Raw genomic sequence first — 72,089 nt, forward strand, 5'->3', positions numbered from 1 at the left:
AGTAATCATGATTAGTGCAGGATGGCTATCAAGGTTGAGTGATAGACATTGGAAGAAAGAAAACAAAGCTTTTGTTGGCACCTTTAAATGAGCAAACGTCTTTTCCATCCAAAGGGGTTGATACAAACTCAATCCAAATCTTGATCTATTAGGTCCAATCAGGGAAACAAAAGTTGTGTTTATTTTATGTTTTAGAAACATGACCTTAATATTTCTCTATTAGACTATAAAATATAGCAATATTGTTTTATCCAAAAGCTCATTTGCAAACGAATTTGTAGACATTTGTGATGATTTTACCCTTTTGGTGGATACTGCCTTCCAATTGTCATTGCGACATACCCAGCAAAACTCTTGAGGCCATCAAGACTTAGCAATACTTCTTCAACACCAGCGACAATGAGAAATGTCTTGACTGCAACAACGACACACCTCCACGTGACCATATACGATGATTATGGTACTCTCCAACCATCGATAAACAATAGTAGTGACATTATTATGCTGGTGATTTACAAGGTTGGCGGTACTTTTTCATAATTAGTTGAGGTCAACGTCGCTCAACAATAGCAATATCAGTAGTGATACTTTTTTTAAAGACTTCAAATTACTTGGTGCTCATCCATCACTAGTGCAGGTCACCATAGCAGGTGTAAAGTTCCAAAATTTTAATTAACTCGAATATAAATGATTTTTTTATGAAAGACTTTATCTATGACATTACTCTAACTGGACTACGCTCTAAGGAATCAGCTTGTGTGCAAGCGCTAGCATTTAATAGCTCACTAGAACTCATTTCAAGAAGAAGACAATTAAGGACAATAACTCTTTATTAAGAAGACAGAAAATACCACAAAAACTTTTATTTTAATTTTTTGTTAAAGATCTCGGATGGGTTGAAGGTATTTAAACATAGCATGAGACTGGATCTAATTTTCGTATTGGTCTTGAGCCTAGGTCCAACTCAGGATTTAGTTCCAACTTAGAAATTTGATATTCGAAATAACACTAAGACAATGTCATTCATAAATTTAATTGAATTGTTTGAAAAAACAATTCAATAGAATAACAAGTCTTAATAATTCATAAATTATTTTTAAAAACTAATCTCAGATCTAAACTTGGTTTTTGACACCGCCCACAACACTCTGTCATCTCTTCAACTTTATACTCATTACCTGAATTTGGATAAGAATGGGGTCAGACTCATCAAGTCTTAGTAGAAACATAATAACAATACATATGTGAATAGAGATAAACATACATGAAATCAAACATCATTTAAAGCATGCATACTACAACATAATCAACATAAGACATTCAACTAAACATGTATAGTCAATACTTTTTGTGCAACATGCCATTAAACAAGAACATGTATATGAATTATTAGGGCATGTTTTCACACAATAAATGTGCTCAAGTGTAGGGGTCTTTTTTTTCTCATGTATGTATCCCTATAGGCACTAATAGGCCCAGACATCAAAATAGAGAGCTCACTTGAGGGTTTATTATGCCATATATTTTAATAACCCGAGTGCTTCTACTGTGTCGGTCCCACTGTGGGTGGTCTATGACCGAGAGAAATTTTTACTAGTGGCAGCATAAAAACAAGATACATCCTAAAGTTCTGCAGAAGACATGAACATACTACCTAAGATACATTGGTAGTTTGTCCCCCTAAACTCTGAGGACAAGGGACCAATGAGACGTCATTGCTCTAAAAAAAAGAATTAAACGTGGTCTATCTGATTTTTTATCACCTACACTCTCCAAGGTAAACCTGGTCTAAATGGGTCCATTGCATTTTATTATATGTGCCATACAACATTCGATCATTTCTGATTGGTTGATTACCCTCACATCTACTCTAAGGTAATTTTCAAATATGGCAAAGTACTCTTGCATTAGCTCTGAGGTAACTTGCCAAAATTATCTTTCTGGCAAGAGCATTCTACCCCCGCATCCACTATGCGGTAGTTATATAATTTATTTGCATGTTCATTTAGAATGCCCCTGGTACACACCCCCGTGTCTGCTTTGAGGTGACCTTGAGAAATTATACCCTTGCATTTGCTTTGAAGTATTTACATAGTTTTTATTTACTCATTTATGTTAATAACTCATGTAGAATGCTCTTGGTATGTACTTCCACATCTCCTCTAAGGTGACCTTGCAATTATACCCACGCAAGCTCTAAGGTATCTTTTTGTTATGTGTGCAAGTATATCCATTTTATAACTTGATGCTCTTTTAGCACTCAATGGATTCTTTTAACCCCTTACTCGTTCAGAAGCGATCATGTTTACATGCATGTTTTTCATGTCTTACAACACACCATCATCACATAACACACAACATATATATTTTTGCTCTTAAGGCACCATGTTGGTTCCTTTGAACTATAAGCACTTCATCACATAATTATATACAACATATCAAAATTGTATATACATGGCACCTATTTGGTTCCTTGAACTACAAGCTCATTTATAAGCACCAACAAGTGCATGCATGCATTTTATGTTTTATAACATTACATTACTATATATGATATCATGCTACATATTAGCATATCACGTTGCATATCCATACATTATGTTGCATATTAAAGTCTTATGATATAAAATTTCAGCATAGCATTCAACAATTATTCATAAGTGATGACACATTTCTTCAGCCTCAATAGGCACACATACGGTATACCTACATGTCATGTACTCATATGGTTCACTTCTAAAACCAAGTCATGTTCAACTGGTTCATTTTTTGGAACCATGATATGCTTTCAAGCATAAGTTTCAAATTCAGAATTGCTTGGACAAAATTTCTCAGTTCGTAGAAATTATATCATGACTTGTATAAAATGAATTTAAATCTAAGATTTCTACTATAGATGCACACACGTGTTAACTTTTTATAAAAAAGAACCTATGTCCAAATTCATTTTGGACCAGAGAATAAAAATTCACACAGTGCAACCTAGTTTTTTGTTCATAGAATAGTTATGTCCGATTCAGTCTTTCCAAAGAAACATCAGCCAAGAATTACATAAAATTAAATAAATTTTAAAAATTTTAATGTAGTCAGTTTGGTGTGTCTGATACAAGCTCCAAAAAATCAAAACTAAACTCCTTCCTAGCAGCGAATTAAAAATCATGCACTATAGTCCATTTATGTTCTTTGAGAAAGTGTGTTAAAAAAATTTCATGTTTTATATTGAACTTCTGTGATTGTAAACCATAATAAATCAGTGCACAAATTTTTTTATGTGTTCTTCAATATATAAACTAACATAAATAAAAAATTTAACTATAAATCCTAAATATTTTAGAAGCTACAAATTTTACAAAAATGTGCATCCTATATAAAAATTTTGTCAAGACAAAAATTCTGTGTTGACTTGCAGAGATCGTATCTCTCAACTCAAAACTCTTTTGAACCTAATTTTTTTTAGGGACTACTTCTACACGTATGAAATATCTCTCTAAATTTTTAAGATTTATGGGTTTACCGTTTTGGAGAACCATAATTTTCTTTAAGACTGGCCGAAATAAAAGTACAAGACAACATACATTTTTAAGAAGCACATAAATGATTTTATGAGTTTCATAAATAAATACCAAAAGCATGTATCTAATGATTTTGATTCAACATAAACACATCGTATACATACATAACTAATATCAGTTCTAACATGAATCTCATTTAATTCATGATGTTCATAAATAAATCTAACGTATAATAAAAAATCTCATATAAGCAATTTTTAAAAAAAAGGCATTTATGAACCAAAATTGGTTTTCACATAAATGACTTTATTTTTTAAAATATTAAATCAGCCATGAACAACTAATATCATTTTTAACATAAATCATATTTAATACATGTTGATCATATATTTAACATATAATATAAATTACAATTCATTCATCAATCATTTTTCCAAAAGAAGACATCTCTTAACCAAAATCAGTTTCACATAGAAATAACTTAATCTATGATTTTTAATAAGTCATGAACAACTAATATAATATCTAACATGAACTTAATTTGATACATATTGTTCATGAATAAATCTTAACACATAATCTAGACCAAGAATCAGATAAAATGATTTTCCAAAAGAACCACTTGATTTAAGCTAAAACTAAAAAAATAATTTTCATAAAAATGATTTTAGGAATTTTAATACTCCATGAACTGTATAACATCAATCCCTAAATTAACTATGGCTAATATATATATATATATATATATATATATATATATATATATATATATATATATACATGCATTTCATAATCATATCCCATCATGCTCATGCACCTTAACTCTATGCATATACCCATTGTTAGAGTGCACATACCTCACAAAATAGTTGAAACAAAAGACACCCTCTAAAACAGTTGTAGTGGTACCCTTCACATACTTATTCACCTTCTTCCACCAGCTACAGCACCAATGGAGGAACAACCACACTAGCACCAAGATCAGCATCTCTCAAAGAGAGGTTGTATGGGAGGGAAAAGTAAGAGAGAAGAGATATAGAAAGATAGGGATTTGAGAGAAAGTGTAGAGAGAGATAAGCGGCATGAGAGGGTGTCCTTATATAATACCTTGGTATATTTCTTAATTCCTTTAGGAAATCCCTTTTATTCTTATCTCAATTTACCCTCCATATAAAATATTATGTAATTTAAAATCCTAGGCTAATTTGGACTTCAAAGCAATTAGATAATGAACCAAAGTAATTAGGACTCTGAAAACTAATTGGCTACTTTGACTTTAACCAAAGTAGGAGTCGTCTAGGTAATTAAGAGTTGAGAAAGTAAGAGACCTTGGACAAGTATGAGGGGCCCACATGAGGGGTGTCTCACCCTATAGATCCAATCTTTCTTAATTAAATTAACTCTTAATTAAACCTCTAAATTCTTTCTTAATGTATTTTCAAATCCAATTCAAATTGAATTCCAAATTCATTTTATAATGTTATTCAAATCCAAATTCACGTTCACATTTAATTCAAATGCAAATTGAAACTCAAATTCAAATTGAAACTCAAATTCAAATTGAAATTAAGTCTAAATGAAAGAAAAATATTTGAAGTGAAAGAAAAATGTTAAGGGAAAGGGAATCGATTTTGAAAATGAGAAAGAGGTGGGCTTGCCAGCAAAGATAATTAACTTTTTTATATTTAGAAGTGGGTTTCCTATAGCTTCCCCTCTTTTCAGGGAAGCTGAGAGTTTTCAGCTTCCAAAGCGAGTTTACTTAGAAGTAAGCTTCTCTTGTATAAAAAAGCTGAAACAACTCATAAATCAGCACCCATATGACAATTATATGTTTTATGGGTTTTTGTGCTAGTTGAGTCTGGCTATTCAATGTGACCTACCAATATGAGAAGATTTACATTTTTCCCACTCAAAGATGAGCAATTTGGTATATTTTGAAGGAGACATGTTCCCATAAGACCATAGGATAATTAATCTAGCCCTAGAATATTGCCAACAATTCTTGAAAGAAGTTTCATTTCAATTATGAGGCTTCAATTGCACTACTATATGAACATATTGAAGGGATATTCACTTGTAGCTTCATTTCAATTATTGCGGTTTGTTTCAATCATTCTCCACATGTCATGTTGACTTCTAGCTGATTGTTATTTTGTTGACTTTATAAAACTAGACTAATTTTTGTGATCTTTGAAACCAATAATATAACACCAATATAGTTAAAACCGAAGAAGATTATATATATATATATATATAATCCATGGAAACACCCATCACTGACTACACATTGACTGGCATCCGGTTGGTAAAACCTCCTGCCCAACAAAGACTACACCCAGCTTCAACCATGCAAAATCCATGGTTGTGCTACCGTTCATTAACAATGCAATATCAAAGCAAGAACATAAAACTAGGATGAAAAAAAAATAGATTCTTTGGAAATAGAAAATCACTATTTATATGAGTGGACTTAACTGGAGTTGAAACTCTTCTATCATTTAGGCTTTGGGTTGTTTCATTCTCACCAATAAGAAAAAAAAACCATGGGAAAGGCATCCTATGATTGGAAAGAAACCATTATTGACTGTGAACCCCACAGGAAAATTGAATTGACGTGTTTAATCTGCATACGAAAATAGGAGAAGAGGGTTCGTACTTAAAGTACCATCGGGGGGCTCCGCGTGGTTGGTAGGAGCAGTCGGTGCATGTCTCCTTGTGGTCGGCGGTTACAGGTTCAAACCCGAGTGGTATGATTGAACTGGTAGGAGTCTGCCTAACCCCAGCTTGCCTTTCAAAAAAAAAAAGAAAACAAAAACTTAAAGAACCAACATTTACCAAATCAAGTTTTGTTTAACCTTTTGGTCCAACTTCAAGCTCTGTCCTATAAAGGGGTGAAATGTTCATGTTATGTGAGTTAATTTTCCAATTTTGTAAGGGTTTGCCAGCACACAATTACAAGTTGAGATATTTTTTTTTTTAAGGCAAGATGGGTTAGGCAGATCGATCCCACCCGTTATTTTTCAACGTACCACTGGGTTTTGAACCTGCAACGTCCCCACCACAAAGAGATGTGCACTGACAGCTCCTACCAACCACGCGGAGACCCCGTTGATGGGATTTTCTTTTTTATAACGAGAAAACCCTCACTGCCCATGTGAGGTAAAACTCTGGACCGGGGGGGGGGGGGGGGGGCACAACCACTCAATGATAAAGTTGCAGACACACCCGCTCACTGCCCCGCGTGGTTGGTAGGAGCTGTCAGTGTACGCTCTCCTTGTGGTTGGACGTTGCAGGTTCAAAATCCAGTGGTAGGTTGAATAATAACTGGTGGGGTCGGCCTAACCCCAAGCTTGCCTCTCAATTTTTTTTTTTAATTTCATGGCACTGAATATCGCCCTTTCAAAAACAAAACCATAATTCCAACCCAGTAGATAGAAAGTCATGCCTCATTAAAAGTTAATCAACTTCCGCTGGTAGATCTTGATTCTTACCTACGTCAGGTGCTCTTGATATCTGCCCTGATAGGTGATAGTACCCAAGCCCAGCACGACATATGTGTCCCCCAAATCAGGGATGACTAAGGGGGGTGTTTGTTTCATGCCTTTCTTTTTCATAGGAAATAGTGTTTTTTTCTTTGAAAGGATGAAACAAACATGTCCATGATAAATATGTGATACGACCTGCATAACAAATACAAAAAAACAGCTTTTCCGTCAAAACGGGTTCACACCTCCTGGGTCGGAAAATGCTTTTCCTTGAAAGTGGCTCTTTGAAAGAAAAGAGGTTTCCTTTGGGTGAGTAACAAATGCCCCCTAAAGAGAACATATGCTGCCAGATGGTCAGATACAGTGGCGTAGCTAGGATTCATGTGAGGGGGGGGGGACCACCGAAGGCAGCACCCCCGTTTTTTTTTTTGAGATAAAATAAAAAAATGGCTACAATTATTAATAAAAATCTATTTCATATGGACAAATCAAACTATTTGCTGCAGTCAGGGCTGGCTGGGCTACAAAAATGGATAAAAATCTATTTCATATGGAATCAGGACTGGGCTACAGCCCAGTCCTGTGGACCCCCACGAGTATCCTCCTCTCTCTCCTTCTCTTCCTCGTTCTCTCTTTCACAAAACCCTAAACCAACCTCTGTTGGCCACCCTCTTTTGTCGACATAGGCACTTGACCTCCGTCGGGTCAACCTTGTCAGCTGGGAGCACCAGCCACTGCCAGACGCCATCCACCGACATCCCTCCCTATCGGTTCTCCCCCTTCCTTCTCTCTTTTCTCTCCTTACGGTCGGCACCGACCTTTCCCCCTTTTGATTCCTTGTTTCGGGTATACTAGGGAACTAACAGGACCCACCAACCGGTTGGCCTTCGTCGATCATCGGTGTCACTACAAGAAACCTGTGGATTAGCGACAACCTAAATTCGTCGCTAATCTGATGCTAATTCGTCGCTAAACTGTTTAGCGACGGATTAGCGTCAAATTAGCGACAGAAAACTTTAATTGCGAATTTTTCGATGCTAAGTAGTGCTAGAACTTATCCGCCGCTAAGTCTGTCGCTAATTTGCGACGGATATGATCCATCACGAGTTTTTCGCTATTTTAAATTAGCGATGGATAATATCCGTCGCTAATCCGTCGTTAAATTAAAAAAAAAAAAAAATTGCTCGCTGCCGACACGTTCTTCGGCAAGGAGCAATTTTTTTTGCACAGAACCGGCGCATTTCGACAGGCTGCGACTCCGCGCGGATCCGAGGGGAGCTCCTCTTCAAGTTCCAGGTCTGCCACGAGAACCAGCCGAAGAGCTTCACGGCGGGGGCGCGTTCCGAGGGGAGCTCTTCTTCAAGTTCCACAGGTCTGCCATGGGAACCAGCCGAAGAGTTTCACGGCAAGGGCACTCAGCTTCAGCTGCGACTCCGCGCAGATCTTTGCGAGCTGCAGGGGGGAGCAACGAGTATGGCATCTTCGCGACTCCGACAGGCTCTTCGCGACTCCGCGCGAATCTTCACGACTCCGGCAGGCTCCAGTGGCTCCCCAACAGCAGCCTCCTCTTCGTTGCCACTCTCTTCGACTCTGGCAGGCTCCAATGGCTCCCCAATAGCAGCCTCCTCTTCGTCGCCCCCTTGACGTCTCAGCTCCGGCGAAGCCACGATGGCTCCATCTGCGACTTCTTCATAGGTGGGGATCGACTCTTTGTGCGCGTCGTCAACGGGACTTCTGGCGTCCTGAGAAGCCCCTCAAGTGGGGATGGTTTAAATCGAACAGGAGGGAAAAACAAATGGAGGAAAAATTTTGAACGGAGGGAGGGAAAATTTCGTGCCTCAGGTGGGACAAAAATTTGCGACGAAATTAGCGAGGGAATTTTTTCGTCCCTAATCCGTTGCTATTCCCTCGCTAATTAGCATTTTTGAAGTGTTTTTGGCGACGAAAAAATGTTGTCGCTAATCCCTTCCTAATTAGCGACGGAGATATTTCCATCGCTAATTTTGCAAATATTTCAAACGTTAGCGACAAATAGTTTTCGCTCGCTAATCCGTCTTAAATTGGCGACGGAAAAAATTCATCGCCAATTTCCGTCGCTAAGTAGCAGTTTTCTTGTAGTGTGTAGGCAATCGTCGATGCCCTGTTTCCCTTTTTATCGAACCTCGCAGTTGTTAACCGCGAGGAAGAGAAGGGAGGGAAGTGATGTGCCCCTTTCATCCGCCTGAATCCTGATCCCACTTCTTTGTTTTGATTCAGGTTTCACTAAACCCTAAACCCGACCCGCCAACTCGTTTACCCGACCCGACCCGTTTATTAAACGGGTTAATCGTGTCGTGTCGGGTTACCTGTTTAATAAATGGGTCAGGTTCGTGTTTGCCACAGCTGACCCGTTTAATTCGGGTTTGTGTTGAGGTATGCTAACCCGCCAACCCGTCGACACGACCCGTCAACCTGACCCGATTGCCACCCCTAGTGAGAACTGAACATATTGGGTCCTATTTCTTATTTTGCCTTATAGTTTTGAAGTGTTTTATGATAGATCTGAACCGTTAGATGTGTTTAGCATGCTCAATTTAGTAGGGATCAACTCTTGGATCATGTTTTTTTTTTATAAAATAACATGTTTTTATGAGCCAAAAAAATTGGTTTGATGAAATAACATGTTTTTATGAGCAAAAAAAATTTGGTACCTTTATAGCCATTGATTTTGGATCACCGTAAAAACCCGTATACAAGTCAGATTTCAGTTATCCAAAAGTCTATTCCCACTAAAAGAAACCTATAGATCACATTTGTGGTGTTACCCAAAACAATGATTTTTGAGGGGGCAGAACGAGAGGTGGGCAGAAGGAAAGCATTACTCTCTCTCTCTCTCTCTCTCTCTCTATATATATATATATATATATATATATATATATATATATATATATATATATATATATATATATATATAGAGAGAGAGAGAGAGAGGGACCAGTTTTTTGGTTTATGACCATGGAGATTGCATCCGTATAATCATGTTGCAAAAATGTGTCTAAATGGGTTTATGGGTTTTTTTTCTGCAAATCTAACCCGATAAACGTGTCCAGCATAATCAATTTGCTATAAGTCAACACCTGAATCATGTTTTTCGATTAAAAAATGTTTTCGCGTCTTGAAAATCTACAAAAACTTTGCACCATTGATTTTCAAATGCTACAAGACAGAGTTGATCCATTCCAAATCAAACATATAAATCATATATATAGTGAAAATTGGAAAACAAAATAAAAAAGTCATCAAAAAATCCAAATTTGTATAATGTATTTTGTAGGTTTATAAATAAATAAATATATATAAAGAGAGAGAGAGAGTGTGTCATTGAAGCTTCGTTGGAACTCCATTTTGCTGCGATGGCCAAACTTGTTTCAATCATTCTGTGGAGACTTTTCCTCTATATTCCTTTTGACTTTGTTAACAATTCGGCCTAATTGTGGGGTCGTGTTCCACCACTATATTCAATACAAAATAAGAATCAAAGATCGCACAGCTTCTCGCGCGCCACTTCCTATAAAACCCTCCCACTAGTCCCAGCCTTTCATTCACCCAACACAGACAACTCAATCAACCGATAAGAGAATTCAACCATTATGGAGCACCAGCAAGAGAGCATTGCGAGGTTCTCAAGCTGCCGGGGTGTGTCCTTCGAGATCACTCCCCCGAGGGACAGCCTATTTTCCGTCAAATCCCCGGTGGCCGACACCAACGGCCAGTGGGACTGGCTGCCGTTGCGGCCGGTCTCTCAGCGGGTGTTTCCCTTCCGGGATGCCATTACCCGGTCCATGAGCAGACCCAGCAGTCACTTCTGCGATTTGGACGTCCACAACGCCAACACCGACGAAGAAACCGGCAACGATTTAGAGAATCAGGCGACTCGCGACGCCGAACCTGTCGTAGTTGAAGTCGCTAAAGAGCAGCGAAAAGGTGCAACTACAAAGAAAGCCTCATCTTCCTCAAGGCTTTCGGTTATACTCCTCGACCAAGGCTTGTTTACAGTCTACAAGCGCCTCTTTATCGTCTGCTTAGTGCTCAATCTCGTGTTCTTAATCCTCGCGGCCACCGGAAACTTTCCTTACGCGAAGAACCACTCTTCTCTGTTTGCCGTCGCCAATATCTTCACGCTAACGCTGTGTCGAAGCGAGGCCTTCCTGAGAATTGTCTTCTGGTTGGCCGTGAAGTTGTTAGGAAGGTCATGGATTCCTCTCACCCTGAAAACCGCTACTACTTCGCTTCTTCAGTCGCTAGGCGGTATACACAGCGGCTGCGGCGTCTCTTCCGTAATCTGGCTCTTCTACTCCATCGTTCTTTCCCTTAATGATCGAAGCAATACTTCCTCACAGATACTTGGTGTAGCTTTTGCTATTCTCTCCCTCTTGTTCCTCTCCGCTTTGGCTGCCTTCCCCCTCGTTCGCCACCTCCACCACAATGTCTTCGAGAGAACCCACCGGTTCGCCGGCTGGGCCGCACTAGCTCTTCTCTGGGCATTTGTTTTTCTTACTGTTTCCTACGAGCCGTCTTCCAATTCATACTCTCTTAGATCTTCCAAGCTCATCAGGACTCAAGAATTCTGGTTTACAATGGCCTTAACCGTGCTCATAATCTTGCCATGGCTCACTGTCAAAAAAGTGGAAGTGAAGGTCCATGCGCCGAAGGATCACGCGAGCATCATCAAGTTCTCCGGCGGAATTAAGGCCGGAATTCTCGGTCGAATCGCTCGGTCGCCGCTGTCGGATTGGCACGCGTTCGGGATCATATCAGATGGGAAGAAGGAGCACATGATGCTGGCTGGTGCAGTTGGCGACTTCACTAAAGGCCTTGTGTCTGACCCACCGAGCCAACTGTGGGTGCGCGGGGTGCACTTTGCCGGCTTGCCTTACCTAGTGAACATGTACAATAAAGTGCTGCTTGTGGCAACTGGGTCGGGTCTCTGTGTGTTTCTCTCGTTTCTGCTTCAACCAAGCCAGGCTGATGTTTACCTGGTGTGGGTTGCTAAAGGGATGGAGCAGAACTTTGGAGAGGAGATCATGTCAATGGTGAATGGATACCCAAGGGAGAAGATGATCATACACGATACGGCTGTTCTCGGGCGGCCGAACGTCGCCGAGTTGGTGCTAAAGGCGTCAGAGAAATGGAGCCCTGAGGTGGTGGTGGTAACCAGCAACCCAGAAGGGAGTAGAGATGTGGTGAACGCATGCAAAATGGCTGGGGTTCCAGCGTTTGGTCCGATCTGGGACTCTTAGGGTGGTGTTTGTTCCTTCTGAAACATGACCAAGTTCTTGATATACAGAAGCATATGGATTTCATGAACTTGATTCAGTTTCTTGTAATGCCCAAAGATATCCTTTGGGATCTGATGTTTTTTGTGTTGATGTGCTTTTATATGGTATCTTTAAGTTTCTTTTCTCTTGGGGTTTCTTTTTTTATCTCTGCAGTAGAGATGAATAAGGCAGTCTAGTTGTGGGGGGGGGGGAAGGATATCCCTTGTTAACATTTTTTTTTGGTTAACTTGGACTTTATGTTAATTGAAAGACTTATCTTGCATGCTTCAATACTGAAAAATGCAGCAGGACTCATGTAAGTTTCTTAGCAAGCAAGTCTTTTTACTTTGTCCAATGTCCACCATAGCAACTTGTAGCATGGCACGGATATAAGGTGCAATGACATATTGCACAAACAATGTGATGCCCCATGTCTGTGCAACACCTGTTCGATTATGAATGTGGGACTCACGAGCGCTTCTTTTTGCAAGTTTTCTGGGGCCCAGCAGCACGCGTACGTGGTGCAGCCAGGTTGAGGATCACATTTATTTTTTGGTAGACCTGATCCAGATTGAGAACCAACTTGATCTAGAATCCGTTATGGGATCCAGTCGCTTTCATGGCCTGGAGGCCCCGATGCTCATGTCCCATGATTCGGGTCATTGATACTAAACCCGTTCCATTTACTGCCTAGACAGAGTGAAAGCAACGGTCTGATTTTGGACTTGCAGTATTCTATTTATTTTGTCATCAAGTAAACCGTCCCTATCCATTGACTTTGAACAAGTATCAAACATTCTGTGTTTGTTTGTTTTGACTTCGTAGGATTGTACAGAGAAGGGCAAGGTCAGAGTAGGTTAGGTCCAAGACAGGGACCGACTACGCCCACCATCTGATTACGAAGGTGGATGAGTATATATGAAATTTAGGGTTAGGGCATGTAAAATGAAAATGACTATAAGCATGGGTTTACATTCACTAAAAATGTTATTTTGAAAAAAAAAATGTTAACCATTCATATTTGAAAAAATCACTAAAAACTTTTTTTATAATAGTAGGGCATATGAAATGATAGTCATAGAACATACTGATATGTGTAGAGTCTTTGACAGTAGAAACACATAAAAAAATTTATATTTTATTACATTCATAGGTGACTATTGTAAGCATCCTTATATTTACCTATTTTTTAAAAAAATCAGAAATATTTAAGGCATATAAATATAAGGTTGAAGGGTTATTATAAACATGCGATTTTTCTTTTCCATAATAATTTGCCTAAAAAAGACATTATTCACTGAGGGGGCCGGGTGTTTGTTTCATGCCCTTTTTTGCTATGAAAGAGGCACTCTTTTTATAGGAAATATGGTCTTTTTCTTACAAATAGTGAAATGAACATGTTTATGGAAAATATGTAATGGGACACATACAATAAATGTAAAACAAAAACAAAAACAATTTTCCTGTCAAAATGGCTTCTTGCCTCTCCCTTTTGGGAAGCACTTCCCTTAAAAGTGGCCCTTTCAAAGGAGAGAGGCTTCCCTTGAATGGGAGCAGGCACCCCCCTCATCGCCTTTGATGTTTTTGAGGGTTCAAATCTCTCTCTCCATCCGGGAGGTCATAAGTTATCTCTTGCGTTATCTATACAACAACAACTACAACTACAACTACGCCTTCATCTCAAAACAATTGGGGTCGGCGATATGAACCAACAAAGAAAATCATTATGGGATCGACGAAGTGGATGTTTTGGTGACCAGGCCCGTATCTCGCAGTTGCAATGCCGAGTAGATAGATCTGATCATCCGGACACTGCAATTGCTCTGCGGACACGACCCGCTCTTAATTTTCTCCCAAAGTGGTGGGACCCATATATCATAAAAAGGTCCCTAGGAAATCTGGCAAAAAATAAAAAGAGGTCACCTCAACGTTCGGCATAGATATGTCATGAATACGAGTCTGGACCTCTCTCTAGGTTCAAATAATGTCATAAGCAATATCATAATGACCAATCACATGGGGATTATTGAATGTGAGCCCCATTCCAAATCAACCGAATGTGGTTGGTGTGATGACTGATGAGCTCGATTATGAGATCATTTCTATTTGGATTAATGAAGTATCTAATCATGAAAAATGTCTTTTTTTTTTTTTTCTTTTCTTCTTTTTTTGAGGACCAAGTTAAGAAGCAGGTAAATCTCCGGCTGGGATCACCGGCGCTCACGCCTTTTCGGCGAGAGGCACCTGCAGTCCTGGTGGAGTCGAACCTGGGACGAAGGGGTCAGCACCTTCTTCCCCAAACCCGCTAGCGACCCGGGAGGGAGTAAATCATGAACAATGTCATAAGCAAGAACTTGATTAATGCAGCTCCACTCAAAATCGAAAGCCACGCGTGTTTTGAGATAAGCTTGCTTACGAGATCACTCATTGCATCAGTCTATTCAAGTTGACCGACTTGACCTCCAAAACGACCCAAATCCCCTGCAATTCCGAATGCGATGGACCCACTTTTTTTTTATCAATTGTGCTCCATGATCTGCACCTACGTCAACCACCGCCTCACTTTGTTGGTCTGCGTCTTCTTTTGAGAGGCTGACTTTGTTTTTCTCGTCACCTTTGTCAACTCCTTAGCCAACACGCGAACCATGCCACTTGTTCTCCACTCGTTTCTCTTTTTTGACTAGCATTTCAACTGGAGAGTCAAAATCACTATGCATAAAACCAAGTTCAATTATGTCCCATGGGGGAGCCCAAGTGCTTGCTTAGGGATGCAAAGGGGTCAGATCTAGGATGGAGGTTTTGCAATTTTTGGGCTGTTCTGGCTGTTTCGGATCCGAACCATTTGCATCCCCACTTGACCATGTGATCTCAGTCGCGCGCGGGGTACTGTAGCCTCCCCTTATCTACAGTTCAAGTCTCTGTGTCCGATGCCTTCCTTCCACAAGGTAAAGGAAGAGGCTCCATGGGGGTTGAGGGGCCGGGTTGCTCGCTGAGTTTTTACATTGGGATAGTGGCCGTAAATATGGCAAGCTAAGATCAGTGTGGCCAGGTCTCTGGTCCTGGGTGAAGTTTCTCCATGTAATGAACAAAAAAGACGGTAGCCCAACCCGTTGTGGTCATGATAAAAAAAAAGGGACATCGGGCCACGGCTAGTATGTTTTTCCCTTACATGGATTGGGCTAGGCCTGTTGGGCCCACAAGGCTCTGCCCTATGGTTGTGCAACTTGTAAGGATCACCAAAGTTGATGGGACACCATGAGTTCAAAACTCACAGGAGGCATCTTTTGCCACAAGGTTGAAGCTGGGTGTAAGTACCTAGGGGGTGGCAAAATCTGACCCGACCCGCCAACCCGCTTCTTAGCCGGGTTAGGGTTTGGCTTAAACGGGTTCGTGTCATAAACGGGTTGACCCGCTTAACCCGTTTATTAAATGGGTCGTGTTCGTGTTAGGGGTATGCCAACCCGCCAACCCATTTGACCGGTTTAATAAACCGGTTAGGTGGGCGGGTCAACCCGTTTACACGAACCCGTCAACCCTCAACCCGTTTATATATAATTATATATATAATAATTCTTATCTAACCCTAACTCCTGTTTGACCAATAGTCTGAACCAAACCAAATCGTAAACAAAAATGTCTATGTTATCCGGTCTTTGTGTCGTGTTGACCTGACCCATTTATTAAATGGGTTAACCGTGTCATGTCGGGTTACCCGTTTAATAAATGGGTCATGTTCGTGTTTGCCACATCCGACCCATTTAATAAATGGGTTGTGTTGAGGTATTCTGACCCATCAACCCGACCCGACCCGATTGCCACCCCTATAAGTACCCATAGTGTTCAGAGGGCACTTAGGCTTGACAATACGTGGTCTATGATGATGGGACTTTTCTTTTAATTAGCCAAAAAATTATTGATGTTGTCTCATTTGACCTTTTTTATATCAAAGATATACTTATCAAGTCGCTCCAAATTATTGATTTCCGATAATCATTTATTCTTGAGCTCCATTGCGTACTATTTACCCTCAAGTACATCATCATCTAAATGCCAAAATCAGCAACCAATGATGCAATTCAAGTCGCACTTTGCCTTCTATTCATGTCCTATAATTTAGAATTAATAGAATATTGATTCAATAAAGAATTAAATTCTGAAGTCTTTGGTTCAATCAATGGAATCATATTCATAATTTTTTTTGGTAGCCAAGGGAAAAATCCTCTCATCACGGACCACACAGGCTTGTCTCAAGTTGGTAAAACCCTTGAGCTTTGACCTTGCAGCAAGGGACGGCACCCATCTTCTTTAGTATTCCATATTTTTGATTGATTGATCTCCCATTCCATTTATCTATGTTCTTCATGGACTCTTATGTATATCTAACAAGTATCCAGTTTGACTCCATGTTCATTAATTCTAGCTTATGTATGAAATACATTTATTTCAGCATTTAGCAAATATCAATTATAGGCCCATCAATGAGACGAGCCTTGGTCAGCTCAGACTTGTCTAAGTCATCCATGATTCGGCAGAAGTAGTGTCCATATTCAGGCTAAGCCTCTCTTTCTTATCACTTCACTTGGTTTATCAAGTCAAGAAAACACCACAAAAAAATAAAAAATGTAATATCAAGAACCATGATTTTCAAAGATGGCAGCCATGAAATGTTTTGAGGAGACGTGTTTGTGTGCCATCAAGACATGAAATTTGACGTTTTTTAAACCATCAAATTGCCTTGAACACTCAGGTGGGGACTTGTCTTGACAACAGTAACATTGAATTTATCCAGACAACATAATGATAAGATATACCCTTACGAATAATTCAATAATGCAGCTCCATTGAATAATCAAAATTGTTCAATACGAAATATATATTTATCAATGACTAAAGCCCGCAGAGACGTTGTCGTTGCGTCATCCTGCACCATGGTTGTGTTTGATAGAGGTCTAGTATTGTCCAAATGGTCCTCCTTGTGACTGTGGATAACCTGGATCTCCCCCAAATCCATCCACAGATCCGAGATCCAGTGCACCACCCTGTTGGGTGGGTCCGGGGACGAAGCAAACCCGTTTGCCTCATCCACCCTATGTTCTAAATGGGACGTCATCTTCTATTGGGTGCCATAACGTTCTCTTGGGCCCACCTTGAAGAGAGAAGGCCTCCATAAACCACACGCGTCCAAGTGTATGTTAAAAGAACATTTAGATCGCCGCTAAATGTCTGGGAGGAAATAAAAGCTTTAGTGGTGGTTGCCACCGTCGCTAAAGCTTGTATTTGTATGAACGTGCATGCCACTTAACGCACGCTCATGTTCGAATCGAACTCTCTCTCTCTCTCTCTCTCTCTCTCTCTCTCTCTATATATATATATATATATATATATATATATATATATAAAGTGGTAGTTGTCAATCTTTAGGTGTGCAGCTACCAGCGCAAATACAGTGGCCGTCCATCACGGTCTTGATGGATGACAAAAAAAAATGCAAAAGAAGACGCTATGCATTTTAGACCCTTTAGCGATGGTTTTGAGTGTCGCTAAAGGGTCTAAAAACGAGAAAATGCACATTTTACCATCTTTTCGCATTTTTTTTGCCATCCATCAAAGTTATGATGGACGGCCAGCAGAGTCCTGTTGGTAGCTGTGCACCTAAGGATTGCACATCTATCACTCACTCTCTCGCGCGTGCACACACACACATTATATATATATATATATATATATATATATATATATATATATATATATATATATATATATATATATATATATATATAACACTGAAAGACACTAACCATTCAATGGATGTCATTCATCCATTCATTAGGAGGGGGGTTGTGGCGGTGGGATACATGCCATCTAATCTGCTCTACAAACTTCCGGTTTTGTTTCTCATGTTAGAGTTTCTCTCAAGTTGAGGAAGTGATGGTCGTGTGAACAATGAGCTCATATGGTAGCCCACCACTAATGCACCCATTGAGGGGTTAAATGCAATGCAGATAATGCATATTTGATCTTATTAATTAGATTGTCAAATGTATCATTATATCAGTATACAATGCTGGATTCCATTTTGTAACAGCAATTGCCTAGAGTTATAAATGAGTTGTATACATTTGAACCAAAGAATTGATCATTTCAAGCTCATCCCAGTTTTGATCGGTCATACATGGGTAGGGATGCAAACATATCGGATTTCGGATCCCCAAATACATTGGAAAGTCATATAGGTTCGGATCCCAAAAAGTCAAATTTTGCAAATTTGGATTCTTGAATCTGACTCGTTTGCAGCCCTACACATTTGTATTTTTTTTTTATGCTATCGTGGTAAATTTGCATGGGATCGGACTTCATTGGTTTCTTTCAGTTTCAACAAGAAAGATCCCCAAATCATAACCAAGTTGATCTAGACCCATTTAAAACCCAATTTAAGCTTGGCTCTCTCTCTCTCTCTCTAATATATATATATATATATATATATATATATATATATATATATATATATATATATATATATATATATATATATAAGGGGTAACATTTGATAATAGAGACATGAGGTATAAATGTCTCTTTCTTTTCATTTTTATTATGTTTTGGTAGTTTTTCATGAAACTAAGATCTACTTGTTTTTCATAGCGGGAATCAGCTCTTAGATCGTCCCATTACAACATATAGGTAGGCTTTTATAAGGCTTCAAAAATCAACAGCCTAAAATGTAATAGTTTTTTAGGTCATAAAATCGTGCTTTTTAATTAAAAAACACACGATCCAAATGTTGGCTCTCACTATTTTGAACATGCTGAATACATGCACTTGGTTGGATTGGTTTCCCACCATTTCAGAAATATAATGAGATTATAATTGTAATGTTTCTCTTAGGGGTTTGCCTAACCCCATCTCGCTAATCAAATAAATAAATCTTGTAACATTGAAACACACAAACCTATGAATATATGATACCAGCTATATCAATATGTATCAACACTAACATGGTCTAGGATCAAACTTTTAAGAGGAGATCCAATGCAAGGTAGAGAGTCGAATCAATGGATGTCATTCATCCCGTCATTGGGAGGGGGGTTGTGGGGGTGGGATGCGTGACATCCAATCTGCTCTCTAAAATTTAACTCGACATTTTTTTTCTCTTCTTGTTACGTATGATAGAGTTTCTCTCAGGTTGACGAGGTGATAGGCCTTGTAAACAATGAGCACATATTGTAGGCCCACCACTAATATACTCATTAAGGGTTTCACACTACAAGAAATCTGCGGATTAGCGATATACGTAATCCATCACTAATCTATCGCAAATCCGTCGATAAACTGTTTAGCGATGGACTAGTGACAGATGACTTCCATCGCAATTTTCTAGTCGCTAATTAGCGGCATAACATATCTGTCGCAACTTCTATCGCTAATTGGCAACGAATTAGCGAATGTCATGATTCATCGAGAGTTCGTCGTTAATCCGAAGAGATTTGGTTTTGCGACAAATACATATCTGTTGCTATTGTAGTGACGAATTTGCGATGGATTATATTTCGTCGCAAAACATCGGCCGATTCAGTTTTGTAACGGCTAAATATCGGTCCCTAATCCATTGCTAAATTGTAGGCCGATATTAATTAGCGACGGATATTATCCATCGCTAATCCATCGCAAAAATAAAAAAAAATGTTTGAAATATAAATATCAAGAAAAAAATTTCTCGTTATACAATTTATATAACCTGTGTATAAAAAACAAACTACACATAAAAAATACAAATACAAAGTAGGTGAAGCAAATTTAACACAAGTTATAAGTGAAACAAAATTAACAACCCAGTATAATCCTCGCCAAGTTCTAATTTGTTATAAGTGAACATATACAAAGAGTTTTGTTTAAAACAAATTCAACAGATGAAGCTAATCCTCACCAAGATTCAGAGTATCATCCTCTTCATTGTCTCGATCTGCCCCTCCATCCATGCTTCCATCAACTCCTCTACGCTGATCATCTCCAGCATCCTATAAGAGAACTAAAATATTAGTATTGATAAACAAAATATAATGAAATAAATTATATGCAATTCACCTAATCTAAGAAAATCAAAGTAACATGGTTGAATGACACATAGACTCATAATAAAGTGAAGGACATTAATAGAATTCAGAGGTTGTCAAAAAAATTCATAAAGATGAAATCATGCTTATATGTGTTCTAAGGTTCTCAAAAAACTTTCAAAGTGATTCAATCATGCATATACGTGTTATAAAGCAGTCAAAAAAAATTCATACTAATTCAATCATTTATATATTTGTTCTAATGAAGGTTGACCAAAAAAATTTATAGTGATTCAATCATGCAGTTATGTGTTCTAAGATTGTCAAAAGAATGTCATAGTGATTCAAGCATGCATATATGTGCTCTAAGGTTGTCAAAAAAACTTTCATAGTGATTCAATCATGCATATATGTGTTATAAGGCAGTAAAAAAACTTTCATATTGATGAAATCATGCTTATATGTGTTCTAAGGTTGTGAAAAAACTTTTATAGTGATTCAATCATGCATACATGTGTTCTAAGGTTGTCAAAAAAAATTTATAGTGATTCAATCATGTATATATGTGTTCTAAGGGTTGTCAAAAAAATTCCATAGTAATACAATCATGCATATATGTGTTCTAAGGCTATCATAAAAATTGTATAGTGATTCAATCATGCATATAGGTGTTCTAAAGGTGTCAAAAAATTTCATAGTGATTTAATCATGCATGTATGTGTTCTAAGGTTGTCAAATAAACTTTCATAGTGATTCAATCATGCATATATGTGTTTTAAGGTTGTCAAAAAAAAATTCATAGTGATTTAATCATGTATATATGTGTTCTAAGGGTTGTAAAAAAAATCCATAGTGATTCAATCATGCATATATGTGTTCTAAGGCTGTCATAAAATTTTCATAGTGATTCAATCATGCATATATGTGTTATAAGGCAGTCAAAAAAAATTCATAGTGATTCAATCATGCATATATGTGTTCTAAGGTTGTCAAATAAATTTTCATAGTGATTCAATCATGCATATATATGTTCTAAAGGTGTCAAAATTTTTTATATTGATTCAATCATGCATATATGTGTTCTAAGGTTGTCAAATAAACTTTCATAGTGATTCAATCATGCATATATGTGTTATAAGGCAGTCAAAAAAATTTCATAGTGATTCAATCATGCATATATGTGTTTTAAGGTTGTTAAAGAACTTTCATAGTGATTCAATCATGCCTAAATGTGTTCTAAGGTTGTGAAAAAACTTTCATAGTGATTCAATCATGCATATATGTGTTATAAGGCAGTAAAAAAACTTTCATAGTGATAAAATCATCCATACATGTATTCTAATGCTAGCAATAAAAATTCATAGTGATTCAATCATGTTTATATGTGTTTTAAGACAGTCAAATTTTTTTTATAGTGATTCAATCATGCATACATGTGTTATAATGCTAGCAATAAAAAATCATAGTGATTCAATCATTCATACTTGACGGGCACCAGAGCTCACGTTGAATATAGACAAAATTTTCCTGTCCCCAAAAAAGTTGCACAACTCATTACGGACAATGTCGAAAATGGCTTCATGTAAAAAGTTGCACATTGTGTCCTTAACAAGCTGGCAGACACTATCCCAAGAATTAGCAGGGTCAATCGGACGCTGGAAGTTGATGCTGGCGGGAGAACTCTGAGAGCCCTAGCTGGAGGAGGCAACGACTGGTGTGGTGTTCATATTACTCTCAAACCTGAACACACGACCCTTTTTGGGTTCACCGGTTGCAGTCACCCAAGATGTAGGATCAAAAGGCAGATGCTGAGTGGAGTCATCGTCATATCGCTCTACCATTTGTTGCTCGTATGACTCCTACAAAGTAATGGTTACAGTATAGATTAATAAATAAGAATTATAATATTTATGACAATGTAATTCATGGTAACTTGTATATTACAATGTTTATTAATACAATAAATACATAGCGTTGTCGATCTCGTCTTCTCTGATACAAACTCTCTCGCGGTCTTCCGTTTATGTATTTCAACAAACACATCCTTATAAGGCACAATATTTTCTTTTTCGGCTTCCTGCAATGTTAAATGATAAAAAAATCAATTAGAAAGTATGGTCGAAACACATTTCTTTATCGTCAGAATGGATGGTCGTTAGGTAGAAATCGACGGTGACAATCAAACCAGCACGACTTTCTTCCATGCGTCAATCTAAAAGATTATGTATCCTTCATGCAGTAAAGACATGTCAACCTCTCATGTGTGCTTCAACCAAATAACATATCATATGCAAGGAAGTCACTAATTGTCCATATAACAACAACCTTTATATTAAAGTTTTATGTTGTATGGGCATCGTACATGAGAACACTGTCATTCCACAGTATTTTCAGCTCATCAATCAATGACCTTAAATATACATTAAGATTTTGGCCTGGAGAGATCAGACCAAGGATCAATAAAGACAAGAAAAGATTTTGACGCTTCATACACAAGCTTGGAGGAAGGTTGTATGGGGTGACAAATATCGGCCAACAAGTGTATGAGGTTGATCTGCCCCCAAATGAATTAAATCCATCTGTACATAAACCTAGTCTAACATTTCTCACTTTTAAAGCGAAGTTCTGATGAGTACGATCAAAGTACATCCAAACTTCTGCGTCTACAGAATGTGTGATCTTGTCTTTATCATGTTGAACTTTATTTGCATACCATATCATTTGTTTAGTTGTCTTCGAACACATATAAAGTCGCTGCAATCTAGGAATGAGAGGGAAGTAGCGGAGTGACTTATATGACACTTCTTTTGACCTTGTGCTACCATTTCTCTTTGTCTTTGGCTTGAACCGAGGATGTTCAAATGATAGACATGATCTGCTATTTTCTTGATCTTTGAAATACAACATGCAGTGATTGAGACAAACATCTATCTTTTGATACATCATACCAAAAGCATTAACCATAACCTTCGCACGATAGAGATTTTATGACAATTTCTCATCTTTGGGCAACATACACTTCACAATAGAGCACAAACGGTCAAAACATGATTGACTCAAATTATACTCTGACTTCAAATTCAGTATTTGAAGAACTGCAGACAATATAGTGTGACTCTCACAACCATTCAACAGTGGTTCATCAACATCTCTAAGTAAGTCATAAAATCTACTAGTTGCTTCTTCATCTACCCAGTTTGTACATCACTAGGACTCATAGCAGAACCTAATTTTGGTCCTGCAACATCAAATATCAAATCCACATATGTATTATTGTGCACCACATCCACCCGTACGTCGAAATTGTTCTAAAATTCTTCACCATGAAATGTCCAATTCTGATAATCACTCACAAAACCCTTTCTGTACAAGTGATGTCTAACGCCATGAGGTTCTACAAATCGATTATCCTTACACATCGTGTATGGGCACCTGATCCGACCGATGGAATCCACTGCACTGACACTTGCCGTTGCAAATTCAATAAAACTGTCAACACCATCCATATATTCAAACGACACCTTATTATCAACTATCCTACAGTATATCCGTTCATGGTTTACAGCTATTTTATCCTATAATGTTACAGATATTATCTTCATCAGTTAAAAGAGAATCATAACAATGCATCGATGAAAAAATATCAAATTTATCATGCATTGTTGGATATATATATATATATATATATCACAAAGATATTTACAAAGCTAATATATTCAATTTAAGCATATTTTCATAATATAATTTCACATGAAGGGCATAATTAATTCAAAAATAACTTCATGCAAGCATGGATACACGACACACACACACACACACACACACACACATATATATATATATATATATATATATATATATATATATATATATATATATATATATATATCATAAAGATATTTAGAAAGACGAAATCACATTTATAAAGACGATACATTCAATTTAAGCATGTTTTATAATACAATTTTACATGGAAGGCATATTTAATTCAAAAATGACTTCGTGCAAGCATGGATACACGACACACACACACAGATATATATATCATAAAGATATTTAGAAAGACGAAATCACATTTATAAAAACGATACATTCAATTTAAGCATGTTTTATAATACAATTTTACATGAAAGGCATATTTAATTCAAAAATGACTTCGTGCAAGCATGGATACACGACACACACACACACACACACACACACACACACACACACATATATATATATATATATATATATATCATAAAGATATTAAGAAAGATGAAATCACATTCATAAACACGATACATTCAATTTAAGCATGTTTTCATAATATAATTTCGTATGGAGGGCATAATTAATTCAAAAATAGCTTCATGCAAGCATAAATACAGTCACGTCAAACATTACAATACATTCAATTATTCATATCACAATAATGTTAAACATGTACCTAGTTTAGAATCTGAAACCTCTTTCTCTTCATAACACCCCTTAGAAGAGAGACCTAGTGAAAACATTGTGTCTTTCTCTTCTTCTGGATTGAATGTCATAGTAGATCTCTTTTAACCACACTCCATCTAGATCTCATCATATGATTACCGGATCCCAAGGTGAAATCATGAGACCTAGAAATTTTTTTGGACCCAAACACCCTATTGCTCTACTAAGTGAAATAACCTAGGATGAACATGAACCCTATAATTTTGACCATGCTCATTCTGATTCTAGATGGCATCAAACTGTAAAAAAAGAGGTTAGAGCCTTACATCAAAATCAAACTTGGACTCTGGTTCCTCTAGAAAAGGCCACAAATTTAGTTGGTTGCAACTAGATGTACAAAATCAAAAGATATGTTGATGGAACAGTTACTAGGTAGAAAGCCCGACTTGTTGGAAAATGCTATAATCAATAGGAAAGTGTTGATTATTTTAAAACATTTAGTCAAATTATTAAACCCTCATATGTGAGAATGATTTTGTCTATTGTGGTTAGTTTAAGATGACCAATTCATTAATTAGACGTTAAAATTGTGTTTTTTCATGGCATTTTGCAAGAAAAAGTTTACATAGCTCAACTACAAGGGTTTGAGGATAGGAGTTACCCCCATTATGTCTCTAAACTTGGTGAAGCCATTTATGGGCTGAAACAAGCCCCCAGGACCTGGTTCAAAAGACTTTGTATCTATTTAGATATACAGAGCTTCATTGAATCTAAAGTGGATCCTTCATTGTTTACTTGTCACACCAATCAACTGCACATATTTTTCTTGGTTTATGTTGATGATATTATAATTACAAGAAACTCATATGTTGCAATAAATAAAATGATTCAGAATTTTGCATTTGAATTTTCTATTAAAGATATGAGTCCACTACATTATTTTCTCATAATTGAAGTTGTTTCAGATTTTATGGGTGGATATTTTGAATATTTTGTCAAAGGAAGTATATTTTGGATATTTTAACAAAAATAGGTATGACTGACTCCAAGTCTGTGATCACTTCTGTTGCACCTAATGTTGTGTTATCCAAATATGACAGAATTCTTTTAAAAAATGCCATTAAATACAAAAGCCTTGTTGAAGGTCTTCAAGATATCAGGTTTATCAGATTGGATATAACTTATGAAATTAACAAAGCTTGTCAGTTTATGCATAAACTACGGAAGAACCATTGGACTCTTGTAAAATGAATTCTCAAATACTTGAAAGGAACAATTAATATGAGTCTTGAAATCAAAAAATCTATTTCCTTATAGTTGAGTGCATATTCTGATGTTGATTGGGTAGGTTTTTGGATGATAGAAAGCCTACAGGAAGCTATCTATCTTTTTTAAGCTTAAATCTTTGGTCTTGAAACTCTAATAAACAACAGATGGTTGCCAGATCAAGTACTGAAGCCAAATATAAAGCAGTTGTTGGGGCCATCTCTGAGATAATGTGGCTGAAACAATTGATAAGAGAACTAGATGTTTCATTTAGTGGCCCTCTAATTCTATGGTGTGATAATCTTAGTGTCACCTATCTTGCAGTGAATCTGATGTTTCATGCATGAACCAAACATATAAAAATTGGCTATCATTTTGTTCAAGAAAATGTTGCAAATGGTGAAATTAAAGTTCAGTTTGTTTCAATACAAGACCAAGTCACAGATGTTCTTATTAAACCAACCGTTGGCAGGTCCAAGATTCACCCAATTTAGAGACAACTCAATCTCGTGGAGATCAGCTTGAAGGTGCATGTTAAGAATAACGGTTCATGTGGGACTCTCAGTCATCGTCATTTAAAAGAAGTCGATCTTCACAGAAGTCCACCAAATGACACGCCATCTCAAGGAACTTCTATTGATAATTATTCTAATAAATTGCAGTTGCACAAAAATGCTCAAATGGTGACACCGTTCAGAGAGACTCCTAACATATTTCAAGTTTATCAATGGAATCCACATGGATATTGTAGAGTCCAAAATATTTCGGTTCACAAGATAAGTCACAATGTAAAAAGACTCTAAATGTGTAATTCAATATAATAAGGAAACCTCTCTCATCTCATCCTCTAGAGAGACCGAGAAACTCATGGATGTAGGTGCAGTAAAAACCTTTGTATTCATTGTGCTGTGCAAACCTCTTCTATTGTGAGGATCTATCATTTTTAGTTTTATCCATTATAATAAACATAATGACAGTTTTGGAGGTTAATAAAAACAAAGAAGGGCTCCATGCCCTACTTTCAATTTTCCCTTGTGATCCGGTTCCAGAACCAGAATATTGGAGGAAGAGATTTCACCTTAATTTCCTAGTTATAGATCATACTGGGAGCAACCTTTTAGACTATAACAGAAAAACCCACCTCCTAGGTGCCAATTTTCTCCGAAACTTAAAACGTTATCATTAAATTGGGTTTTCTTTTTTGTGACGAAGGAACCCACTCATAAGCGACAGTTGGGAATGGGCTCATCCCTTCCATCTCCAACCAACCTTGTAGGTGTAAAACCTTCAATTACTTCCCCTGCCCATTGAAAAAGTCCCTTGACACTAGCCTTGCCGCAAAAGACTCCCCCCACCTCAGCTATCGAACTCATAACATCTTTCAAGAAGCCATTGTTATTCTTCTTTTCTTTTAACAAGGGAAACCCCAGTTGAGGTGGTAGGGCTTGGGAGAGACTAGCAAGGAAAACCCAAGTTCAGGTGAGAGCAGGGATAAAATGATCGCTTAAGTTCCTGCCTACGTGACACAGGCCAATCTGTGTCACTTAAGGCAAGCCCTAAAGCAAGAGTGTGTATCAGCAGGTCAGTCCGATCAGAACTGCCTTGACACAACAGTCTCTCGAAAACATGGTTTTAGGATTCATTTCAACCGTCCATTTTGTGTGATCTAGAGCATCAATGGTCCTGAAAAAACTCGTGGGACCCATTTAAGATGAAAATACTAAATTCATGCTGTTTTGGTGACCGTTCATCCTGTGGACCGTCAGAGCTGCCTCTGACCTGATACACACTCCTCTCCTTAATCAAGCCTTGCATGTCGTTCAGTTCAGGTGGTGGGGCAAGGGAGGGACTAGCGCACTCCAGCAGTGTTGTGAGAGGCGTACGCCTCACTACTTGAAGATTGCCCTCACTATGATTTCAGCTAAATGTTTAATGCAACTTTCAATAGCATTAATAGCTCCCGATTAATTGCGTGGTGGTAAACCACTAAAAATCTTGCATTAGTATAACTAACTTAAATTTACATATACCTGTATATAAGTAAGAGATGTGCGCAAAAGTGCATTGCAGAAAGACTATAGTTTCATGATAGTTCTATTGCATGTATGCATTTGATATGTCCAAAAAAAAAATATTTGTATGCATCACTAAGATTTTTTTTTTGTTTAGGCCGTTTTTGATGGAAACAAATTCCAGGTTATAATTTAAAAAAATTGGGAGCTATTTATTTTTCAAGTCCTTCAAAAACCTTATATTTACTAAATTAACCATCAAACAAACTCATATATGAATATAACAAACTCATATATGTATATTTATATTAAAAAACTATTTATCAGTGCTATTTTATTAATATTATATATTTTATTATTTTGCAACACCTGGAGACTTACGCCTCGCTTCATAACATGCTCAACGCCTCGCTTCGCCTCATCGCATTTAACAACCTTGCACTCCAGTTTATGATTAACGGTAGGGACAAATAATTTCCATGTAGATAACGATCACCCTTAAACACTGAAAGAATCAATAAACAAAAATTTATTGGCCACTAATATTCATGATATAACAATCATTTTTTCTCTTTCCTTTTTCCTTCCAAACTTACTCAGATGGGTATATTTGCCTGCACCGGGATGAGGAAATCATTGATTCGCACTGAAGATTAACGAAGGTGATTGATATACAGGAGTATGATATGAAAGTCAACAAGAGGTAGACTTGCCGAGGAACTTGTGAGTCTGCTGCTGCTGTGGTTGGGTGTGGCAGTCTATCTGAAAAGGTTGTGCTTTGTCCTTTAATTCCTGAAACGCCCTCATGGTCTCAACATCGAATCCACCAGCAAACTGCAGCCAAGAGAGCATCAAAGTTTGGACATATAAGAAGACAAAACAAAAGCAATGATAGCCATCAGACATAAACAACGACAACAAGAACAAATCAGAGTATCCAATGGTGGAACCAACGCCCCCCCCCCCCCCCCCCCCTTGTTTGGCAGGAGCAGTCAGTGCACGTCACCTTCTGTTGGGACGTTGCAAGTTCGAACCCCAAATGGTATAGTTGTATAACTGGTAGGGGTCGGACTAACACCAGCTTTATCTGTCAAAAAAAAAGAGAGAGAGGGAGAGTATCCACTATGCCTCGCTACATCAAGAATTCGTGAGACACTAATTTAAAGAGTATTTTGCAAATCAGTCCCTGCTTTATAGCAGATTTTCAAAAATCGTCCTTAATTTTTGTGATTTTGCAAATCTGTCTCCTTTTTGCTTAAACATGGAAATTTGACCTTTGGGGGGCGGTTGAATGCATAGTGCTGGTTGAAAGTTAACCTCACGTTATAGTGGCAGCAAGCAGATGTGCATAAAATGACCATTTTACCTTAGTTAAAGGTTTTTTTTTTTGTAAAACATCAAAAAGTTTTTTTTTGTGAAAGTAAGCTGGGGTTAGGGTAGACCTCCACCAGTTATTATTCACCGTACCACTGGGTTTTGAACCTGCAACGTCCCACCACAAGGAGACATCACTGACAGCTCCTACCAACCATGTTAATTTATAACATCTTTTTAAATGGAAGGACCTCGTTACCCTAATGTTAGACAGGACGAACTTTTAGTATAAGAGATATCTTTTCGTTTCGATATGGACGTATTTTCCCAATTGAAGCGTCCCAAGGAATCCATGTTAGATTTATTGGGTAGACAGTTCTGCAAAAAATGGATATTTTTGCAAATGGACCAATAAGATAGGTACCATTTTTATTAAAAACTTTAACGTAAAACACGGAGGATGAGGAGTTAGGGATCTAAGTCATGAGGTTAAAGTAAAACAAAGCATGGGAATAGAGAATCGCTTCGGTTAAATGAGCTCAAAAAGGGAATTCACTTGTTACCTGATGTACCCTAAACGCGAATCTCACTCCTTGAAGCATCAACTCCTCTTCCTCGGGGCCACCTGCAGATTGTATCTCTGCAGCCACCCTCTTGATGTACTGTTTGGCCAGCTTGACAGATGCAAACTTAATCTGCACACCCTCACACCATAACCAGTCAACCACTCAACAGTGTAAGCACTATTTATTCTGTTACTCTGAGATGGAGGAAGAAGGGCTTTGCTGTTATTTCTTGATTACCTGACTCACAAATCCGGCATCCAACATCCAATGAGAGGGTATCTGAAACGCTTTGTATTTCTTGGTGGCAGCTTCTCTCATCCGGGATACCCCGTACACACACTGCTCCAACCTGCGCCATATTTTATGCCACAATCAATGAATCGCTTCAAAACTGTGATAATATAAGAAATTGAATGCAAAGGTTGAAGGAGGTTGTGAGATGAGATTCATTATCAAAAAACTATTCTGACAAGGCATTATTGTAGCCGTGCTGCAGAGATGGCGACAATTCCAAATTTTATTTAATCCACGAACTTCCAAGCAGGATGCCAGTCTGGTGATTATTCAAGTCAACCAGTGAGATACGGACTCTTTTATTTTTCAAATTTTAGGATCATTACAGAGCCCTCAGGTGGGGTTAGGTCATACTTTAATAGTGAAAGAAGAGTTAATTATTAAGTAATTCCCTGTGCTACTGGGATGGGGAGTTAACGCAGTTGGTAAAAACTTGGTCAAAGTAGTTTGGTGGTCGACGTTTGGAAACTGGTAGTTGGGATAGGTGTTTATGTATTTGGGATGGGAAGTGAGGTCTCTTCTCCTTTGGAATTGACAGCGACCACCTGCTCCCACTTCTTCAAATGCATTTAAATATCCATCCTGACTACCATGTTTGCATTAAACGGGGAGCCCCATGCATCGAACTAAATGTTTGCATTAAATACAGCATCACTGATGGAGGGCATGCAGCGACCTGCTTAAAAGCCACTCATCTTGGCATTTCTGGAGATGGGTGTAGTTTCCATCTCGAGAGTTGCATGCTAGCACCTCTGCATAAAAATGTGACCTCAATGTCGACTACTGTGTATGTTTGAATAGAGAGTCAAATGGGCATCATTAGCCATGAACCGTATCGGGTAGGGATGGACTAAGGAGATGGAGACCATGGTATATCTGTTAAACTAGCCGAACAAAACGAACAAAGGGTGTTCAAGCTTGGCCCCTTCTTGTAGCAAGCCGAGCCAAACTCGAGCTCATTGGCAGGCTTGAGTCAAACGAGTGGGCTCAACAAGCTGGTCGTGTATAGAATACATTTTTCAAAATTGAAAATAATAGAATTTAAACTCTGAACCTACTGAGAGCCAAACTCAAACTAAGTTCATTTACAAAATAAGTACGTCTCAAAGTTTCGAGCAATAGCATTTAAAGTCTAAACTTATTGCTTTTTTTTCAATTTGTAACCCGAAAAAACCGGCAATAACACCTGGTCGCGCTGGCTCACCCTCTCATACCTACGATGGTCATGCTGGCAGTGCAAACGTCAGAGGCTAGGATCCCTGCCCCCAAGGCCTATGCTATGCATTGGCTTGCCGCAGAGGTGCAATGCCCATGAGAATCGGGCCTTGCCCGTCTAGCAGCCAAGGCCCCCACCCTACTTAGCCAACCTTGACTGCCAGCAAAATACTTTCATCATCTGCATGTAAAATATATTTGTTACTAGTTAACGAGCCTACATGAGCCAAGCCAAGCCTACTAGCTCTTCATGTTCAGCTTGCTGAGCCTTTTTCACCGGTTCAAATGAGCTTTTTACAAGGCGAATACAAGCTGTACCACCTAGATGATGGAGGCTGACTACCTGAGATTCATCAGAACTTTTAAGACCGCAGAGAAAGGACCCACCAATTTTTCAACAGGCATGGGACCGAGCACTTCTGAATGCCAGAGTGGATAGCTCACATGATCTCGGAGACTTTTATTGCCTCTAAATCTTACTGAATGGTCCCAGACACATTCCCTCCACACTACACCCTCCGGTTTTGATCCAGAGTTGGTCATAAACCCTTGGCCGAACTGGTGCTTGTTTTCTGGACCGAATCAAGGCACCAAGGTCATTTCTCTTTCACAAGGTATGGGAGGATCAGGTGCAATGTAATTGCAGAGTGCAGACTTTTGGTGTGCTGCTGCACCAGATCACCCTCCATCTGATGATGAACCCACAGTTCACAAAGATGAGGGTGATCAGGTGCAGCAGCACAGTAAAAGTGTGCAATCACATTGCAGCTGAGTATCCATGGCAGGACAAGTCTCGATCAATTTCGAGGCATGGTTAGGTGATCGGACCCAAGCACTTTGCAAAGTACCAGGGCCACACAAAATACAAAAAATCGCTAAAATGGGTAGTGATTTTCTGTATCAAAACATGAACACAGAAAATCGCTATAATTTTCTATGTAAAACACAAAAACACAGAAAATGGCTACATGCGCAGCGACTTTCTGTGTTTTGTGTAACCCGAGAAACTTTACAAAATACTCGGGCCCGATCACTGGATCTGCTCCGATCAACTTCTAGCAATTAGAAACGGAAGCAAAGTGGTAGAGACTAGAGTACTCACTTCTCGAGTAAAGCTTGCATCTTCTTGAGCGCTGTACCGCAGGGCTGTCGAAGATCGTCGCGGAAGGACGAAGCTTCGATCTCCAGCTTCTTCATGTCGCAGTAGCCGAATGCTGCCTCTCTCATTGCATCCGCCTTGTGCTCGGGCCAGTCGAAGTGCTTCAGCACCGCTCTTTCGTCCACCTGATTGAAGAATCACAGGCAATCAAACGACAGATTATTACCAAGAGCTTGCCCATATTGTGGCAACAAAAGGAGAAGCAGAAAATTGGTTGTTTTCTTTCTTGAGTAATTTGAAGACGAAAACAGGTCCATACCAAGAAAGTATGGTGGGAGGAAGACAATACCAAGAAAGCGAGCTCGTCATCGAGCCACTTGACGAAGGCAACAACATCCTCAATATCAGTAAATGCCGCGTCGAGAACTTCTTTTATAAGGAACCGGATGAAATCGCCCTGAATTTCTACGTCCGATTTTATCTGTAAACAGGAATTCACAACACGAGGAGGTCAGCAAGAGCAACAAAACGGTGAAATATAGCCAAGGCGCTTGGGGAAAGATGACGTCGCTGAATTAATAGTGAAAAAGATAAAATGGGGAAACCAACAACTTGCACAATTAATGCATAAAAGTAGACCTCCATATGATGATGGCTTTTCAAGAGTAAAACGTTCAAAGGAAAACTACGAAGTCATGGGAGGTGAATGCAACATTCTGATCTGAAAACTGCAAAAGGGAAGGAGCATGCGTGGATCTCAGTAGAGACAAGAATGGTGGCATGATACATTTCTTGTCTTTAAGCAGAAACAAGATGTTTTACTGGTAGAGATGCGGTAGCTTTATGAAGGATAATAGCCACTAGTCTTCCCATCCCAACTGGCAAGATAGATGACGAAATTCAGAAACTGGACGAATGCGTGGCTTTCTCGTGAACCTCATTATGATTCCTCATTGTGTTAAAGCTTTGTCTATTATTTGGACGCGACACACTTATTCCCAAATGTGGAACATCATACGAAGTTGGGATTTGCAGAAGATGCAACTTCCCACTTTATCCACTTTTCCTAGATATGTGGGCATTCAGATTTCACACACATGTATCAGGATCTTTTCCAACAATATTGATGGTCTTTCAAATATATACCTGAACTTTAAAACAGACACAAGTCATTCCTTCAAAGAAAATACACAAATGTATAAAAGACCAACGAAAGATACACCTTGTGTTCCTCTGCGTATTGGTTGGTTATCGAGAAATATTTCACCCGAAACTTTTTTATAATTTTTTTTTTTACGGAGAAAGCTAGGGTTATGCAGACCCCTACCAGTTATACAACCATACCAATTGGGTTCGAACTTGCAACGTCCCAACAACACAATGTGTATCTTTTTTTTTCTGAAAAGTAATACCAACAGAACTTGGATTCTTGAAGTCCCAGATCGGGGTGATACACAAGGCGATCTGCACTAACAGCTCCGGCCAGAGATTTATCTGCATCATTAGGGAAGTTGGGAAAATTGCAATCTTCCCGTTTCCCGGATTCCAGACACTCAGTTAACTGGGTATACGGATGCACCCACTTAAACACGATATCCCATCTTATCCCACTTTTCTGGATAAGTGGGCGTATGCAATTCCAAAACACCGCCCAACCCATAAAAGCAAAAACAAGAAGGCAGCGGTTGCATTAAAATCTTCATAAGATTGTACACAGATTTGGACGTCTGTAGGTAAAAGGCGAATTAATTAGGAGTTCATCGTTTTGTCGTCTCTGACACTCGAATAAGACTCTGATTCGTAGACTGCCGTAGGGTCTAACGAGGGCAAATTCCGTCAAGAATCGGCCGACTCCTTGTCTACTACGAATGACGCGAGTCGAACCCTCCGAGTTGTATACGATTCGGTTTCACACCGAGGCACCTGCCCGTTCAGCAAGCAAGCTCTTTACTCAAGCATTGATCAAAGGACATTTAAGATGGTCATTTTGGGGAAAATTCAGGCCCAAGCTTGTGCCCATACAGTCACGACTCCTGGAAAGGACAAAACAAAAACTACCCCAACAGGTCGAAAGGGTCTTTTGCCTCGCAACGGATACAAAACCTACTTCTCGAATGAATAGTGGAGAGATAAGGGGCTTCAAGGCAACGAAAAGCACCATCATACGCGACGACGACGCTCATGTGCCTCGGATGAGGAGCGACGTCGACCTCTCGATAGCCGAGATCGGATGGTCCCCAACTATTCAACCGAGTGCGGGTCCCACTAGACATTACAGGGGTCCAGCTCACAGCTCCCATGACAGGACGACTGGCATCAAATTCGCAGAGGAGCTACATGAGCACAGTGCTCACGTGACCATTCCTCTTTTCCGTTAAGGCTCTTTTTCACCAACACAATTACACAAACCTTCTTTTTTTTTTTCCTTTTTGCAGGACAAACCGTAAGCAAGATGGGAAAGCGCCAGCAGGATTCGAACTGGAGACTCTCCGTTATGGAAGTACGAACCCAAATGACTTAACGAGCTATTTGACCGTTAGAAAATGACAGTCGGTAGTTTAAGCACGGTAATTTGGTCATTACACGAAATTGTTTAACGTTTTCTTTGTGCAGGGATAGATTCGTAAATTTAAGCTTGTATAGGGGTGTAACGGAAAGAAATGCAAAACCAAGACGGGAACTCACCGCTAGAAGATGCGCCGACCGGTTCTCGATCTCTCCGATCATGTCTCGGGAGTTCGACGTCGCCGCCGGAGCATCCGCCTGAATACTGGCGCCGGAGTCCCTCCTCGAGTCCCTCCGCATGAGGGAATGGTAGAACTCCACCACTTCCGGCACCCTCCTCACCGCCGCTGCCGGTTTCTTCGCCTTCAGGGAAGGCATCGGCGGCGGTGGAGGTGGAGGTGGTGGTGGTGGCGGATCTGTTGTAGCGGGAGGAGTTCCGCCGCTAGTCTCCACCGTCCGTGGAAGTGGCGGCAATGCTGACGATCCACCGCTCTCCGAAACCGATGGAACGGAGGAGGCCGTCGACGATGACGAAGGCCTCGGCGGAGGCTTCGGAATTCTCGGCTTCCTTGAGAGAGTAACCGATGACACGGCCGAGCTCTCTTCCTTCTTCTGTTCGGCCGGAATCTTCGAACTCTCTTCGCTCTTGACACCGTTAAAGGCAACATTTTGCGTCTGCAGCGCTCTCACCGTTTTCTTAACGCTCTTAACCAGACTCGATCTGTAGGAGGGATCCGTTAGCCCTTGCAGTAGCTTCTGTGAAGAAGAAGACAAAGATGAGCAATCTTCGACGTCCTCGCCGGCGGACGATGACCTCCTGAGCTCCGCATTCTCCCTCCGAAGCTCGAAAACCTTCTCCATCTCCTTCTCCCGATCCTCCGCTCGCCGCCTCATCATCTCTGCCTCCTCCTTCTCCTCGCCCATCTTCGTCCTCTCCTCCTCCAACTCTGCAACCGAACGCTTCAGCACCTCGATCTCCTCCCTCAAACCCTCATTTTCCGACTCCAGGCTTTCGATCCTCTCCTTCTTCTCGCCGATCTCCTTCTCGAGAACCGGCACGATGCTCGCCGATTCCTTGACGAGCTTGTACTCGAGCATCTCCGTCTGCAACCGAGACGCCCGTTCCTGCAGCTCTTCCACCATCCGAACCAGGCTCGAGACGTACCGCTTGTCGCAGACGCAGTCGGGTGGGCGCGGCTGCACCTGAGCGGCCCTCGAAAAGTACACACCGAAGGATCGGGAAAATATCGGCTTAAATGACGTTGACGACTTCTGTGTCGCCGGAGATGAGTGGCACTTCGGGCTGTCCATCTTGGGCGTCGCCGGACTTTTCTGGAACCCCATCGCTGCCTTTACTTTTCCGGTAACCATCTCCTCCAAAAAATGCGGCAAAAATCGGTGCCCCTAATCCTCCATTCTCGCTCTCTCTTACGTACAGACACAGAGAAGAGTGGAAAGAAAGAGAGTAGGGTGAGCGAGAGAGTGACAGTGGTTGGATAGTAAAAGACAGAACGTGAATCGAAGTGGGGAAGAAAGATAGAGAAAATATATATATATATAAATTTTGTTTAGGAACGGTCGGCTTCTGGGATCGTGTTTCTAACTTTTGTAAGGTAAAAGCAGGATTAATTATTATCTTGAAAAAGCGTAAATTCAAAAAAATGATGCAATTACTCATTTACCCCTGCATTTTACCGGAACAGTTCAATGATCAAAAAAATGAAGTGTTTTTTTTAGTGGCATTTTGGATAAAGGGGATGGCAGTTTAGGAATTGGCTCACTTGGAAAAGAAGCCACCGTTAGCAGCTGAAAGGGAAGCAAGCCAATCAGTTTTACAAAAAGACGATTTTACCCTTAAAACGTCGGGATCATGCAAATTACTAAATCTCCCGAACGTTTTTGCGTGATTTCGAAGGAATTGGTGGCTTACGGCGGGTGGCTGCGGGGTCAGGTGTACCCAACCGAACGAAGGTTATTTTGGTCATTTCGATAAGATCTCCTAGTCACCTCGGGGATTTTAATTGCCATTTTGGAAGTCCAAAGGAGTCCTAGTTGTACAAAGGATGTCAACGGGTCGGGTTTGATTAGAACTCAGGTGGGACCAGACTTAGACCAGATTTTTGGGTATAGTATTGGGTCTGGACTTGAGTTTAATCGAGTCCACCATAAAAAAAAACAGAACTGGACCTGATAAGAACTACATGAACCAAACCCACTCGAGAAATTAGTTAACCTTCATCTTTCTCTCATACAGTTTTGTTCTAGATTTTTCAGCGTATGCAGCGTCGCTGGTTTGATTCATTCATCATGCGCAGATCAGTTTTGCAGCATCGTCAACTCTAGTGGTGAGCCCATTCAAGTTTCTTCTAGATCTCGTGTTATTGCAATGGCCAATTCTTCATCATCATCCAGTGTTTTTAGTTCTGGTGTTAGCAGTATGAATTATTCTCAACCCATGCGTCAACTTCTGAATAGGAATCATCATCTTTTTTGTCAATAAAGTTGAATGCAGAGAACTACTTAATCTGGGGATCATAATTTACCTCTATATTGATCTCGTTCGATCTTATGGGTTTCGTTGATGGGAGCAAGCCCGCTCCACCAAAATTTAAAAAAAAAAATATTGTTGAACTCAACCTAGATTATATAGACGGGCTCAGGCGAGACCGGACCTTGTTAAGTTAATTAGATCCTGTCATCTTTGATTGAGCAAATTCACAGCCAAATAATTGATTTGTCTTCATCGTTTGAAGTATGGTCTGCCCTAAAGACATGGTATGTTGCACACTAAAGATCCAGAGTGATGCAATTAAAGTCTCAACTCCAAGATATAAAAAAGGGATCAAAATCAATATATGGATATTTCTAGAAAATAAAGTCAATAACCCACCAATTGGCTATAAAATCAAAACCAGTGAGTGAAAATGACATGATTATGCAAATATTGAAAGGTTTGCCAAATGAATTTCTGGCATTCAAGACTTCGAACAAGACTGGGGCTGATCCGGTCTCACTAAATGATCTTCATGGAATGTTGCTAATTCAAGAGGCCAAACTCACTGAATCTGAAGAAAATGGATAGGAAAATTTTAGTCCCACGAGGAATATGGCAGCAAGGTCAAATTTCAATCAAAATAGAAATTTTAATAATAGAGGAAGAGGTTATCGTGGAGGATTCCAAGGGCGATAGCGTGGTAGAGGGAGATCAAATGGAACCTTTAATAACTTCAACCAAACACGTCCCGTATGTCAAGTATGCGATAAGCCTAAGCATCTCGCAAAATCTTACTATCAGTACACCAACTTTCTCCAGACTAAACCAAGTTCTCCACAAGCATACATGACCACTCCAGGGTACGATCAAGGGCAGTGATATTTTTATGATAATTGGTACCCAGATTCGGGCGCAAGGCACGACATCACAAATGAGATCAATAACCTTTCAACTCATTCAGAATACATGGGACTGGATGGCGTCAAGATCAAAGATAGATCATGTTTGGCTATTAATCACATTGGTTTTTTTATTTTTTCAAATCAATTGCTTATGAAGGATGTCTCATATGTCCCTAAGATGACAAAAAATTTGATATCATTTCAAAAGCTTACGCAGGATAATAATGTAGGTTTTCAGTTCTATGGTGACTCTTGGTGTGTAAAGGATCGACATACATGAAAGATTTTGTTGCAAGGAGCAAGTCATGATGGGCTCTATCGATTGAAGATGGATTGATCAGGTAATGGGCGAGAATAAAGAAGTTCTAAGCGATAAACAAGTGGCTCTTGATATTTGGCATCGTAAATTAGGTCATCCTGCTACAAAAATAGTTCAGCATATTTTAAATTCTTTTGACATTTCATATGATAGTATTTATTTGAATATTGTATGTGAAGTGTGTCAACATGGGAAAAGTCATAAACTTTCCTTTTATGATAAATCTAGCCTTGTTAATAAGCCACTTAACATTATTTATTCAAATGTGTGGGGACCAAACCATGTCATGAGTTCAAATGGCTTCAAATATTATGTTATCTTTATTGATGCTCATTCCAAGTATGTATAGGTTTATTTTTTAAAAAATAAGTGAGATGCTATTCTAGATTTTAAAGTCTTTAAAACCTATTCTGAAAATGTTATGGGTTTCAAAATCAAATTCTTGCATTCTGACTGAGGAGTAGAGTTTCAAGGCTTATCCAAATATCTAAGTATGAAATTTGACATAGAATCTCTTGTCCTCACACACATGAGCAAAATGGATATGCATAGTGCACTTGTGTGTTCCTTGGGTATGCTCTATAACATCATGAATATTACTGTATAGATTGGAAAACTGAAAAAGTTTATACTTCACATCATGGCATATTTGATGAGTCATACTCCTTCAAAAACAATTCTCATTCTTTAGTTGAACAAAATCATTCATATGAGGTAACCATTCCCATATCCACTCATGTTTCCATAGAATTATCTAATCCTATTGCCACTCCTGAACCTCAACCAAACTTCAATGATCAATTAAAACCAAGAAATGATTTCATCATTAGCAATTTCATCTCTCTTGAAGAGACATCCACTGAGCCACTTGTTATTGATCGAAGGACCACTCCTAATCCTCCAATTCAATCACATTTTATGGTAACCAGATTTCAAGATGAAACCCTTAAACCAAAAATCTATCAGTCCACTCGATACCCTATTCTTGAAGTACTACTTTTCATATTAATACATGATCATGAGTATATATCCTTCAAGGAAGCTAACCAAAAGCTTAAATGGTGTGAGGCTATGAATCTTGAATATCAAGCTTTACTGAAAAATCACACTTTGACTCTTGTCCCTAGAAACAGCAAAGCATGTTATGGGATGTAAATAGATATACAAAATCAAGCACTCGATATATAAAAGTTTAGAAAGGTCTAAAGCTAGATTAGTTGCAAAGGGATATAGTCAGCTATCAGTCTTCAATGGGTCATAAAATAGTTAAATGTCCAGAATTCTTTCCTGCATGGTTTTCTTATGGAAGATGGTTAAATAGATCAACCTTTAGGGTTTCAAGACCCCAAACATCCAAATTATGTCTGTAAGTTACAAAAAGCCCTTTTATGGCTTAAAACACGCTCCATGAGCTTGGTTCTCTAGATTGAATTTATTCTTATTTTTCTTGGGATTCAATGGTGCCAAGATAGATACATCATTATTCATATATAAATCAGAAGAAATAAGGGAACTCATCTTATCATGTTGAAAAACTCATCTCAAAATTAGGAACAGAATTTGCTCTAAAGGATCTAGGGCCTAGTCATTACTTCTTGGGGATTGAAACCACTCAAACAGGGGATACTTTGATTCTATCTCAGCTAAAGTAAATTTTAAGTCTAATTCAAAGAGTATCCTTACAACAAGCTAAGTCGATTTTCATGCCCATGGGTACCTTTCCTCCTCTCACCGCAAACAATGGCTCATCTTTCAAGAATCATACTTTATACAGAAGTATTGTAGGTGTTTTACAATATGCCACTATAACACGACCAAATATTTCATTTGCAGTAAACAAAGTATGTCAATTCATGCATACTCTTACAAATATTCATTAGTAAAACATATTCTCCGCTATCTAAAGGAAACCCTTGATCATGATATTTTACTTTCAACATCTAAAGATATGAACATCTCTGGTTATTCAGATGCAGAGTGGGCAAGATGTCTAGATGACGGAAAATCTACAAGTGAATACTTTAGTATGATCGGAAAAAAGTCTGGTCTCATGGAGTTCAAAAAAGCAGACCACAATACTGGGCTTTGGCTATAGTAAATTACCTCTTTATGTCATCCCACACTGTGATGCGATAATATTAGAGCATCATACCTTGCTCTAAACATTCATTTTGTTCGTAAAAGAATTGCAAAAGGTCAACTTCAAGTGAAGTATATTTCCACCAAAGAATAACTTGCAAACATTTTTACGAAACCATTATCTACAGATCGATTTAAACTTATTTGCAACAAGTTCAACATGACTCTAACCCCGTTGAGATTGAGGGGAGTTATTATAAGGGAAGATAAGGTCAATAGGATTCATGAAGATCAGCAAAGAGACCGATCTAGTTAAGACTCTCAAGAATTATGAAGTCTTACCAAATGTGGAGTCGTCGAGAGTGGGAAAGATATATCCAGCTTGACAGATAAAGAAGGAAACCGAGTAAATCTTACCAAAAGCCGATCTAGAGAATCAGATATCATCAAGAGTCCAAATATAGCTGAAATTATAGAAAATACGTTGAAAAATAAGCAAGAGAAGATTTATGAAAATCTTGCCATGTACATGTATTTAAAGCCTAAAGGAAATATCAAACCCACTCAAGAGATAAATTAATTGAGTGAGGATTCGTGGACATAGGTCATCTTAGACCGAACCACGTTATATTATGTATTTTTGCAATAATTTTCTTTTTGTTTGTGTTTTTTTTATATGAAATTATGTAGGCCATAGCACGCAGTAGGTGTTGTAGCATTTTTGTAAGCTCGCTTCGCACAGGCATAGCTCTCAGCTCGGCTCTAGACAAGGAAGAGAGAGAGAGAGAGAGAGAAAAGTAGGGGTGACAAAATCTGACACAACCCGCCAACCCGCTTCTTAGCCGGGTTTGGCTTAAACGGGTTCGTGTCGTAAACGGGTTGACCCGCCTAACCCGTTTATTAAACAGGTCGGGTTCGTGTTAGGGGTATGCCAACCCGCCAACCTGGCTGACCCGTTTAATAAATGGGTTAGGTGGGTGGGTCAACCCGTTTACCCGAACCCGATCCTCCAACCCGCCTGCCAACCCGTTTACCCGTTTACTCGAACCCGACCCACCAACCCGCCTGCTAACCCGCCAACATGTTTACCCTACCTGTTTATTAAACGGGTTAACCGTGTCGTGTCGGATTACCCGTTTAATAAACGGGTCGGGTTCGTGTTGAGGTATGCTGACCTGCCAACCCGACCCGATTGCCACCCCTAATGAAAAGGATAGATGAGGCGGGCATTTAAGAGATTGGGGTGGGCCATGACTGTGAGTGTGAGGTCGGTGGAGTGCATTGAATAACTGAGCATCCACGAGGACCACGCTCCTTCCCCCTCCCTCACGGGTATGCCTCTCACCAACTAAGTCACAAGGACACGAAAAAAAAGACAAGGGACACGTTAACATTCATTTACTTTAAAGATTTACACATAACTATACAAAGGCAACGGTCGTCTGTAAAAAAATTAAAGAGAAAAAAAAGGACACGGTAACTGAACCACTGTGCTCTGTTATAATAAAATAAATAAATAAATAAATGCCCATCAGTACCTGTTGGACGAAAAGGAAATAACTCCCTCGAGGAGGGACTTGTGCTGAAAAAAGTTTCAAATGTTGCATATAAGGTCGTACTCCACTTGACCCAAAGGCAATGTTGTCAGTATCGGCCCATATGTATCTTATCGGTATAAAAATCAATATGATATTAACCTGAATCGGTTATTTTTAATATAATGTAAAAAATGCTTGAAATTTAAATTTTAATATTATTTTAATGGTTTTAACATGTGTCACGTTCTGATTGATGCGAAATATTTTTTAATTATTTTTTTAGCCAATTCAGAACAATTCACTTGAGAATCCGTATAGGCTGATTCACTTGAATCGTTGGCCAAATGACTCAGGACTGATGCTGATACTGACAACATTGCCCCAAGGGGGTTTGGCTTTGTTGGATGTCTGCAAAGCAGCTGGTCTAGGTTGAAATCCCAAGAGCAGTCACCCTTGTCCAAGGATGACTCCTTAGGGGCAAGCCAGCGCGGTTAGGTCTTTGATTCTGGGGGTGGTTTTTTCATGTATATATATATATATATCATACTTTTCAAAAGTTTGCCTCAACATCTCTATGAATTCCTAAAGGATGTTATCGGGTCGGATGTAATCCAACATCATACCTGAATCTGAATCCGAATCCGACTAATTCCATAGCCAAATTCGGATCCGGTATTAAGTTTTGCATCATTGTCCAAAGCCGAATCTAACTATGATTCAACCCTGAGTATGCTTATTTTCAAAGCTAGTCGGATCAGGATTTGGTTTTGTCTGATCTCATTTGATTCTGAACCCGATTATGTCAAATCCAATTAGGTCGGACTTGGTAAAGGCTCAATTGGACCCGAATCCAACCCGTTTTCATTCCTTGTTCCCATTGACCTCTACAGAATTTTTTTTTTCCCAGTCAACTTATTTCACTACCCAAATTGAAAACGTAAAAAGAATAAGGGTTTTCCAAGCTCAGTTTTAAGACTAACTCATTTCTCGAGCTTAACTTGGCTCGCTACAGTATTGAGCCGAACTTGAATACCCTTTGTTTTGGCTAATTCAACTCATTTATCAAGCCCTACCGTTCGTATTAGGGTGTCAACGGGTCGGGTTTGGTTTGAACCCATGTGGAACCAGACCTGATCCTAAATTTTGGGTATGGTATTGGGTCCGAATCTGTGTTTAATATGTCCCAACATAAGAGAAACCATACCCGGACCCGATAAAAATGACATGAACCAGACCCGGTAAAATACTAATTTTTATCATTTTTATATTAAAATTTGCAGGTCTTAATCGGAACTCGGGTCAGTCCTGGGTCTGGTATAAAATTTCACAAACTATACCCGCATCCATGTATTAATCGGACCTTCAAATCTGGATCCAGGTATTAATTGGGTCTTCTTATTTATCACCACATCCAAACCCTATAGGGTTTGGCAGGGGTTGGGTCTGGGTTAACCCGACCTGTTGTCACCCCTAGTTCGTATGCACATAGGGATGGCAGTGGGGCGGGGCGGGGCGGGGCGGGGGACAAGGTTTCCACCCCCGCCCCGCCTCAAAATTTTATCCTCCACCCCCGCCTCCATCCCCGTTTCATACCCTTCATCCCGGGTCCAAACGGGGATGAGGCGGGGCGGGGCGGGGATATTGCGGGGAAAAGTGGTCGGGGCGGGGTTGGGGCGGGGATTAGGCGGGGATCGTGGCGGGGCGGGGAAAAGTGCACGTCCACCCCCGCCCCGCCTCCGCGGTGGGGATGGATTTTATCCTCCACCCCCGCCTCCATCCCCGTTTCAGACCCTTCATCCCCGGTCCAAACGGGGCGAGGCGGGGCGGGGCCCCGCTTTCCCCCGGTCCACTGCCATCCCTATATGCACACATTGCAAGAGCAAGCCTAATTGTTGCTAGAGATGTAAGCAAGTCCGATTTGGTTCTAATGTGGGTATTAATAGATCCAACTAAATGAATGTGCCATAATTAGAGTAGGATACCAACTCAAAGCTAAAATAATAACAGAGTTTGAAACTGAAGTCCGCTTAATCTTCGTCTTGAGTAAGACCCGCCACCGTATTGATCAAAAATACCTACCCTACAATTTGCAAACAGCCCCAAAGTGATTGGTATATAAAGCTAGCTAAAAGATCCCATCATTTTGACATAGGATGGCTTCCATACTACATTCAATCCTAGCCATCCAACCAAACGCTAGAATATTGGTCCATGTTCTCACCTCAATATGGACTGACCCTAGCCGTCCAGATGCTTCATTTGGATGGCTGGGATTCTTATAAGATACTTCGAATCCTATGCCAAAGGATGAGATCTTTTTTTTGCTCAAGCTTCACGAGTGTTACCTTTTGGGTAATCCAACCTGATTTCACTAAGAATCAAATTAGGATTAGAGTCAAAACAGATATTAAACATATGAAACTGATTTGGACCTGATTGCTTAATCAGATCCAAAATTTTGTCCCAACATGTCTGAACAAGTTGCTACACAATCGACATCCCTAGTTGTTTAGGGATGACAGTGGACCGGGGCGGGTCCGTCTCAAAATTCTGCTCTCCATCCCAGACTCCATGCCGGCAAGGGCTTTGATTTTAACCTCCATCTCTGTTTCATGTCCTCCATCCATGGTCCAAACTGGGTTCGGCCCCGTTTCTCCTCCATCCACTGCCATCCCTAAAGAATGAGAGGAAGGTTTACTATCGGGGACGGGATGGGGCGGGGGAAAGTCCTTCATCCCCGGTCCAAACGGGGAGAGGCATGGTGGGGGCCCTTTCCCCCGTTTAATGTCATCCCTATAGTTGTTTGTCTTTAAGTTTGTACATTTTTCATAGCCAACAAATCATGCTAGGCATTTGTTTGCAAGCACGGTGCCTCCCCCAATCAGGTAAAATAGAAGTTAGATGCCACTCACCCCTTGTCTTCGTCCAACTTTATACCCCCTGAAATCTTATGATGCAATTTGTTTTGATCAAATCTGACCTTATTCAGCATGGTCAATTTAAAATGAATTGACCCTTAATCATATTTTTATATAAAAAATGTGATTTTCAAATCACAAAACTTTGTGTTTTGTCAACCATTGGTTTTTTTAAATCTCCAAGAAATTATTCACGCAAGTCAGATTTTAACGATTTCAAACGTCTGTCATTCACTAAATGAACGTAGATCACATTTACATTTGATGCATCAATGAAATTTGGAGGGGGACCAAGAGGGACAACTTTGGAGATGAGTGGAACAGATTTGGGTTAAATAGTTGGTTACAAAGGGCACATAAAACACTAATGCAGGACGTGACACCTGTCCCATTTGGTTCTCAAAAGTGGTTGCGGGTCCCTTCTCTGCTAAACTTTTTGCATAAATTGCTTTACTTGGTCTAGTTGATCTGGTAAAACACTTTTTGTAAAACGATCCATACATAACATACGTCTTCACATATTCTTTTCTGACGGAGAAAGCTTGGGTTAGGCAGACCCTACCGGTTATACAACCATATACCATTGGGATTCGAACTTGAAATGTCCCAACACAAGGCGGCATGCACTAACTCCTCTTGTCCCTATTGGTAAGTGTCACCTGCTCTATGTAATCGGGCCCACCAACTTTTTGGGCATCAAACAGGAAAGGTTTCATCTCTTGTATTTGGTGTATTTGGTGTTTCACATTAGCAATCCAAAGCATCATTTTACCTTTTTTACTACATGCATAACTCAAGCCTGCGAAAAACATTTTCATGTTTAGTCTATTGGTGTCTCAAATCAAGCTTTCAGAATGGGGCATGTGTCATGCGATGCTCTCTTGAGTGAAAAATACATCGAGTATAGGAATGCACAGTATGCATTAGCTTGATTGGTGATGTGGTGGTAGCACGGCACGCGATATGCATCGGTATCATCATTAGTGCATCGCTATATGGCAGCACAGATGTGGAGGGTTGTTTGGTTAAGCAGTTCCAACAAATCAGAACATGTTGTCTTTGAAGATTTAGTTAAGGACCTCTCAGCTTACAAAATGTCTTACGCGTAGCATTTGGACGCACTAGAGTGCATGTGGGTTAGGGGTAATTCCTCCAAGAATCACATTAGGTGATTTCAAAAGTAGGAAGACTCAGGGCTAAGCGAGTGAATGCCTAGGCACTGACGAATGAGTCTGAGTGGTGTTATTCGTTATGATGTTCAATCATCAATTGGTTTTTAGATTGGGGGGCGCAAGGTTTTGTTCCTTCAATGGAGAAGTTATGTTGTGTCGTGTGCATGGAGCAATACGCTCCATGACATGCAAGGTTAAGACAAGTTTGTGCATTTTTCGAAAGTGATAGTTGGTATGAGACGGCTATGCACTAAGCGGCATGGACTAGATCAGCTTTCGCTAAGCAGTTGTGTATCATGTGGTGAGCAGAGCCAATGAAAATGATTTAGCACATAGAAAGGTGTTGGTACGCAGACTTTGTCCATTAAGCTTGCCAGATTTGATAGTTTGGTGTATCGCGGGTTTGCAAAAAATTTTATGCCTGTGACAAAATAGTTGCGGGTGAGCGATCGAAAAGCTTGCAACGGTAAGGAAGAAACATTGCGCCGCACTAGCCTATAGATGAAATAGGCCCGTGACAAATTGACATAAGAACAAAAAGATTCACGTAGACATTGTTGTTCATTGTGTGTGATACTGGAGATGACAATGATGATTGATCTTGGTTACGCAAAATTATGCAGCTGAAGTGTGGTTGATCGAGCACATAAACAAGATGTTGGTAGGTTGGTATGGGTCTTCTTGTCAATAATAAGTAGAAGTGTAAGGTTATTGTTCAATTTGCTAAGAGAACGTGGATAAGCCAAAGATTCCTACCAGTTGTACGTTAGGCTCGCAAGTGAAGCATGTCGGTTGCCTTGTTCAATTTCTAAACCCTAAAAAAATGTATTTTGATAATAAAAAAATGGTTTAAAGATCCATTCCTACTATTTTAACCATTTGAACACAGTCATGCGTCAGATTTTATCAAAACCTCTTATTGTAAGTTTCAGCTAAGGTTTTTTTTTTTACGGCGACGGTAGCAAATGTTTTCTCAAAGTTGAGGATTTGTGTTTAAATTTGGTGAAACTACTAAAGTGGTGGTTGTTTGGAAGAATAATGTATGTCACTCGGTTGTGTATATTCCGATCCGATCTTGATAGAAACATGGATATGGATCGGATTTAAAATTCAGACCCACTAAAAAAAATGAGTCAGGTTCTTAGATAAAAAAAGTATAGACTCATATCCGATTTTACCCGATCTAAACCGTTCTATGCAATGTATACTTGAATCTGAAGTCGATATGTACCCAAACTCGTTTCATACCTGGCATATTTTGATAGGACCCAAATAGTTCTCCTGTATCTGACACAAACCTGAAAACAAACACTATGCATTTACATCTCTCACCCACCTCTCACGGATACACTAAAATGTTTACCATGTCCCTCAAGGTCGTGTTTGATTGCACGGACAGGACTATGTAGTACATTTCTCTCTGGATACTGCTGGCCAGACGTAAGGTATCCCGGGCTAACCGAGTTTTTGTCCCCAGTGTTCCACTTGTTTTTTTGGGTTTTTTTTTTGTCCCATGTGTTTCGAACACCACTGCTCTAGGAGAAGGGATGGAAATCATGGAACACTGCCTCGCTGGATCTGCGGGACGCCGTGTCCCAGACATCCCGTGCGTCTGTTGATTGGGTAGGTTATGTGGGGGCGTGGTTGTCCACGCAATCAAATGCCCTGTAAAGACACGAACAACAAGGCATTCACATACCACGTGATTCGCATTGAACACGATAACAATCGTACCATATGTTAATATAATCCATTTGTTTGAAAATATAAAAAAAGATAAACCTATATCGTGGCCCGATGATCCCAAAGGATGTAAATGGGTCTGACTCGTGTGAATGCAAGCAATAGTGAATATCAACTAATTGGATTATCCATCTAATTCAGATTCAGTTGAGACCCAATTATTAGTTGGTTGCTAATTTGTTTACTGAATCCCACTAATCATATTCATATTCATATTCATATTCTGTCAGATATCTACCCTACCAGGGGCGTAGCTAGGATTTATGTGTGTGTGGGTGTGTGGGGGGGGGGGGGGGCAAACAGGGGTGTTACAAAAAAATTTATTTGTGCGATAGTCGGGGGTTCGGGGGCAGCGTCCCCAAAATTTTTTTTTGAGATAAAATAAAAAATGGCTACAATTATTAATAAAAATCTATTTCATATGGACAAATCAAACTATTTGCTGCAGTTAGGGCTGGGCTAGGACTGGACTGGGCTACAAAAATGGATAAAAATCTATTTCATATGGCATCAGGGCTGGGTTAGGACTGGGCTTTTAAAAAAAAAAACAAAAAAGATTAACTGTTTCGGAAGGCACAGCCCAGTCCTGCCCCCCCTAGCTACGCCCTTGTACCCTACAAATCCACCATCTTCAGGCCCACAACGTCTGCTTTCATGTCCAGCTTGACTGGGGCAAACACTCACAAGTAGAGGCAGACTCAAGAATTCAAGTGAGGGTGGACACAAATGCATGATGACTTAGGAATCAGCCGGGCGGGTCAATTTTGTGACTCATCATAAAGTAGGGTCTTCAACTATAGATTAGATAGCATAGTTTCACTGAACAGTCTAACAACATCCATACAACTCAATTGTAAAATCCAATTGCTTATTTTATTTAGCACCATGATTATATATATATATATATATATATATATATATATATATATATATATATATATATATATATATATATATATATATATATATATATATATATATATATACAACAACTACTCCTTCATCCCAAAACAATTGGGGTCGGCGATATGAACCAACAAAGAAATTCATTCTGGGTCTTCCACATGAATCTTTTTCCTCTAATCATTTCTATCCAATGCCATGTCTTCGGAAGCATTCATATCCTTTACTATCACCTTCATCCATGTCTTTTTAGGCCTACCCGGACCTCTTTTAACTAATATATTTTCTCATTTTCTCATCCTTTTAATTGAAGCATCATTAGGCCTTCGCCTAATATGTTCAAACCACCTTAAATGATTCTCTCTCACCTTTTATATATATATATATATATATATATATATATATATATATATATATAGAGAGAGAGAGAGAGAGAGAGAGAGCAGCTTCACACAGAATTTCTGGTTTCCTGCTTTAAAAGGATTTGTTAACTTATATCCTGAATTCATGTGGTATCCGCATTCATATCCGTGCGTATGTTGTTGGCTCTTTCATTAAATATGAATCACAGCGTCACTTTCGTGTCACATCGTCCTTAGCATTCTCCTTCACGAGTAACTACTTGTGCTGCCCCAATTTATGGATGGTCTGGCCCCTTGTAATTTGCCCTGTTTTGATTAGAATTGCACCATCATTACTTTCTTCAAGCTTGAATGTTGCCCATATGCCTAAACATCCACGTTAAGATCTCAATTTTGCGTCTCTTTTGAGCTTGTCCCACATCTTTAATCCATTTTAAGATGTCCCTCATTGTTTAGTTCATGATTCATGCAACAAAAAGCATGAAAATAAAAAATCAATTTATTTTTTTCAATAATCCTTTGCAAAGAAACATCGAATTTTATTTTTTTAGTGTATGGGTTTCAACTTAACAAGCAAACTTTTTTTTTGTTACTTTTGGAAAGTAGTCTAGATTTGATCATCTTTCCTTTAATGATGGATTACCTTTGTACAGGATCTGATGTTTAGAGTCTAAGAAACTAATTGCCCACACAGTGAGGTTGAAGAGTTCAAACTTGGCTCATTATTGTGGCGAGTCAAGCTGAGTTAATGAGCCCTAGTTAAATGAACCAAGTTCGAGCTGGCTTGTTAATAGAAAAGTCATTAATATCATGATGAATTCATAACTTCTTTAAAAAATAGCTGATATTTTCAAAATTATTTTTGGATTGTATCAGTTTTGAGACTTTGAATACTTGATCATATTCAATCGCTTGGCTAAGAACCTTGCAAAACTAGGTTGGATGGGCATTGATAGAATTTGATAAGACAAACCACACGAAAGGTTTCCTAGTCTTGATTCTCGAAATGCAATGCCACCCCACCATGCTAAAAAAAAAGAACTCTCTAATTATTCTTTATTTGGTTGATGTACTAGTTGCCTAACCTCTCTGCTTGATTATTTAGAAAAAAAATGCTTCGCTCAAATGGCAGTGGCATGGTTTTAATGCACACAGCTCACTGATATTGACACAACAGTGTTGTCCTTTCAGACAGAAGGAACCAATTGTATTTCCTTTTTTTTTTGTTCTCTTTCTGTTTTGGATAAAAGAAACATACACTTGAAACTTGGAAGAGAAATTCCATATTTTTTGTGGGGACTGTGGCAGCTGCTAAATGTGGACTTGACATAAGATCAGTTTTGGGCTCCATGTGCAATGCTATGAATGCATAAAACCAGACATGATAAAACTATATATGATACTGTCGTCCAATCCCAATCAAGATGACAACGTATTGTCAAAAGCTCAACCCGTTGAGCACCCATCATACCTAGGGGGTGTCAACCTGTCGGTTTTATCCGGACCCGACTAGGTCCAAACCCTATAGGGTTCAGGTATGGTGACAAACAAGAAGACCCTATTAAGGCCTGGGTTTGGACCCGAAGGTTCGATTAATACATGGACCTGGGTATAGTTTGTGAAATTTTATACCAGACTAGGCCCGACCCAAGTTCTGATTAAGACCCACAATTTTTCAATGTAAAAGTAATAAAAAATAATATTTTAGTTTGGGTCGGGTTCATGTAGTTTTTTTTCTCAGGTTCGAGTATCGTTTCTCTTATAGTAAACCCGATTAGACCCAGGTCCAGACTCAATACCATACTCAAAAATTTGGTCCAAGTCTGTTTCCAATAAGGTCTGACCAGAGGCGTAGCTGGAGGGGGGGGGGGGCAGGATTGGGCTGTAGCCCAGTCCTGCCTCCCAAACAGATAATTTTTTTTTAAAATCCCAGCTCTAGCCCAGACCTGATTCCATATGAAATAGATTTTTATCCATTTTTATTGCCCAGCCCTGACTGCAACAAATAGTTTGATTTGTCCATATGAAATAGATTTTTATTAATATTTGCAGCCATTTTTTATTTTATCTCAAAAATTTTTTTTTTTTTTTGGGGGGGGGGGGGGGGATGCGCTGCCCCCCAAACCCAATATTTTTTTTTTTGCTACACCCCTGTTTGCCCGCCCCCCTGAATCCTAGCTACGCCACTGGAGTCTGGGTCTGACCCGTTGATACCCCTAATCACACAATGCGCAGTTGCCTTATGTGTTTTACTTTCATTATAAGAGCTTGTGTAGAATACACAGATATTTAGAGAGAGAGAGAGAACTAGAAAACTAGATTTAAGTGGGTCAGGCCATTAACTGGTTGAAGCCATTATTCAGGGACTGTCCTACTCTTTTCAACTCATTGGATGCTGACCACTCGTCGACCTCTGCTTCTGTATTTTTTTATGACAGGGAACCCTAACCCAACGACCACCCTGCCTTTAGTGGTACACATCTGAAAGTCACTGAGCGCCAGCGGGGTTTGATCCGGGGTCTTCAACTTGACACCTTCACAACCAGGGGCGTAGCTAGGATTCATGTGGGGGGGGGGGGGTCGCAAACAGGGGTGTAGCAAAAAAATATATACATTTGGTGTGATAGTTTGGAGTTCGGGGCAGCGCCCCCCAAATTTTTTTTTTTGAGATTTAATGCTGCATGATTCATTTCACTGATTTAATGCAATGTTTTTCTTTCTCTTAAAAAAAGATAAAAAAAAAAGGAGCAAAAAATCTACTATCAAGAATAGAGTACGACAATGAAGAACAAACTCTCAAGAAAACCTTAAAACCCCAATATATACCTGAAAACAAATTTCTTAGCCTCCATGAAAACAAATACCCAAAAACACTACCAACGGGGGCTCCGCTTGTCTGGTAAGAGCAGCTAGTGCACGTCACCTTGTGTTGGGATGTTGCAGGTTCAAAACCCAATTGTATAGTGTAACTGGTAGGGGTCTGCTTAACCCCAGCTTACCTTTCAAAAAAACCTTGAAAACGCAACAGATCCGTAAGACAAACTTCAATGGAATTTTTCTTTCAAAATTTATCAAATTGGGACATGAAGTAGAGGGGACCAGATAAATATATAGAACAATAGCCTCCATTCATCCTCCATCTTTGATTGAAGAAAAAGAGAAAAAAGGCAAGGGGAAATTTTTTCCAATTAATTCAAAAGAAATTACTGTATTTTTATTAAGTTAATAAAATTTGCCTTTCCATTTTTTTTATTAGAAAACTGTGGTTGGGCAGACCTCTACTGGATTACAATCACAGGATATGAAACATTATAATGCAAACAAAGAGGGTGGGTACTAGGGGCGCAAACAGGTTGGATTCGGGCCGGATCATGCCAGATCCGAATCTAAAATGCAAACAGTAGATCCAAATCATATTTGAGATGGTTAGATTGAATCCGAATCTGAAATACGTGTGGTAATATTGGATCTGGAAAAAAATAGAACTAAACAACCTATTTGCATGTAAACAATGCATTCGGGTCAGATTTTGATTCGGATCGATGAACTTCAATTCCGACTTAAAATGCTGATGCGAATTCGAAAGTGATCCGATTGAACGGATACAAATCTGATCTGAAACCACATTCAGATTCTACTTAAAGGATCAATATCCGAAAAAACATGTCAGACTCGGATTGGATATCACACCATATCTGATCCGTTTGCAGCCATAGTGGGCACCCCAGTCTGATGGTTTGCCTTTCCATATTCTATCACTATCAAAGACCACCATATTAGCCAAACTTCGATTTGTGAAAGCTCTAATAATCACTTGGCTTTGCACCGGAATACCCTTCATTGGCATCAATCTAGTTGACAGGCTCAATGGATGGATCTTGGACCTCGCTAAGATCCAATCTTCTTTCTTTTGTGGATCATTCATTACCAGGAGATAAAGATGTCGAATTATGTGATTTGGTTTTCAAGGGCCAAAACCATCATACCGACTTGATGCTGACACAATGTCCTTTTGCGAAGCACATTGGGCCATATGTTGGGAAGGAGTAGGGATGTCAATGGGTCTGGTTTACCGACCCGATTAACATTCGGGTCATTACTTGAAGGTTCTACTAATACATGGATCTGGGTATAGTTCGTGAAATTTTATACCAGACCCAGGCTTCACCCGATTTTTTATTAAGACACGCAAATTTTCAAAGTAAAAATGATAAAAAATATTATTTTCCCGGGTATGGCCTGGGTCTACTTCATGTAGTTTTTATCGGGTCTGAGTATGGTTTTTCTTATGGTAGGTCTGATTAGACCCAGGTCTGAATAAAATACCATACCCATAAAATCGGGGCTAGGTTTGGTTCCACCTGGGTCCGAACCAGACACGTTTACACCCCTAGGAAGGAGTAAGTTACTTTTTGAAGCAGATTCGTTGCTGAACTGTCTTCAACGTATTTTGGCTTAAAAATTTTTTTTTTTTTGAAAGGCAAGCTTGGGTTAAGCAGATCCCCAGTTATTATTCTATGAACCACTGGGTTTGAACCTGCAACGTTCCAGCACAAGGAGACTTGCACTGACAGCTCCTACCAACTAAGGGGAGCCCCCTTCCCCCTTGGTATTTTGGCTTTAATTCTAGTAAGTAGTGGAATCTTTGAGGCTGCTGATTCCTAATTTTAAAGTCACAGCTTGAATTGTGTAGGAAGGTTTCACAATTTCCACCAAAATAGGAGCCTTTTCCTCCTTAAGGGGGCGTTTATTTCATGCCCTTTCCTACGAAGAGGCTCGCTTTCATAGGAAAGAAAGCCTCTTTCCTATAAAAGGTGAAACAAATATGTCTATAAGAAATATATGGTGGGACTCGCAAAATATATGCGAAAAAAATAACAGTTTTCTGTCCAAAATGGGTTCATACCTTCCCCTGTAGAGAAGCACTTTCCCCCCAAAGTGGCTCTTTCAGCAGAAAGAGGCTTCCCCGGGAGTATAACAAACCCCCACGTAGCCAGTGGGGGTGGTTGTGTTGTGAGGGCACTGAGATGAAGATGTTAGATCAAACCCCGCTGGCACAGGGGTATGTTCGTAGCGGCCACGTAAGGCAGGGTGGTTGTGAGGCCCCACCCGGGGTTTTCCTTGCTTCGGTGAGGGTTCCTCGTCACAAAAAAAAATGTCCCCGCCAGTCCGATTACAGTTTTCATCCCTTTCTTCATACCCCATATAAAATGTCATTCATAAATGCTGTTTTGATCAAATTAATCTGACTGTAAAGGTGGGTTTTGGATCAAATGATATTGATGGTGATTTTCAATCAATTTGTAGCAGATGCCAAATCCCTCAAAATTGTTTTGAACGGGGGATTTGTCATCCTACCCTTGATCCACCAAAATGGGTGGCGGGTGATTTTCAATATCTCACCTGATCCCATCTCAACATAGTAAATTTGATCGGAATCAACCTTTGGATTACATTTTTTAACCAAAAAATATGACTTTAAGTAAAAAGAAAAAATTAGCATGTTTTACAACAGTTTATTTTTTATTCATAAAAAGATTCCATACAAATGTTGGATTTTAGCGATTCAAATGTTGATCATGAGTCAGATTTGATCATAACAACTTGCACTCTTGAAATCAAGATGAGGTGTGAAGATAGGGATGATACAAGGGATGAGTGGAACTGAATTTTCTGTGGGGCCCATTGTAGCAACGCAAACAAGAGATCCTCTTTGGGCATGGAAAGAGGACCTCATTTTGGATAGGTCACCCACATGATCCTCTTATACAAGAGTAATTGATTTACAGAGTAATTATGGGTCCGTGTTAAACCCATTTGGTGCTAAATAACATGCTTAATGGGTTATTCAGCTTCTCCGGTGCTTTTTATGCGGTTCCTGCCCTATAAATGTATTGGGCATGGTCGATTTACTAAAAAATCATACCTGGATCATGTGTTTTCGATGAACAAAATGATATTTGGAGTCTCAAACATTAATTTACAAAGTTTTCGGACTGTTGATTTTTCAAACTTTATAAAAACCCATCCATGTGTTGGAATCAAAAGTTCAAGAGTTATCCCTATAAAATCAAGTGAATATATAAAATCAAGTACATATATCAAGTGTGTATGGTCAAAATTTAAAAATAAAATGAAAAAAAAAACCAAAAAACATATTTATACAGCAGTTTAGCACCAAATGGGTTTAGCACAGACCCATTATATTTGATTTACATATTATGTTTAACTATTTTAATTTGTAGGTATTTTTGTAAAAAATATATACTTGGTATACATTATTTAAAAAATTGCATCAATTCTTTAAGAAATAAATTTTTTTATTAGAGATACTTTTTGGAACCGTATCAATATGAGTTTCAAATAAAAAAATGTATCCAAAATGTTTCAAACCCTAACATAGCCATACCAGTCGCGTTTGGTGGATTGGAAATTTGGGACCTTCACTGACTTAATGCGGAACTACTTGCCAAATGGCTTTGGCTCATTTGGAAGAAGGAAAGGAGATTCTCTATGGGTTTTTTTTCGGAAAAAATATGACCTTTCTGTTTGACCTTGGGACGGGTTCGTGAACTATAGATGGCAAAGGGGTTCAGGGATTTGGAAAGGATTGATGACTGCTTCTTCACAAAAATTCTATTGCAGCAATCTGGAATGACTCCAACTTTCGCTTGGAATGAAATGCAGTTCCTGCATCAGGTTATTATTGCTCAGCATGTTCAGCAGCAAGGTAAGAAATGGGCATTTATATGGTGGGTCTGGTTGCTATCGACCTGGAGAATCATTTGGCTGGAGTGCAACCATCGCATCTTCAGGGACGTCAAACAATGCTGTGATTAGATCACTAGCAGGGCACACAGGAAATGGCCAAACCAGAACCTGCGGTGAATAGGCACGAATCGGATACTCATTTGATGGTGAATGAACTGCGTTAACAGGCCTGTTAGGCTAATCGGACTCGGTTCTGTTCAGGCCATCACTCTATTTTTCTCATTACTAAGGCATTCTGTTTGATTTAATACTGTATACTGTTAGGGTTTCCAAAATGATACCTCATCACTTGGTAATCCTGCTTGTGATTTCTACCTCAATAATATATAGTTCTTTAAAAAAAAAGACAGTGGCATCTTGCTTTCATTGAAAATGAGTGTTGGCAAGCCACGACAATGGAAAGCTTGCCCACATTCCCAGTAATTCTGCTGTTATCAAAAAACAGGAAAGGAAGTCGCAAAAGATAATCAATCAAAGCAGATCCAATCCCTCTACCATGAAAACTCAACATTCACGTGTGAACAGATTGGGGATATCAAATTCTAAGAGAAATGGTAAGAAAACTGAAGACAAGTGTACCCACATCCCTCTTGCTTCTGCAAATGAAGCTACAATCGGTAAGTTGGCCATCAAAGAAGATAACGTGATCATCAGACACGTTAATGCAGGAAACCACATTGAAAATAATAGCAAGGGATCCGAACCGATTTTGTGAGAAGGAAAGACTCACAAAATTGAGTTTATTGTTTCCTTTCCTCTGTTTTTTCCATTATCAATTTGTATTTTCTTTTTTTCTTAACAGTTTTTGTGCCTCTTGTATTTAAAGAGCCTGTTGAAAGTTGAGAATTCAACGATAAGCAGAAAATAAAAGACAAAATATTTACGTGGTTCGGTCTCTTGTAGACCTACATCCACGATAAAGTCTAAGCCACTCTCTCTTTTTGTTTCTTACATCAACTAACAAGGGATACAGGGTATTTATAGGTGAGCTTCTCCCAAGAGACAGCCATCACAAACACGAAATACAAAAAAACATATTGGAAGGATATCACTATTAACAGCAACCAGTATATCTTGCTGGATTCACAGACACACAGCATAGTAACCAAAATATTTTTATAATATTTCTGAATCTACCCAAAGAGGCAACCGTTGATAACAACAGGTCATGATAAATCCTGACTTAGCCACTAGAAGATAATGTATTTCAACACTCCTCCTCAAGTAGGGCGAAGATATCATAGCAGCCCCACTTGTTTATGCTGCTCAAAAATTGATCACGAGGTAGACTTTTTGTCAATGTGTCAGCTAGCTGATTCAAACTTCTTTGGAATGAAGTTTGGATTTCATGGTTCTGAACCCTCTCACGAACATAATGACAATCAATCTCAATATGTTTTGTTCATTCGTGAAAGACTGAATTTGTGGCTATGTGAATAGCTGCTTGATTATCACAGTACATAAAAATTGGAGATTTAATTTGAATACCCAGATCAGTAACACCATTCTTGTCCATGTGATTTCACTTGTTGTTAAAGCCATAGCCCGATATTCTTCTTCTGCACTAGATCGTGAAACTACATTTTGCTTTTTACTTTTTCAAGAAACCATGTTTCATCCCACAAAATCATAGGAGCCTATAGTAGATCTTCCATCTCGAACATCTTTTGCCCAATCTGCATCGGAGTATCCAACTATATTACAATACCCAATTTTCTTATACCATAAACCTTGTCCAGGAGACTGTTTAAGATATTTCAAAATCTTTTCATAAGTTTTTCGATCACAATGTGTAGGAGTGTGCATGGCTTGACTTGCTTGGTTGACGGCATATATTATGTCAGGACGAGTCACAGTAAGATAAATAAGCCTTCCTACCAGACATCGATATTTGTCTGTGTCCTCTATAGGCTCCCCCTTAAGCCTTTCTGCCTTATTTTCTGTTTCACATAAAGATTCAGCACCTTTGACTCCAAGTTTGCCTATTTCCTTGAGAATATACAAAATATATTTTCTTTGTGATAAAAAACTGCCCTTTTTTTAAATACGCAAACTCAATCCCAAGAAAATATTTTAGCTTTCCCAAGTCTCTGATATCAAAAACTTTGTGTAAATATTCTTTAGTTTTGGCAATTTCCTCACTGTGATTTCTTGTTATGACTATGTCATCTACATAGATCAAAATAACAATGATATTAAGTCCATCATTTTTTATAAATAAAGTATTGTCATTAATGCTTCTAGAAAATTCATTTTTTTCAAGAGCAGAGCTTAGTTTTGAATACCATGCCCATGGCGACTACTTTAGACCATAGATGGCCTTTTTTAACTTACACACTGCATTGAGATTTTTTTTCATCGGAGTGACCAGAAGGTAACTCCATATATACTTTCTCTTCAAGCTCTCCTTGAAAAAAAACATTTTTAACATCTAGTTGAAACATATCCCATATAAGGTTACAAGCCACAGAAATAAGAATTCTAAAAGTGTTCGCTTTTGCCAGAGGAGCAAATGTCTCGGTATAGTCGATCCCGTGAGTTTGGGTATATCCTTTAGCAACCAAACAAGCTTTGAACCTTTCAAATGTCTCATCACTCTTATATTTGATTTTATAAACCCATCAATATCGTACAATTTTTTGTCCAGGAGGTCGTGAAATGACCTATCAAGTTTGATTTTTATGAAGAGCGTTTAGCTCTTCTTTCAAGGCTCTAACCCAAATCTTCTGAGTTTTGGCTTCTTGAAATGAAGTTGGCTCACGTTGATCAATTTGACTTAAGTATGCAACATATCTTGTAGATAACTTATCATAAGATATGTGTTTTTCCAAAGGATGGGCAACCAAATATATAATAAAATCTTGAAATTGAGTAGGAGGTCTTCAAATACGCTCAAACTTCGAGGAGGAAATTCATGAACAGGGACATGATTGACCTCTTGATTAGATTCAGTAATCTCATGAGGAACTTGAGACAACCTATATATGATAACAAGATCATCATACTTTCCAAGTTGGGCAAAATCGGGTTTCTTTCCTCTGTTTCATTTTCACCATTTTGTTGTGAAAAATATGGTTTTTTCTCATTGAAATTAGCATCCCTTGAAATAATCATTTTTGAGTTTTCAACATCAAAACATTTATATCCTTTTTGAGTCAAAGAGTATCCGAGAAACACACATTTCTTAGCATGAGGGCTGAGTATATCTCGATGACGGGGAGAAATCTAAACAAAAATTTCTTATCCAAAAGTACGTAAATGTTCTATTTGATTTTTCTTCCTTTTAAAATTTCTAGAGGAGACTTTCCTTAAAGATTTTTAGAGGGCAGCTTATTTACCAAGTAACAGGCTGTCAAAATAGCTTCTTTTCAAAAAAAAAATTGGAACATTACTTTGAATCATAATAGCATGTGTGACTTCGAGAAGATGTCAAACTTTTTTTTTTGCGACCCCATTTTGTTGGGGAGTTTCAACACACGTGGTTTGGTGGTCAATACCATGAGCTTTTCCAAAGTCATCAAAGGCCTGATTTTTGTATTCTTTTCTATTATTTGTTCAAAGAGCTTTGATTCTAAAATCAAACGATGTTTTCACAAATATGTAGAATTCTTTGAAGATAGTCAAAGCTTCATCTTTAGACTTCATTAGATAGATCCAAGTACACTTTAAAATATCATCAATGAAAGTAATATAATATTTAAAACCACCATTAGAGACCATAGGGGTTGGTCCCCAAACATCAGAATGAACCAACTGAAAAGCTTTACTAGAAAAATTTCCAGTTAAAGGAAATGACAACCTACTAAGTTTTCCATACCGACAGATATCACACAAAGAGGTATCAAATTCAACTTCAACCATAAGAGCTCTCAATGCCCTTTCTGACAGATAACCAAGTCGATGATGCCACAATTCTCCATTCTGTGCACTCATTAAGGCCCTATGATTCTCACTTAAAATATAGAGGTCGTTAATACACTTTCCTTTACCAATTGTCTTCCTGGTCAGTTGGTTCTGAAAAACAATGTCAGTCGGAGAAAAAACTACATTGCAATTGATAGCTTTGGTAATTTGAGAGACCGAAAAGAGATTGGATGCTAAGCTGGGTATAATGAGAGCTTTGCTAGGATCGAAACCAAAAAAATCTTTATGACCAAAACCACTAATTTTGATTTTGGATCCATCAGCTAAGGAAATAGAACTATCACTGGTAAGATTTTCATCATGTAAATATTCCTTGGAATTTACCATATGTTGAGAAGCTCTAGAATCTATAATCCATTGATAAGTGTTAGAAGCAATACCTGAGAACGCTGAATGCGAGACATTCTCAATAGTTGCGGATGATGCCATATTGTTACCATTTTTTCCAAGGCTTTGTAGGAGATGTGTCAAGCTCTCAATAGTGAGAGGTGTCTCACTGCACTCCTTCATTTTCCACACGGTTGTAGAATCATTATTTTGATTTTTGACACCTTGTTTCTCAATTGACACCTAATAAGCCTCTCGATCTCTATTTTTGTTTCTAAAATTTTCTGGTTTTCTAATGAGAAACCAGCAATTTTTACGGATATGACTCATTTTTTTACAATGTGAGTATTTAACTCATTTCCCATGATTTTTGTTGTTTGAGATTTGTTGCCTTTGTTTATTCTTGCTTGAAGAATTTGTCATAAAAGCATTTTTTTCAGATGCTTTAGAGATATCAGAATTATTTTCAGAATTCATTACATGCCTCTGAGTTTCTTCTTTCATAATTAATGAGCAAACTGTGTTTAATGAAGGTAATGACTAAGTCATGAGAATTTGGCTTCTCAAATTCTCATATTCGGGTCTCAAGCAGGCTAACATTTGAAAAATCTGTTCATGTTCTTTCAGTTTTTTAGTATCTACAGGATTACTAAAACTTATGGTGTACGAGTCCAACTCATCCCACAGACTTTTGATTTTTGCATAAAATTCACTAAACGCAGTTTGACTATTTTTCTTAAGATTGTGTAATTCTTGAGTTATCTGAAACATTCTTGCTATATTATATTGTTCTCCAAACATTCCTTTAGTCACCTCCCATATTTCTTCAGTAGTATTTCAAAACAAAAAACTATTGACAATCTTGGGATCCATGGCGTTAAGCAACCATGACATTACGAGATAGTTATTTGATTCTCATTCCTCATACGCTATGGGTCACTTAAGTCTAGTTTAGTTTTTTTTCCAATCACATAACCTAACTTCATTTTGCTGCTAAGGAATAAAGTAGCAGCTTTGGACCATTGTAAATAATTGAAACCATTCAAAGGCACATTCGTGATTTTGAGGTTCGGACGAACTTGTTCTTGGATTGCCATTTTTTGTGTATTATTGGAGAAGTCTCTCCCGGTCTGACTTCCACCATTGTTTGTCGTGTCTGCCTTGGGACGAACTCACGATGCCTTTAGCAACTTGACTCTGATACCATGTTGAAAGTTGATAATTCAACGATAAGCAGAAAATACAAGACAAAATATTTACGTGGTTCGGTCTCTTGGTGACCTACATCCACGATAAAGGCTAAGTCACTCTCTCTTTCTGTTTCTTATAAGTCACTAACAAGGGATACATGGTATTTATAGGTGAGCCTCCCCCAAGATATAGGCATTACAAGCAGGAAATATAAAAAAATATATTGGAAGGATATCACTATTAACAGCAACTAGGATAACTTGTTGGATTCACACACACCCAGCATAGTAACCAAAATATTTTCACAATATTTCTGAATGTACCCAAAGAGGCAACAGTTGATAACAATAGGTCATGATAAATCCTGACTTAGCCACTAAAAGATAACGTATTTCAACTGAGCCCTTCACAGCTCTCCAAAATCGTTCATTTTTTCGTACCTCCGAGCTCTCTCTTTCTATTGTAACTATGCTTAAAAGCGAGAGCCCTTATTATTATCAAATTATCTAAAGCATCATTTCTTCAAATCAAACATTACATCTCTTGGGAACTAAATCAAGAGAACCTCTGATAATCTACTGGGATTTCCTCCACATACTCAAGAGAAGAGAGATGCATAGAGAAGCAGGTTCCAAGCATCAGGCACTCCTGCCACACAGAAGTGAGCACAGTCAAGGGAGGTAGCTCTATGGCCGCTGGGGTAGTAGATTGATGGGTGGCCATCCTTCCTGAGTTGTGTTAGCATAGTTATGTCTAGAAGAGCCACATGCTTATGAGCCATCCGTCTTAAGATGCCGTCCAGCACCACCTGCAAGGGTGGGCGCCCTGTTGGATAGGTTGGTCCTTTCACAGGCTGTGTTTCACCCAAGCAACCCTTCCAATTTGTGCCCTTCCACTCTGTGGAGCTGCAAACACAACAACCCCCCAAGTTAGTTTCTACTTTCTAAAATAAAAAAGGATGAGCCCGGAGCCCCCAATCGGTTCGGCTCATCCCCTATGCCATCCCCATCATTGTAACCATATTGGGATCTCAATGATGAAAGTTACTTTGATCAAATCTGACACCATAGATGTGATCGGCATGGTCCATTTAGTGAATATCATAATTTGAATTGCTAGAACCTGACCCGTGTGTAGGGTTTTCTAAAGATTCAAAAAGCCAAACGATCATAAAAATGCCAAAATTTGTTGATCTAAAAACTCATATTTTATGTTAAAAAAATGCAATCCAAGGGTTGATTCTTATCAAATTGACCATGATGAATTTACCTATGAGTTTAGATTTGATTAAAAAATCTTGCACCATTGAGATCCCAGATGAGGTATGACGATGGGGATAAGGTAGGGGGTGAGTGAAATAGAATTGCAGCAGCTGCATCCAACACCACCTTGTCAAATGAGCATCTTCCTTGATCAGTCTCCAACATTATGGAAGGCATTAATACCAATGGGGGTTCGGCTTGTCTGGTAGGAGCAGCTAGTGCACGTCACTTTTGTGTGGCGATGTTGCAGGTTCAAAACCCAATGGTATAGTTGTATAATTGGTAGGGGTCTGCCTAGCCACAGCTTGCCTTTCAAAAAAAATTATGGAGGGAATTGATGGCAGCTGCTGATGTGACCAAAATGATGCTACACATCTTCCCCAATAATCAGAATGTTACAAGTTTTTCCAAAAAATATTCCCTTGAATTTTTTTTATTCGATCGGTTATTAAAATAACATTCAAGTTAAGGTGTCAGATCTCAAGGGGCCGCCAACATGGTCTGGGCTCCTAGAGAGAAGCAGATCCAGTGTTCTGCCTGTATAGGGGGAACCACATAGTATCTGCCCTCCTATAAAAAATGGGAGAGCCCCCAAGAGGGGGGGGACCCAGTGTAGCTGAGAAGGGATCCAGGGAGCAGCTATGTGCCATGCATGGCTAAGAGACATAGTCAATCACATGACAGCATTTTATCTGTGGGCCCCATGAAATGCTGTCATGTGATTGGCTATGGCACTTAGCCATGTCAATTAATCGCTCCTTTTATCTCAACTCCAGTGTAGTGTCACCCCTCTTATATAAGTGTTCAGTCAGAACACAGCACCATGGCCCGACTAGAGAGAGGTTTTCTCCTATCCCAAGTTCAAGTCCTTTGTGTGAGCACCTTCACCCATTAGGTGAAGCAGGAGATTCAGTAAGAGTCGAGGAGGATGCCCGCAAAATTTTACACCACGAGGATGACGACTGTAGGTGTGGCAAGCTAAGACCGACACATCCAGGTTTCCCATCTCAGGCGCAGTTTCAAATCCAAAAGTGAAGAAGAAAGTGTCTGGCAACGCTTACTTGTAATGTTGAGCAGTCAAACCCTGGAAAAACACTTTGGTTGATGTTGGATTGACATTTTTCTCTATCCAACTCGCCCATGTCTTCATTGCGATAGAGTAAGCAACTAGTCGATCCATATCTTTAGATATCTTTCTCCCCACTTGTATGTAGTCCCATCTGCACTCATGTGTTTGGGTTACAATTTGTTTGAAGTTTAACAATGAGAGAGAGAGAGAGAGAGAGAGAGAGAGAGAGAGAGAGCACCCTTGTAATGAGCCCCTGTGATCCCACCAATGGCCAGAATTGAACACCAAAATGTCAATGCCTTTCCACGATCTACCGCTTTGAATTGAGTCTAGTTTGAGCACTCTTCCGATTCTTTCCACTACAATGTCCACCAGATATGGAGCTCTATAGAACATCAATGCAAAGTCATAATCCTGCAATATCCATTTCTTAGATTTCATTATTGGTCTAAAAGTTGAAGTTGAGCACTTAATATGTGCCAACATGCATATTCATCCATGTCTTGCGCAAGGGAAAGTAGGCTGGCTGTGGCAATGGTTCAAGCTCTCTGGGCTCAGTATGATCGCTGTTGTATACAGTTGGATTCGTCCTATGAAAAAGGAATTGTGTTGGCTAAACAAGTCTGCAGATCAGGCGCAACCGCATTGCACACTTTGAGTGTGCCACTGCACCTGGTCGCCCTCCATCTAGGGAGGGCAGGTGCATCAACACACTCAAAGTGTGCAATGTTTTTGCACCTGATCTAGGGATGGCAGTGAGGCGGGGCGGGGCAGGGACAAGGTCTCCACCCCCATCCCGCCTCAAGATTTTATCCTCCACCCCCGCCTCCATCCCCAGCGGGGAATGGATTTTATCCTCCATCCCCGCCTTCATCCCCGTTTCATGTCCTCCATCCCCGGTTCAAACGGGGATGAGGCGGGGCGGGGCGGGGATATTGCGGGAAAAAGTGGTCGGGGCAGGGTTGAGGTGGGGCGGGGAAAAGTGCATGTCCATCCCTGCCTCCACCCCCGGACGGGGATGGATTTTAACCTTCGTCCCCGCCTCCATCCCCGGTCCAAACGGGGCGAGGTGGGGTGGGGCCCCGCTTTCCTCCGGTCCACTGCCATCCCTAACCTGATCTGCTCTCGCATAACAATTGGCCCTCCAGTTGCATATTGGCAAGATAGAATCAGTCGTGAAGCAAAATGGGGACTCTGCAAAAGTGACGCAATAAAATTGTGATGTAAAAACCTTAACTAAGGTGGCGTTTGTTGCACCCTCAACCAAGGAAAGTCACTTTTCCCTGAAAGGGATGCCCAGGAGGAAAAGTGCTTCCAATGGGCCGAGGTGTTGTTCGGGTTTTGGCGCAAAATTATCTTGGTTTCCTGCATATTATAATACATTTACATAAGTTAATTAGGGGGCATTCATTTATTTCTACAAGTTCAGTCTCACATTAAAGGTTGTTAGTAGGATTTATATAGCGGGGGGTGTTGCTTTTAAGGGCAAAGTCTAAAAAGAACTTGAAACTTGATCTTGCAATTGAACCTTGAACCAGTGGCGGAGCCACATTGAGGCCATTGAAAGTTGTTAGAATTCCATTAGGATTTGCATAGCGAGGTATTGCCTTTAAGGCAAGGCCTAAAAAGTGCTTGAAACTTGCTCTTGCAATTAAACTTTGGACTTTGAACCATGAACCTTAAACCAATAATGAAACCACATTAAGGTCAGGCAGTGCCAACCCTCACCTAATGAAAGAAAGATGATCTTTTATGTGCCTCCTTCTCCCACCCGACTCACACACACACACTCTTTCGCTCTCAATCAACCCAAAAATCCCCAATTGAGGGGTTTTCTAGGGTTGGTAAACGAGTCAAACTTGGACTGTTTGAGTTTGGCTCGTTAAGGCTATACCCCTACTTTTTGTGAGCCAATCACGAGTTGACTCGTCTTCTAAAAAAATTATTTTTAGGTGTTTTTTAAAGCTTGATAATATACAAAATATATGTATAATACATATAAATATGTGCTTAATCCATATACAAAACATATATAATAAGCATTTTATATGTATATATATATAATATGTGTATATAAATATATAATATTTAAATAACCTATACAAGTGAAGCTAATTGAGCTTGCTACCTAAATGAGCAAGCTAATAGCTTGGCTCGCTGAACTCAGCTTCTAAATCGAGCCAAGCCAAGCCAAATAACAAGTTATTCATCTCATTTTTCAGCCCTAGAGTTTCTTCCCACCCTAGTTCAGATTCTTGCCTTCACCTCTTTCTTGAACCTAAATTTGGATTTGGACTTAAACTTGGCCTTTCAACTTGGGTTTAATTTTTTACCTTTCCTTTTAAAACTTGGGATGATTTTAATCCTCAACTCTTAGACTGCCCCTTGACCAACACATTAATGGACTTTGACTCCATCTTAATTATCGCATGAACCGTTTGGACCTCGACCAGACTTGTCCAACGTGTTTGCATGGGGCCATAAATGGTCAAACAGTCCTTAAGTTGCCTCTTCCTATTGATCGTTGACCTTGACCTCATTTCTCGATAGTCATGACCACGAGAGGGTCAATTTTGACCAAGATTATACCCTTTTGGTCCTTTAATTATGCTCCTCTTTGGCTAGTTTATGGGATTTTATTGGTAGTTGTTGGGTTCGGGTGCATATAAACTTCAACCCTTTACTTATTCTCACATCATACACTCTCTCACAAGCTAGTCTGCTCTTTGATCACTCTTTCTCTCACTCGAAAGTGCTCTCCCTCCTCTCTTGAGGTCCCTAGCTCAATACTTGACTTAGTCAAAGTTTTGCCTAAACTTAGCTTAGAGTTTCTACCTAATTTGAACCCAAGGTCCCTACCCAAGCTGAGCCTAAGGGCAAGCTTAGGTCAACCTTACATTTTCAAGATGCTATTCAAGGTGGTTTGTGTCAAGATACTTGGTGTCACCCAGTCTAGGGTGTGGTCCGATCTTTACTAGAAAGTGAAAACTCAATTGTATCTTGAGAGTGAAAGTTGCACAAACAGCCATTATACCAAGGATGTTATCCTAAGTGAGGCAACTATCATTTGAAATACAATGCATATAATGTGTGCCTCATGTCACATTTAGTTCAAGCCCAATTGCCTAACCCATTGTGTGAACCTATTTTGATAAAAAAAAAAAAAACAGTTTACATTTATTACGTGAATCCCATGATATATTTCTCTTGTTGATGTTTGTTCACTTCACCCCTCTTAGGAAGGAGACCTTTTTAAATATGATAGAGGGCCTCTTTCACAGGAAAGGGCATGAAAAAAATGCCACCCTATAAAAACTCTCTTGCCCCTAATAGAATTTGATGCCTTACGTAAAACCGGAGTATACTTCCCTCCACTCCCAAGGAAGAGCCACCACGTGTTGCCTTACGGAAGGGGTGCCTATATGGGGACTTGAACTTGAAATCTCCTATCCCCAAGCCCCTTGGGGGTCTATGCTAATGTTTTCTTCATCAACAATTGAATCATTGGTGTAGATAAAATTTGGAAGGATAAACTAACTAGTGGTTTCCCTTAATATCAAACTTGTGATTGCCTAATCTTGATTTTGTAACTGGCAGGGGTCTGCCAACTTCCAATTAAAAAAAATGATGTGCAAATTGATCAAAGTATATAATACCTTTTCTGACAAAATTATCCAGTAACCATTCAAAAGTAAAGGTAATTTATTTAACCTTCTTTTTTTTTCTTTTACCAAATTGGAAGTTTAGAATTACTTTTGCCCAACCGCCAACTTTTTCCTAATCAATGACATTGGATGTTGAGACTGGGGATAATGCTGCCATCTTTTTCGTTAGGTTACTGTTAGGACACTCCATAAAATCATATAGTTTTATGTGAGATGTTAACGTTATATGTGTTTATCATATTATTCAATAAAAAATATGTTGTTGACTAAACAATTTTAAGCTCGGATCTGTATTTTAAAGCGGTAAAAAAAATCAATGGTTGATATTGTAATAAAATTTGATGACATAATATTCATATTTTTACATCAAATCAAGTTGAAACAAAGTTTGCTTCTTATTAATAAATAAGCAATGGTAAACAAATCTAGTAGTTCAAAATCTAATTAAAAAATACTTAAAACTATGATTTTTGGAGGGTCCTAACAGTGACCTAACGAAAAAGGGGCAGCATAATTACCATTATCACTGGATGTTCATGTCTCATATTTAAGTTTCAAGTGGTTTACATCTCTTGGGTTTTTGTGAATGAACCTGTGACACTAGAGAGCAGATCTAATGACGAGACACTCAGCGTGGATCCTTTGTTATAGGAAAGGTCTATCTCGGCCTAGATTCTGTGCTCTTAACTTCCAAGAGTTTAAAACAGGAAAATAAAGGCCAAGCATTTTTATTGGCAAAAGTAAATGAAGTAAAGAAATACCAAACAAAAATATGCAAAAAGAATTAAGTAAAATGTATAAAAAATAAAACGTGTTTTTTCACCATGAAATGTCTGTTAAAAAAATACAAATATCACGATAAAATCATGATATTGTCATTAAAACACCGTCATCTTAACCTTTTCAAAATATCGTGTTATTTTGACTATTTAATTGCCATAATATGTCTTCAAACTATCATCCATATTTGCCACTATGCTAACCTCAGCCTACTCCTCACCAATAGCCAACCAGGTCTTATTAAAGATTGGGTTGAATTTTTTTTTTCCAAAACTTGGGTGAACATCACCAAGCCAAGTTGACGGAGGTGACAAGTTCGGAAGCTCATAGTGGTGTCCCTTGCCACTAGGGGTGTCAACGGGTCGGGTTTACCCGGACCCGACCGGTACCAAACCCTATAGGGTCCGAGTATATATGGTGATAAATAAGAAGACCCAATTAAGACCCAGGTCCAGACCCGAAGGTCCAATTAATATGTGTAACGGGGTATAGTTTGTGAAATTTTATACCAGACTCAGGCCCGACCCGAGTTCCGATTAAGACCGGCAATTTTCAATGTAAAAATGATAAAAAATATTATTTTACCGGGTATCTCCCAGGTCTGGTTAATGTAGTTCTTATTGGGTCCGGGTATGGTTTATCTTATGGTGGATCCAATTAGACTCGAATCCAAACCCGATACCATACCCAAAAATCAGGGCCAGGTCTGATTCCACCTGGATCAGAACCAAACCTGACCCTTTGACACCCCTACTTGCCACAAGGTCAAAGCTGGGTCTACTCCCTGGTGGGCATGAGGACCTTAAGGGTTTTTATCAATCACAAGCCTGCCATTGTACAGTAGGTGTTGGGAGGGAAGGAGGTTTTCCTTTGGCCTAGCCAATAAAAGAAAAAAAAATACTTGCAAAGATTTGATTACTGAGCAAGAGGCAGGTTTGAAACTGACCTAGTCCTAACAAATGTCAGTATTGAACCTGTATAGTTTGCTTAACTATTCAGGTGAATCAGCCCATACCAATTCTCAAGTGAATCGTTCTGAATGGGCTAAAAATATAATTAAAAATTATTAAGTGTTAATCAGAATGGGACACTAGTTAAAGCCATTAAAATAACATTTTAAAAATAAATTTAAGTTATTTTTTACATTTATTAAAAATATAGGAATCAATCTACCACAGATATTGACAAATATGGCGAGGTTTATGAAAATCTTGCCAGAAATGGCCTGAAAGTTTAAAACACTAATTTCTAGTGAGATTTATGAAAAAACATAAATACCATGATTTAAATGTAATGTTTAGATTTTAAATGGCTATTTATTGTGAAAAAACCATGTATTTAAAAAAAAATTATTTTCTTATAAAAAATATTTTTTAATTATTCAATTTATTTTTTTATTGCTTAGATTTTGCCAAAAATGCGAGATTTATGAAAAAAAATTCTATTTCTCGTGAGCTTTTGAAAAACAAGGTAGGGATGGCAGTGGACCGGGGAGGAAGGGCATGAAATGGGGATGGAGGCGGGGATGAAGGTTAAAATGGACTTACGCTTTCCCCCACCCTGCCATGTCCCCATCCCAATCCCGGCCCCACTCCCATCCCATCCTCAATCCTTTAAGGGATGATTATAGGGGCCCCACCTCGCCCCCCGTTTGGACTGGGGATGGAGTCGGGGGTGGAGGTTAAAATTCATCCCGGTGCAGGGATGGAGGTTTGGATTTTCAGACGGGGTGGGCGTGGAGACCTTGTCCCCCAGCCCCGCCCGGTCCACGGCCATCCCTACCCACGAGGGCTCTCATCTGATAGGAACATGTGAATGTTACCAAGAGACGTCAATGAGTTTAAAACCCACAGATGCGCATCCATTGCCGCAAGGCGGAAGCTGAGTGTGAGTGAGAGGTAGTTTTTCTCGATTATCAAAAGATAAAAGAGTGATCGATGATGATATCTTACCAGGAATGTCATTGAGGACACTGGTTCTCCTCTCGTAAATCGTGTTCTTGAATGTGGCACTGCCGATGTGAGCATGCACATGAGCGATACCCATTGGTTACGGCCTAGAGAATCACCAACAAACATCACCTTCTTCCCCCTCAACTTTGAGAGGAAATTAACCGCGTGAAATCTGCAACAAAGATGAGAAAATAACCAAATAAGATCACCATTATCATTCTCTCTTACATTTTAAAGAGTGCAAAAGTTAGTGTATAAGAGCACAAGCAAATGGTTCTTTCAAAAAAAAATAGAGCACAAGCAAATGGTTCTTTCAAAAAAACACAGAGCACAAGCAAATGGGCTTACTTTGGGAGGTTACAACCAAGGGGTTGCCATCTATACTTGAGGTAGCCTTTATCAGGCCTGCCATTCTTTAGACAATCAAACTCAGGATCTAAACAGGAACACCTTGATGAATCGTAGAGAGGGTATGAATTGTCCAAAACCCAACTCCCTTTAAATATATTACATCTTGCAGAATGTTTCCTGTTTGTTAAATTTTGATGGGAAACCTCGAGGCAGTCGACATCGAGAACCATGATGAACAGTATAATCATGGTACCATAGTAGGGAGAAAAGAGCAAAACCTTTGAGAAATCCATTTTCAACCTTCCGAGTAATGGAGAAGATGGATTGCTTAGCAATTCAGTGTCTCAATGGTTGTATACATGGAGACTAAAAATTGTGTAATTTGCGTTCAAGTATAGAGGAGCTTACGAGGAAAATTAATAATGTTGGTGCATGTTAAGTGTATATCTCTCACTTTTGGACTTTACATATATTACCTATTTTTTATTTATATTTCCTTTCTGAGAAAAGGGATAGGCTTAATTGGTAGTGAGAGCAATAAAGTGAGATTTACCAGGATAAAATTACCATTCATAGATTGTGGCCTATACTGCAAGTTTCTATTTCTTTTCTCTTGTTTATTTGACCAAAGATATCAGTCGGATTATCTTTGCTTGTATTCCTTTTCTACAACATAAGAAGATGTCATCCATGTTTGGACTCTCAGTTTTTATTTTGTTTCCTTTTTCACTATAACAATTTGATTGATGATATAGGTGCAAGTAGGGGTGGGCAACCGGCCCCGCAGCCCAATGGGCCAAGGCGACCTGGCCCTCCATGGGCCGGGTTTGGGCCATGATTTTAGGCCCGGGTCCATTAGGTACCGGAACAAAACCCAGCCCGTTATATATATATGGTTTGGTTTAAGCCTGACATGAGCTTGACTTTCGTATTCAGGTTCGATGGTACGTCTTTCCCAAATGAGTCTTCAACACGATTTCTTCGAGATTGACAAGATGTGATGCATCAATTGTAATACTCATAATTTATGGGGGATTTATTTAAATTAATAAAGTTGAATTTATGTCTCAATTATGGATTTAATATTATTTAAATATGCTTTTTTATTTAAAACCTAATGTAATACTCAAATTTGATTTTTGAATCACAGTTAAATTTGAATTACAAATAGATTTAATTTGAACTTAATTCAACGTGTATTTGGAATTTGAGCTTAATTTAGATTTAATTTCAAGTAAATGTGAATTTGGATTTAATTAGAGATAAATTTGGATTTAGATTTAAATTAGACTTAGAAATAATTTGGATTTGGATTGGATATGGAATCTA

At 39.1% G+C, this 72,089-nt stretch overlaps 3 protein-coding genes across 3 annotated transcripts; 1 reads left to right on the forward strand and 2 right to left on the reverse strand.

Moving 5' to 3' along the window:
* The first annotated feature begins 10,626 nt into the window (after window positions 1-10,626).
* Window positions 10,627-12,276, forward strand: LOC149814512 (adenylate-forming reductase 03009-like). The gene has a single exon (XM_089990372.1). It carries the CDS (start codon window positions 10,627-10,629, stop codon window positions 12,274-12,276), a length of 1,650 nt encoding a protein of 549 aa, XP_089846498.1.
* A 16,251-nt stretch (window positions 12,277-28,527) lies between these two features.
* On the reverse strand, window positions 28,528-36,552 carry LOC149814513 (protein INCREASED PETAL GROWTH ANISOTROPY 1-like). The gene is made up of 6 exons (XM_089989182.1): window positions 35,219-36,552; window positions 32,883-33,014; window positions 32,537-32,718; window positions 30,163-30,274; window positions 29,923-30,054; window positions 28,528-28,879 (listed from the first exon to the last, which is right to left on the reverse strand). Exons 1-6 carry the CDS (start codon window positions 36,407-36,409, stop codon window positions 28,739-28,741), a joined length of 1,890 nt encoding a protein of 629 aa, XP_089845308.1. The 5' UTR covers window positions 36,410-36,552; the 3' UTR covers window positions 28,528-28,738.
* Window positions 36,553-62,279: 25,727 nt separating this feature from the next.
* LOC149814514 (protein trichome birefringence-like 38) lies at window positions 62,280-71,008 on the reverse strand. Its single transcript, XM_089990373.1, has 5 exons — window positions 70,758-71,008; window positions 70,410-70,581; window positions 64,251-64,426; window positions 64,005-64,163; window positions 62,280-62,586 (listed from the first exon to the last, which is right to left on the reverse strand). Exons 1-5 carry the CDS (start codon window positions 71,006-71,008, stop codon window positions 62,280-62,282), a joined length of 1,065 nt encoding a protein of 354 aa, XP_089846499.1.
* Window positions 71,009-72,089: the final 1,081 nt, after the last annotated feature.

Source organism: Nuphar pumila, chromosome 15, assembly GCF_984573655.1.
Source record: "Nuphar pumila chromosome 15, dmNupPumi1.hap1.1, whole genome shotgun sequence".
Classification (NCBI taxonomy): domain Eukaryota; kingdom Viridiplantae; phylum Streptophyta; class Magnoliopsida; order Nymphaeales; family Nymphaeaceae; genus Nuphar; species Nuphar pumila.

Bases quoted from the DNA above. Each gene is read 5' to 3' on its own strand.
- LOC149814514 (XM_089990373.1), bottom strand. From the start codon at position 71,008: ATGATTATACTGTTCATCATGGTTCTCGATGTCGACTGCCTCGAGGTT. The intron at 64,427-70,409 runs GTAAGATATCAT...TGGATATTGCAG, and splicing joins TGTCCTCAATGACATTCCTG to GATTATGACTTTGCATTGAT. The intron at 64,164-64,250 runs GTGCTCTCTCTC...ACATGAGTGCAG, and splicing joins CACAGGGGCTCATTACAAGG to ATGGGACTACATACAAGTGG.
- LOC149814513 (XM_089989182.1), bottom strand. From the start codon at position 36,409: ATGGTTACCGGAAAAGTAAAGGCAGCGATGGGGTTCCAGAAAAGTCCG. The intron at 33,015-35,218 runs GTGAGTTCCCGT...TCCTGTTTACAG, and splicing joins GGTCGGCGCATCTTCTAGCG to ATAAAATCGGACGTAGAAAT. The intron at 30,275-32,536 runs GTGAGTACTCTA...AATATGGCGCAG, and splicing joins ATGCAAGCTTTACTCGAGAA to GTTGGAGCAGTGTGTGTACG.
- LOC149814512 (XM_089990372.1), top strand. From the start codon at position 10,627: ATGGAGCACCAGCAAGAGAGCATTGCGAGGTTCTCAAGCTGCCGGGGT.